This window comes from Peromyscus eremicus, chromosome 4, assembly GCF_949786415.1.
Source record: "Peromyscus eremicus chromosome 4, PerEre_H2_v1, whole genome shotgun sequence".
Classification (NCBI taxonomy): domain Eukaryota; kingdom Metazoa; phylum Chordata; class Mammalia; order Rodentia; family Cricetidae; genus Peromyscus; species Peromyscus eremicus.
Window position 1 is genome coordinate 64125658 of NC_081419.1, and position 72089 is coordinate 64197746.

At 36.8% G+C, this 72089-nt stretch overlaps 7 protein-coding genes across 7 annotated transcripts in view; 2 read left to right on the forward strand and 5 right to left on the reverse strand.

Annotated features, from left to right (window-relative positions):
* Positions 1 to 543: 543 nt before the first annotated feature.
* LOC131909326 (olfactory receptor 5W2-like) lies at positions 544 to 1491 on the forward strand. The gene has a single exon (XM_059260843.1). It carries the CDS (start codon positions 559 to 561, stop codon positions 1489 to 1491), a length of 933 nt encoding a protein of 310 aa, XP_059116826.1. The 5' UTR covers positions 544 to 558.
* Positions 1492 to 10201: 8710 nt separating this feature from the next.
* LOC131908277 (olfactory receptor 5AP2-like) lies at positions 10202 to 11155 on the reverse strand. Its single transcript, XM_059259328.1, has one exon. It carries the CDS (start codon positions 11132 to 11134, stop codon positions 10202 to 10204), a length of 933 nt encoding a protein of 310 aa, XP_059115311.1. The 5' UTR covers positions 11135 to 11155.
* A 15910-nt stretch (positions 11156 to 27065) lies between these two features.
* LOC131908278 (olfactory receptor 5D16-like) lies at positions 27066 to 28010 on the reverse strand. Its single transcript, XM_059259329.1, has one exon. It carries the CDS (start codon positions 28008 to 28010, stop codon positions 27066 to 27068), a length of 945 nt encoding a protein of 314 aa, XP_059115312.1.
* Positions 28011 to 36537: 8527 nt separating this feature from the next.
* On the reverse strand, positions 36538 to 37500 carry LOC131907780 (olfactory receptor 5L2-like). Its single transcript, XM_059258874.1, has one exon. It carries the CDS (start codon positions 37498 to 37500, stop codon positions 36538 to 36540), a length of 963 nt encoding a protein of 320 aa, XP_059114857.1.
* A 9641-nt stretch (positions 37501 to 47141) lies between these two features.
* LOC131908279 (olfactory receptor 5L1-like) lies at positions 47142 to 48077 on the reverse strand. The gene has a single exon (XM_059259330.1). The coding sequence runs from the start codon at positions 48075 to 48077 to the stop codon at positions 47142 to 47144; it is 936 nt and encodes a 311-aa protein (XP_059115313.1).
* Positions 48078 to 62044: 13967 nt separating this feature from the next.
* On the reverse strand, positions 62045 to 63001 carry LOC131908280 (olfactory receptor 5D18-like). The gene has a single exon (XM_059259332.1). It carries the CDS (start codon positions 62999 to 63001, stop codon positions 62045 to 62047), a length of 957 nt encoding a protein of 318 aa, XP_059115315.1.
* Positions 63002 to 71944: 8943 nt separating this feature from the next.
* LOC131907781 (olfactory receptor 5D18-like) overlaps positions 71945 to 72089 on the forward strand; it is a 966-nt gene continuing 821 nt past the window's right edge. The window contains exon 1 of the mRNA XM_059258875.1: positions 71945 to 72089. This exon is cut by the window's right edge and continues 821 nt beyond it. Coding sequence (XP_059114858.1) covers positions 71945 to 72089 — 145 coding nt within the window.

Genomic DNA, 72089 nt, shown 5'->3' on the forward strand with positions numbered 1-72089 from the left:
GTGTTAATACTGTTAAACTCAAATATATTTCTTACAGCAATAAATGTGTTCTTTTTATCAAACAAATGGATTTTGCTGCCTTATATATTCTGATGTATCCTCCTTTGTTATATTTTATATCACTTTCAATACGGGGTCAATATGTAATTCATTCAAATATACTGCCTAAGAGTGGGTAAGAATCATCAAGATAAATCACTTATCATAAACAGTGTATGAATAATCAACTTACACTAGACTTGTATAATAACTTTTCTTTAAACATAATATTTGCCTGTGCTGTTTACTGAGGATAAAAAGAAACAATTTAAAGAAAAAATATCAAACTGTATAGTGGTGGTACACACCTTTAATCTTAGCATGCAGGAAGCAGAGGCAGGGGGATCTTTCTGAGTTTGAGGCCAGCCTGGTCTACAGAGTGAATTCTAGAAAAAAAAAAAATATATATATATATATATATATATATATATATATATATGCTAACAAAATTTTTGTACTTAAAACAATCCCTAACTTTTCCTTTTGATTATTTGTAAACAGTTTACAAAACAAAGAAGAATGGAAATTGGGAATTGCTCAACCACTGAGTTTCTTCTTTTGGGAATTACCAATAACCCTGTAATCAAGGTGATTTTATTTACTACTTTTCTAATTGTTTATCTAATTATTCTCATTGAAAATCTTGGAATGATCACATTGATCAGAATGGACCCCCAGCTTCAAACACCAATGTACTTCTTCCTCAGCCACCTCTCTTTCTCTGACCTCTGCTATTCAACTGCAGTTGGACCAAAGATGCTGGTAGACCTTGTGGCCAAGAGCAATTCAATTCCATTTGTTGACTGTTCTCTGCAGTTCTTCATCTTCTGCATTTTTACAGATGCTGAGTGTGTGCTGCTGGCAGTGATGGCTTTTGATCGGTACAAGGCCATCAGCAACCCCTTGCTATATGCAGTAGACATGTCCAGAATGGTGTGCTATCAGCTCCTGGCTGTGGTTTATCTGGTTGGAATGGTAGACGCTTTGACACATACAACCTTGACATTTCGCTTGTGTTTCTGTGGGTCCAATGAGATCAACCATTTCTTCTGTGATGTCCCTCCTCTCCTATTACTATCTTGCTCAGATACAGAGGTCAATGAGCTTGTCATATTCACCTTATTTGGGTTTATTGAACTGAGCACCATCTCAGGAGTCCTTGTCTCCTACTGTTACATCATCTCATCAGTCTTGAAGATCCGTTCTGCTGAGGGGAGATTCAAAGCTTTCTCCACATGCACTTCCCATCTAACTGCTGTTGCAATTTTCCAGGGAACAATGCTCTTCATGTATTTCAGACCAAGTTCTGCTTATTCCCTGGATCAAGACAAGATCACCTCATTGTTTTATACTCTTGTGATCCCCATGCTCAACCCACTAATTTACAGCATCAGGAACAAAGATGTAAAATCAAGTGCAAAAAAATACCTGAGAGGTAGAGTTTCAGTTTAATTAAATAGATAATTCTCTTATATGCATACATATTTAAAATAAACATGTAAGTTGATATTCTTTTTCTTCAAATCAGGTGTAATGTGAGATAAGCCTCAAATAACTTTTTATTATAATATTTATTTTAGTAACTGCTGTGTACAAATCACTTGTAGTTTTAAAAAAATTCTGTATTTTACTACATCAAATATATGTGTGAGTTTTCTTTATAATTTTTAATACTATGTTCTTGAAAGGCAGGGAAAGTAAAGAAAAACGGTATATATCTATACACATATACTCAAGAAGAAAAGACTGAAATATGCACCATAAACTTCACTGAGAAGGAAACGGTAGAGAATTCTGGGTAGGATGATGGACTTTAGATGCAGAAGCTGAAACCAGAGATGCTGAGCTGGTCAGATAAGTGAAGGTGTACAAGAGAGGGTCAGAGATGTGGAGAATAAGCAGCAAAGTGCCTGTAAGTTTCACTCCTTGGGACATACTAACGCTGAATATTTATACTGTACTTCTGACAATTTTATGTCTTCTACTAAAAACATTTACTTAAATATTTTATGTACTCTTTACTCATTTTTTGATTACTTTATGCTTAGTTTTTGTTTGCTAAATATAAAAGGTGATATAAGCTTGACTTTGTAGTGCTAATTTGTCTGATTATACTCAATTATACTATACTGTATAACTCAAAATAAGTAGACATGATTTCTAGCATTGTACCATACAGGAATGATAAATATTTTAGGTAATGAATGCAACAATTGTGATGACTTAATTGTTATATAATGTTCATGTGACTCCTGACATTACACTGTACCACATGAATTTGTATATTACAGAGTCAACTAAAAATAAAACAAGAAAACAAGCTGTTCATGTAGATCTCATTTCATTTCTCTGTCATTGGGCGATCCCTGTGTCTTTCTTGGGGTCCTGTTTTCCAGGTAGCCTGCCTGGTGATGTGAGTAGCAGTCCAGTCATCCTTGTTCCACATCTAGTATCCTGTTATGAGTGAGTACATACCATGTTTGTCTTTCTGAGTCTGGGATACCTCACTCAGGATGATTTTTTCTAGATCCATCCATTTGTCTGCAAACCTCATGATGTCATTGTTTTTCTCTGCTGAGTAGTATTCCATTGTGTATATGTACCACATTTTGTTTATCCATTCTTCAGTTGAAGGGCATCTAGGTTGTTTCCATGTTCTGGCTATTACAAACAATGCTGATATGAACATAGCTGAACAAGTGCTCTTGTGGTGTGGTTGGGCATTCCTTGGGTATATGCCCAAGAGTGGTATAGCTGGTTCTTGGGGGAGATGGATTCCCAATTTTCTAAGAAATCGCCATATTGATTTCCAAAGTGGTTGTACAAGCTTGCATTCCCACCAGCAGTGGAGGAGAGTTCCCCTAGCTCCACATCCTCTCCAGCATAAGGTGTCTTCAGTGTTTTTGATCTTAGCCATTCTGACAGGCGTAAGGTGGTATCTCAGAGTTGTTTTGATTTGCATTTCCCTTAAAAAATGAAAAGCAAGGAGCACAGGTACTGTCCAGTCTGGGCGAAAAGCTCTCTACTCTGCCACTTCACAGCTTGTCAATTTCTTTGACCTCTCCATCCATGTTTAAAAACCCATTACTATAATAATTATGTCTAAATGACATTGCTCTAATTACATTGTTCTGTGTATTTTTAATCTTTCCCCGTCAGTGTAGACTGCCAGTCTCCCTGGTGCAAAAACAGATAAGATGTTAATATTTTGAATATCACTTCATTACCTACATTATAGATGAGACATGAGTTAAAAAAGAAAATAAGAAAATTGCATGATTTCATTGTAACTACAGTGTATCAAAAATTGACTGTTTTCATAGTGGAGAAGTGGGGAGAACAGGAGAATGGGAGGGAGGGAAACAGCGGTTGGTATGTGAAATGAAAAAAAATTAAATAAAAAAATTAAATAATAACTTTAATGATAACACATACTTTGTATATGTACTTCATGGTTTAAGGACATACGTGGAATGATTATGGATTGTAAGACAGTGAATGTAAAGAGAACATATCTTAACTCTATAAAAGGTATTCATCTAGTGCCACTTTGGATAAGCCATAGGAATATACATGATTTTAATGCTTTTGCTTGACCTAGTAATCACATCTAATAAGTGTGAACTGAGAAAAAAGATTTTATTAATAATACATATGGATATTAAATTGAATAGATGTCTAAAAATAGGAAATAAAATTGAAAAGATTTTCATGTCTCTGAATTTTAATAGCTAAAAGTTAAAAATTCAAGTGATAATATAACTTAGAAGGTTTATGACCTACACATAAATTTGATAGAGATACTAATGAAATTTTCATTTATTTTTGATTATGTAAAAATTTCAATGGGAATAGATATCAGAAGGCTTTGGTCTACATGGATTGTTTTCTTCAATATCCAGCCTACTCTTTCATTCTATGATTCTCTCCTTTTCATACATGTCCAGGAGAACAAGTAATTGAAAGTAGAATTATATAAATGTGATATCATCAGTGACTGTGTAATAGATCAACACTATGTGTATGTTTCTACTCTCAATGTTTTTCCTTCAGCTTTGTCATTAAAAACATGAACACTATGTATTTGAAGGTTAAGTTTAGATACTTATTTACAACAAATAATCACGGAGGCATATAACAGTGGTAGGTTGTATATCCAACAGTGTTAACTGTGTAAGTGGAAGTCCTGTTTTCACATCAGAGGCAAGTGCTTTTGACCTCTGGAGAGTCTTTCCTCTGAAATTATTCTTTGAAGTAGGTATTCAATGTGTCCTAAGTGACTATGGTATTCAGCCCACCATTCTTCCTTATTGGATATTTTTCCCTTCTGTTAAGTAGTGATCCATAGCAAATTACATATGTGGAACTTTCCAGCTGCCATATTTATTCTCAGTATGTTATGGCTCCTACTGTCATGTAATCCCATACTAATCCTGGGAAGGTTTGAAAAAAACTGTAGTTATAATAATGTCAAGAGCTTCCTCTTTGAGCAAAGACTATGATACTTTAATACTGATTTGGCCTACAATGAAACTGATAATGACCTCCTTGTGAGTCTGCTTCTGAAAAAGCCTCACCAGCTGTCCCACCTATAACACTTAACCTTTGCCACATATCACAGAAGTTAAATAACACATCTTTCAGGTCAACAAAGTTAACATCTAAGAGCAGTTCTGTGATTCTTCCAAAAAGAACTAAAGTGAAAAGAAATGACAAAGTTGATTTCAAGTGTTTATTGGAATTGATAGATCTGTTATATAGGGCTCTCTATATTGTCACTTAGTAATGAAAGCTGGTATTCATTGGAAAACTATTTGGCAGAATGTGTTAAGATGAGAACATCCTTGTCTTAAAACCCCTCAAAAAATCACATTCCCTCCTTTACACCACATAGAACTAAGTTTATATGTACACCAAAATGTATAGAAAATTGATAAGATTACCATTACTTGGGGTTAAATAAATAACCTTTGATACAATTGTTATTATGATGCTGCTCAATAAGGAAAATGAATGTATCATCAGCAAACATAATAACTTAGATGGCAGGAATCTCACAGAACAAAAGGCTAGAAACCAGTCATAGTAACTACAGATTGAATGATCTACTCCATATCATTTTTTTAAAGTACACAGAATAACCTAACATAATGTAAACCATTGAAATGATTGCTATGTTTTCCTTTCAATTGAGTTTTGGTTGCAGAAGTAGTTTTACTTACACTTGTTAATTGATATATACATGTAAAACATAGAAATTTTTGTTAATGTATAAAATTTGAAAATAATCGTATACATTTATATTTTTTAAAATTCAAACACTGCTTGTTAGAATGTAGGATCTCATCTTGGAGTTTAATCTCCTTGAGTTTTGACAAAAATCAATATTGAAGTTATGCTTGTAAAGTTAGAGAAACAATGACTCATAGATATCCTTGGTTGACAGGATGACTAAGTGGGAAAAGGTGGCTGCTCCCAAGCCCTATGACCTGAAATGGGTCACTGGCACTATATGGTAGAAGAAGAGAATCAACAAGATGTCTTCTTACATAAACAGCACACCATAGCATGTACATCTACAAACAGAGACCAATATATTTCAAAGTTCTATCCAGTGTGGAGACTTGGGGGAGGGGCCCCTGATGCTCCACATCTAATGGGGGAGATGATGGGAGCTGATGGCTGCTGTGAGTTTGTGAAGAAACCACTCTTCTTTGGAATGGTAGCCATTGATAGGTGACCCATCTCTCACTGAATGGCCCTTACACATAAATGTATGTTCAGCAAATTTTGATTAAGTGGGTTATTATTAAAAAATGACATAAAACTACAAGGGAGATGGGACACATGTTACTGGGAATTAGGCAGCTGGAGAGAGGAATGGTGGATAGATGTGACCAAGATGTATACCCGTGTATGAGATTAACAAACAAACAATAAAACAGTTCAAATATCCCACCCAGTGAAACTCTCATACTCTATTTATATTATTGAAACATACTTGTCTTCTCATGGATCACAGTTGTTCCCAGGCTTCAGACAGAGTTTTTCCTGTGTTCATGTCCAGACATATTAATGACTCTGATTTTCCTTGGTACCAGCAATATCTTTTGAACTCACTTGACAGTAATCATTGACTCAGTACCAGACAAATAATTTTCTGAAGTAAGGATTTTAAAAGTACATATAGTCTATGACTAATATGCTTAGAAGTATAACTGCCTTTAGGAAATCCAATTTTATAAATATATTTTTGATTTGTATCTACCTTACTTCTTTGTTTTTGATGTCTTAAAATTTTATCTTAATTGTTTTAACCATAGGATTAAAAAGATACATTCTCCATTAAAATTCAAGTATCTCTCAGAAGTTACTTGAACTAATCATTTCTTAACCATGTATTTTTTTTCCCGTGCTCTGGGCTTAATACAGGCATGGAAGTAGCATGGCATTGCATGGCGAGATGGCTCCCTAGGAAGTTAACTTTAGATGCTGTCAGAGTAGGCTACAGCCTGTGGAAGGATATATCCCTAGAGAAAGGGAAGCATTGAAGAGGAGTTTAATAAAATCAAAAGTGTCCCAGGATGACTCCAAACAATCTAGACATGCATCAGAAAATTAACAAAGCTCTAGGGCGACATACTTTATTTGATTAACATGGTTAAAAAATATAGGTAGTTATATCACATTGAATCTTGCCTTATTATTTCCTAGAGGAATCCATTGAGTATTTTAGTGTCACAATCATCATACCAAAATATAGTAGATAGCATTAAAATTGTCACAGAAATCAGTTGCAAAAATACACACAATCAGAGAATGTTGTATTGTAAGTATGCTAGCCCTTTATAGAGCTAATGGAAAGCTCCACAACAGCAAAAACATAATAGCCAGAGTCCCTGTAGGGTTTCAGAAGAAAAATGAAACTGCCTAGAGTATTATGGTACCTGAATTCTTACATGCCTTGAACATCCTTTCTTTGGCACACATCCTTCATATACAGGATTTACAGCAAATGACACATTAAGACTGACCAGGTGGAGGTAATATACATGATAACTAAGTAGTTTTTCAAAACATAAATCAAAATAGACTTCTAAAAATAGCTTTTCATGCCTATTTTGTACCTATATAGTGTGGGAATTATTCATTTTGGCCCCATTTCCAAACCTTTTTTTTGGTGAATGCATTTTAAGAAGATCATTTTTTTTTCATGCTTTCTTTTGTAAATATGTGGATATGCATCAGATTTTTATTTTATTCCCTTAAAATGTATGCATCTTTTCTGAAAATTTTACTCTTGCTAATTAGATATAACAATGGGAACCACTAGGAAAGATAGAGATAAAAATTTTCATCTGTTGGGAATTAAAGCCATGACTTTGGTCATGTTAAACTGGTACCATAATACTGAGCTATACACCTGAACTAAAAACAATCAACTTTTCTAGAAAAATAAAGTTTTACTTGTTTGTCAAACACTCTACCCATATGAAATTCCAGATACTGAACCATATATTTATAAAGGTTTATCCCTGAAAGATTAGTGTGTAAGATTCTAAGACCAGGTACACGGTTGGTGATAATCATCATGACTCATTACAAGTTCTGGGACCTTAGGCAAACAGAACTTCTTCCGTGAAGGCATCAATAGTCTTTACATATTGTCAGGACTCCACTTTTTTATTGTTAGTTTCATTTGTATTTCAATAAAATGTACATAAAGGAAAAGACTTGTTCTTTGAGACAGATATGGGTTCAAATCTCTATCTGATTATTTACATAGTAGTTTTGTGGTCAAGTCACATGGATATTAACTCTAAATAGGGAATTGATGTGAATATTGTATAATATAATACAGGATATTATTCAAGAGACTGTCTACTACCATACTAAGCCATATATGAGGGACTAAGCCCTTAAAGAAAAGATTACATTATTTATATCATCATGTCATGAAATGCAGACTTGAGTTTCTAATCCTGTCCTCTTTAGAGTCCATTCCTCTAGTTGACCATAGTCAGCATATGCCTTCTAGCCTTAGGAGCTGTGTGCAAAATCTATACAACATCCACCTACAGAGTAGTTTTCTTTTTGCCACCTTCAGTCCTGGGTAGAGCTGTGCATAGGATGCCATGCAAGCCATCTCATATGCCTCCTTAGACCACTGCACTATTATCTAAGTCCTAGACTTTATATTCCAAAGCACACTTGAGTAATGAAGCCTAAAGTAAAATATTTTACACTGTCCTATAATGTCCTTGCCTACAGGGAAAGTTGGAATGCCACACTTACACTTACTTACAAAGAATCATGATCTATTAGGCACTTCAAAGTGTATTTCCTCTTGGCTATTCAAGCTGAAATCTTTACTTCATTTAATATTAAGGTGCAAATCTTTCTTTACTTTTTAAAGCTTGTGTTGGTCAGATCTCTATTGCATTACATACTTATGGGGAAATTATCATTCATAAAATATTGCCTACTTTAGTGACTAGAACCCTGGCCTAGAATCAAAATTTAGCATACATTTTTAGTATCATAAGCCTTTCCATTTAATTCATCCCCTCTGTTTGACCTCATGTTTGTCTTATTTGATTTCTGTTATTCCTGCAACATTTGCATTTGTCTTACAGAACAGGCAGACAAGCCATCATCTACCACTCATAGGTTTCATTTCCTATCTCTGACCTCATTACCACAAATCCCCTTGACAATTTTAAGATGATAATTAGAGATCAAGGGATTTAAATACCACTCAATCATTGAGAAAATATTTTGCAACCACTGAAAAAATACATTTCAACCAAAAATGAAGTTATATAACATATATAATTTTTCATACAACCTGTATGTTATTATTTAAGGAGCCAACTCATTCTATAATATCTTGTAAAATACACTTATGTAGAAGTACCTGTAGCTGGAGTTATCTCCAGTCTCGCCTGGGCCGGCAGCCACTCAGACTCAAATAAACACACAGACACTTATATTATTTAAACTGTTTGGCCTAATGGCTCAGGCTCATGACTTACCGGTATCTTTACATCTTACTTCTCATGGTGGTGGCAGTTGGCAGCGTCTCCTCACTCAGACTTCCATTTCCCAGAATTCTCCTCTCTTTTTGTCCTGCCTATACTTCCTGCCTGGTTACTGGCCAATCAGCCTTTTATTTATCAATCAATCATCCACAGCAAGTACCCATTCTTAGGAGTTAAGTAAAAATATTACAAGAGAAAAAAAATCATGTTTTTTGAATATTAGAATTACACAAAGTAAACTGAAAGCAATGAATAGTAAATTGATATTTATTTCATTAAAAAAACACTTAGCTTGTACATGAAGGAAAACACAGTAATCAACATTGTGGAAATAATTAGTGTATAGGAATTAATAGCTATGGAAGTGGGACAGAACTTAACACAACCACAAAGAAAGGTAGAAAAGATAAACTATATGAGTCATCAGAAAAGAAATAAAATTACATCCATCATTAAATTGAGATTAAAATAGAAATTGTCTTTTGGAATTAAAAGTTTATTCATAAAAAAGTACAGCTTAATATTTGAGGGATTAAAAATTAGTTCTATTTGAACAAGTGAGCTACAAGAAAGGTATATATTACTTATGAATCAAAATGAAAGAAGAAAACATTTAAATCAAATTTATTTTATACTTAGGTTCAAAGAACTAATTAAAGACTGTTGAGAATTATGGAGAGAAGTTAACATAAAAGTCAATGAAATTAAGTGAAAAGTCAAGCTTACATAAAACAAATACTAAGCAGCCAGGCGGTGGTGGCACACGCCTTTAATCCCAGCACTCGGGAGGCAGAGCCAGGCGAATTTCTGTGAGTTTGAGGCCAGCCTGGGCTACCAAGTGAGTTCCAGGAGAGGCGCAAAGCTACACAGAGAAACCCTGTCTTGAAAAACAAAAAACAAAAAACAAACAAAAAAAATACTAAGCATAGTAACTTAAAAAAGTGATAGAGAAAGTAACAAGGGAGACCCTAGTTTCAACATTAGGCTCTGGGCTTTTTTTTTTTTTTCAGATTGGTACCTCATTATTCATACAGTTGTGAGTTAAAAATATTCAACTGACTATTCCAAATGTTAGAAGAAAAACTGAAATTACTAAAGCTGTGAGGTCTATTTTCAGTTATCTAAGAAAATAATTTTTTACTCATAATTTTTCTAATGGCAATTTTGACATCTTTGTTTCTGAGACTATATATCAGGGGGTTAAGCATGGGTATAATCAATGTATAGAACACAGAGGTCATTTTGTCAATATCCATTGAATGGCCTGTACTAGGACGCAAATAAATGAAAATCAGGGTACCATGATAAATAGTGACCACTGTCAAGTGAGAAGCACAAGTAGAGAAGCCTTTCCTTCTTCCCTCTGCAGAACCTGTTTTGAGGATGGCTGCTATAATACATACATAGGAGAGGAGAACAGCAAGAAGACAGATAGCTTCCACCAAACTTGCAAAGACTACCAAAATGATGTCATGTGTATAGGTATCAGAGCAGGAAAGAGAGAAGAGTGGAGAGATATCACAAAAGAAATGATTAATTTCTTTGGAGCAGAATGATAACTGGAAAGTATTAGTGGTGTGAATTATTGAACTCATAGTTCCACCCATGAATGCTCCAATTGCTAGCTGACCACACACTCTCTTGGACATAATTACAGTATAAAGCAGGGGGTTACAGATTGCAATATACCTGTCATAAGCCATGGCAGCCAAGAGGAAAGATTCTGTGTCAACTAGAGAGCAGAAAAAATATAACTGTGTAGCACAGCCATTGTAAGAAATGGTCTTCTTGTCAGAAATCAGATCTACAAGTAACTTGGGAGCAATGACAGAAGAGTAGCATGCATCTATGAAAGACAGCATACAGAGGAAAAAGTACATGGGGATGTGTAAGTTAGAACTGACTGTGATCAATAAGATCATCCCAATATTCCCCATAAGAGTAACAGAGTAGATGGAGAAAAACACAGCAAACAGAAGACTCTGGAGCTCTGGATGGTCACTGAATCCCAGAAGAAAGAATTCAGTCTTCAAAGTGCTGTTCTCCAGTCTCATTATTTGTACGAACTTTGGTTTCTGTAGCCAAGATAGAATAGAAACCGAGAAAAGAAATAAATTTCAAAATCAGTAGCAAAGTGATTTGTAATCTACATCATACTCATAGAGCAAGAAAAATAACATGTTTAATTAATAAATTTTCAACCTTGATGCCACATGTTGAGTTTATAGTATGTCTTCTTGAAGTTTTCATACCTTATATTTACTGTCAAACTGGTTGTAGACTCTGAACATGGATGACACTTTACCTTTAATTTCCTTAGCACTCTATCACTGGTCAAAGGGTTACTCTAATAAGTATGTAGTTTTACAACTATGAATAAATTGGTCTGTTTTCCTGTATGTTTCCCCCATTAATTGCTATAGTAGATAAAAGTGTATCAGTTCCAGAAGAATCTTTGCCAACAAAGGAGTAAAGGAATTTTTTTACTTTGAGATATGGTTCCCAGGTGAGGAACAAAGGATGTCCTCAGCTTTGTTCAGCTGCCATGAATAGCAAAAAACAAAGACTAGGAATCACACTTCAGCAGGTCCCAGCTCTATTGTTCATCAGCAAACAATGTCCAGCAAGACAAACATCCACCATGTTTGAGGTTCATCATCTAGAATCAGAATGACAGCACATTTCTTAATATATACAAATAAAAGAGTACTTCCTTCCCCAGCCTCATCATATTCTCAGTGGCAAGAATAATTCTGAATGATTTGACAAATTGTTTAAATATAGAATCAAAATGATAAAAATAATTGATCACATTTATAAATTTGTTGCATTCAGTTATGATCATAAAATATATCCAGGAGTGCTTTCATGTTCTTAGTACATATTTCAAAAACTGAAATATTTGTATTTACCTACTACTCTAATTCATTGACCTTTATATGGCTGTTAATCTATATAGACCATCATAATACACATGAAACCCATTAATGTGGATAGACAAAGTATTGCTCCCTCCCTTACTAAATAAAAGAAAAGTATGCATTTGGATTTAAATAACTAGATGGTTCTATTTCTGTGATTTGGAATATGTCATTTGTACACTGTAGTTTTATTTTCAGATGTGTATCTTTCACATTATAGTAGCATTTATCTACAGAACTATATGGACATGTAAAGTACTTTCAAAATCACATTTCATGTCCCAAATATTTAGTAAGTATTCATTATCAACAAACTAAAAGTCAAAATAAGTTTGATCTCTTAAGATATCAATATTAACTTATTTTAACCCATGATTCATATGAATATGTAAAAATGTCTTGTATAGGATAAAAGTTCAAACTAAATAATTTTACTTTAAAAATTAATAGTTGAAGTCAGTTGGAAGAATAAAATACCACTGGACTAGTAGCCAAATATTGTATATCTATAGTCTGGAAATATAAGTAGGTTTCTCACAGGAAATCCCAAATCTCATGGAATTGCAGTCCTTTCTCTCATAACTACACATACGAGACCTGACTAAAGCTATCACAATGGCAATGGCTGAAAAAGCAAGGGAAAAGCAAAATACATAGAGCATTGAATAAGTGTCCTTAACCCAAGAACCTGCTTCTATGCAGCAGCTTCCTTTATGCTTATCATTTAAAGAGCAGCCCACAAAAAAGGGTCAGAGTGATCTGCAAAATTAAATGCCATACTGGTCTGAATAGTAATGCAAAATTCTTTTCTTTGCCAATGGGATATTTTACCAGAGACCATCATATCTAATGACTGAATTACAGGTGACAAAAATTCAGTTTTATAGGAAAGGATAATTCTGATAGTCTTTCAAAGTTGGTGCATGTTTCAAGATTGAAAACATAATGAAGAACAAAAAATTAAACAAAATTGAATATAGGGAAGTAAATGACTCAACACAGTCAAAGTTCAAATGAATCATAAAAGAAGGCAAACAAACTTGTTCTATAAAATGGTTAGACAAGAAGAGGGCATTTCTGAAGGAGACCAAAAAAATCTGCATCTATTTATCCATACTTCCACATACTAAATTCTTACACTTCCTTCACAGATTTTCTTTGAATGCAATGATCTCTTCTGAAGGATTGTTACATGCTTCTTTATAGGTAACGATATCATGAAGATAGCATAAGAGGAAATCAATGTCTTTTACAAATTACATGCACTTCAATTGCTATCTGAATCTGTTTCTCCGTGTTCCTTTGTTACTTTTGTTTTGAGGCTGAGTCTCCCTATGTAGGTTTTCTTGGCTGAAGCTCACCTCTAGACCAGGCTGGCTTCACGGCTAACTCACAGAAATCCACCTTTGTCAGCCTCCCAAGTACTAGGATTAAAGGTATGTTCCATTATGTGTGGCTCTGTTTAATTTATTAACTAATACTTTACATCGATAAATATGTTCCTCTTTAGATGTCACCTCAGAGTCTAATAATACGGAGTGATGTCTTAAGACTATCACACTTAAGTGTACTGGGATGTATTGCTGGCTTTTTGGTTGGAATCACCAAAAGTATAAAAGCTTGCAAGGACGTGATTTTGTTCAAAGTCAATCATCAATCAGCTTTGTAGATAGTGACTGTGGGAACTGAACCACTACAATCCTACCCAGTGTCAATATCTGAGGTTTGTGATTAGAACCTTACCAGACAGCTGCCTTTTCTTTCATTCACCTCCTCCTTCACTGTTGTGATCCACAGTTCAATTTCATCCAGAAAACATGTGTAACACTCAAACAAAAAATATAAATTGATTGTAGCATTTGTCAAAGTCCATTGTGGACACACCTTCAGTGTTCTTTGAAGAAACTATGCCTCCCTTAGGAAGGCTGTGCTTCCTCGGAAAAGCAGGACATTTTAAGTTTTGCTTTTAGGCCTTTAATCCTATGGGAGCTTCAAGGAGCCAAACACTAGTATCCAAATTCCCATGAGAAAATAAGTGAGCAATTAAACAGTTTCACCAAGGAATTGATTAAGCACAAAATGGAGTGATGAAACAAATGATTGTCTTGACAATACACTCACTTTGGCTTCCCAAATTTTTGATTATACAGAAAATTTATTAGTATTTGTTAGCCTTGTGATTTAAATAACCCCAACAGTTTTTCAAATGACACTCAGAATATTATATGCGAAAAAGTAGTGGAATAAATTGGAATAGCATATCTATTTATAGATAAAATAAATACATTAAATGTAACTGTAATAAATAAAATGAATGTGAAGTTTCAAACTTTCCCTGGAGTTGCTACTGTTGTATTAAGACTTCAGAATTTCAGAGTCTTAACATTAATCAATGGAGTTCTGATAAGCTATTAATCTAGCTCTAGTAAACACTGACTACTCTTATAGTCACAAGCTCAAGATTTTTAAATTTTCTTTGGGAGTCTTCTAAGTGTAGACATAAAAGTGCTTCTCAGTGTGCTAAAAACATGTCTAATTTATATACACCCAGTCTTCTGGATAGAGGAAGGAGTGTTAATACTTTGAACCCAGAATTAGTTTTGCTTTCCAAAGCTTTTACTATGACTCAAAGGCATTTACAATGTGGATTTCAGTACAGATTATAAACAGTGGTAATGTTAACATATATAAAACATATCTCTCTTTGTAAACTTTAAAAAGTTCTTCTAAGTCTCAGGGAATTGACTTGGATCCATCTTCCACAGGTCAAATTGACTCCAGATAAGTACTGTCAATCAACAGCTTGTTTTCCCACCTGCCTTTTTTTGAGGGGGGATCTCCACCACCTCTCCCTGGTCTTGGGACTCCTCTCCCACAATTACCAGGACCTAAAAAAAATTTCCCCTAAACTTCTTAATATTACCTTCTGTCCCTAATATATATCTGTTTAAGTAGATTTCCAACCAATTAAAAACTGCATACCGCTCCAGCTGCTGCCTGCACATCCCTAGGCCCAGATGGTCCTGCAGAGCATAGACAATGAGTGAAACAGCATGTTCTTCTTGGACTTGGCCAACATTCTACCTTTTTGAGTCCTCAAAGATGACCCATTGTCAACATGAAGTAGTTATAGATAATTATGTCTGTTAGGTATTTTGCGGCACTCTGACCCTGCGAGGAAATGTCACGAAACACGACAGAATCCACTAACAAGAGTTTTATTAAGATAAGAGAGACAGACAGGTGTGCTCAGGCCTATTGAAAGGACACATGCATAAAGAAGGAAGCTGGGAATATGGCACCCAGTTTATAAAGGCTGGGTCACGCATGCATATACAGGCTCATGTAGCTACTCCACACATGCGTGTAGATCACATGGTTGCATTGTGTGCTTTATGCAACCATGCAAAGCCACGGGGTCCTGGTCATGTGAGAAGTTTTGACCCGGAAATGGCTATTTTGACCCGGAACTGGCTATTTTGGCCCCAGAACTGGCTAAGCAGAAGTGTCTAGGTCCGCCAGGCTTGCACAACCATGCCCTACCATGGGGACATGTTGTTAATCTATCAATGTCACCCTTAGCATTCATTATTATCAACAAAAAGGTTGGGATGTTAAGTTTCACACTCAAGACAAACAGCTGAGGTGCCTACTTGCATGCCCTTCCCCAGGAGGCACTTGTTTATGTAATCCAGATATTTTGGTTGCCCTTCTCTTTTTGGACCTTTTGCTTCCTAGTTGCTGCACCTTGTTCCCCTCTCCCCTTTCTCTTTTCTCTTTTCCCCTCCCCTTCTTACACATGGCCCAGTTCAGTCTGGTTATTACCAATTTGGACTCTTCCAGATATCCCTGCATTTGATTATGCTCTCCTACACATTTACAATAAACTTTCTCTTCTACCATGCTAGGAACAGTGATGTCCTTTCCTTCCTTTTTTATTTTTTTCTTTCATTCATTGAACATAGCTCAATTCTTTATAATTAGATTTTGAAAGTCAACCTGTTGATGGAAAGCAAACTACAAATGTAATATATTTGTATCTATACTGAATTTAAATTCTAGCTACCCAAGTTTACAGTATTTTCTAAAGTCTTCCTTTAGTAAAGTAACCAAAAGAGCTACTTTGTGGGTAAAAGGGAAAGTTTATTCCACATTGCCACATCTCACTCTCAGGGAAGCAAAGAGAAGTGACAGGAAAGACTTCCAGGGTTAAACAGAGCCAGAGAAAAGGGGCTTATGAGCTGGAGTGGGGTGCTGAGAGATCCCAGAGGCTAGCTTTGACTTTGACAAGTTAATAACCATCATAATTGTATGTTAATGGAAGAGCAATTGGTCCCTCTTGCCAGAGATAAGGAGAATGACTCCTATTTTTTTAGCCAGTAAGAACTTTCTAAAAGCCCTTGAGGGAATGGTGGCTTTTGTCTCAATGACTGACCTTGGGAAAAGGAATTTCTTGAGGAACTAGACATTCTAACCTTTTGTTGATGATAAATGGATGATATAGTCTCTTTTTTAGTTACTTCCTGGTGAAAATGGGGTGTCTTCTTCAGGGCCCAGGAAGGCTGGAATATTGATCAAGAGGCAGGGAAGGTAGGTGTTCAGTTGGAACATTCAGCTTACTCCAGCACAGTCTGAGAAGCCCTATTCCTGTCTCTCCAAACCCCACCTGCTCAGAAAGTCTCCAAAGAGAGGGAAGGCACCAAAAACCCCAGTTCTACATTCTTGGCAGCTACTGCTGCTTCCTCCCCTGAAGTTGCCTCCCTCCAAATCCCCACCAAAGCACTCAGTTTTTACCATACAAGGTCACAAACAAACCCAGCTTGTGGTGGAAACATCATCACCCCTTGCCACAACTTATATAATCTCCCTGCTCTAGTTTGGGCATGTGGATTCTTTGGCCTGGATCTCTGGGACTGGAGAATGTTATGACATAGTACACAGGGACCCAGAGTGTATCCAACGAGTGCAGGGAAACATGCTGGCACACTGGGTAGATGCAGTGGCAGGCTGGCAGGTGACCCACTCCAGGTGGGCGTGGCAGTAGGTAGACATTTACAACCCAGATGCTACATCTGGGTAGAAATGTTTTATTATAATAGAGAGATGGAGAGAAGATAGGAAAGTGGGGGAGAAGAGAGAGAGAGAGAAAGAAAGAGAGAGAGGTTGAGGGATATACACCTCATGGGAGTGGAGAGACAGAGAGAGAGAGAGAGAGAGAGAGAGAGAGAGAGAGAGAGAGAGAGAGAGAGAGAGAAAGAGAGAGAGACAGAATTTTTCCCTAAGAAGAGGCTTCTGGCTTCTGTGTCAAGACGCAGGGTAGCCCCAAGGGGTGGATTTCAAGAGGGTATGTCAGAATATTAACATTCCTCCATTTTGATTATTATTTTTTTTTAAAAAAGGTGAGTTATGGAAGCAAGTGGGAAACAAGGGTGCTGAGTTCTTGAGGCTACTTCAAACTTACAAGGGGCAAAGTGGGGAGGGGGGAACCGGGTGTCATGCAAAGCAAAAGATCTCAGGAATATTCCTTGAGGGATCTGAGGAAGTGACAGAGCTGGGTAGAAAGAGGAAGTGATGTAGCTGGGCAGAGAGAGAAAGTAAAATGGCGGGCACAGAAAGATATATAATGCATGAGTTTACAGGAAGTTGCTCTCTCTTGGGCTAAGGATTTCCTAGTGGTAAGAACTTGTGGCTGGCTTGTTCTATTCCTCTTATCTTTCAGCATTTACCCCAATATCTAGCTCTGGGTGTTTTATTAAAAAGACCTTTTAAGATTTATGTTACAGCCTGAGAACAAAGGAAAGGCAACAAAAAGCCCAGTTCTGCATTTTTTGCAGCTACTGCAACATCATCCCCTGAAGTTGTCAGTTGTTCAAGCGCCTACCTAAGTGCTCAGCTTTTGATTCTACTTTGGCACAAAACCCAGCCTGTGTCAGACATTTTCAGTCCTTGCTGAGGGGTGTCTTTCTGTATGCTGTGAGTGTATGTTGTTCTCATTGGTTAATAAATAAGCTGCTTTGGCCTATGGCAAGGCAGCTTAGAGAAAGGTGGGAAATCCAAGGAGAGAGACAGGGAAATAAGAAAGACAGCGGCAGAGAGACAGGAGCCTGTTGCCAAAGGAGCAACAACATGTCAGCAGACAGATAATGCCATGACCATGTGGCACCACATAAATGTACAGAAATGGGTTGATTTAAGATAAAAGAGCTAGCTGGCAAGTAGGTAAATCCATAGACCATACAGTTTGTAAACAATATAAGCCTCCGTGTGTTTACTTGGGTCTGAGTAGCTGCAGGACCATGGGTGAGAGAGATTTGTCTGGACCACTGGGGGCTGGGTGGGACCCAAGCAACTTCTGGCTACAAGTCACCCCTCTTGCACAGCCTATACATTCTCCCTGCCTTCTTTTGGTGGTGTACCTCCTCAGTCCAAAATTTCTGTGACCCATCTGAACATGGCATTGTTCAAATATAACTGTTGTTATACTTTTTCAGTTTGGCTTGATCTGGCTTACTGTGTCAGTAGAGAAACTTATTATTGTGGTGGGGGCAGAAAATCTGTTAGATTAAATTTGGAGGAAACTGTTGTACAACATATAGTATTGATGTTTGACTTAATCTTTGTAGATTAACTATAATCAGTTTAAAAAAAATCATATATCCTTCTTCATTAAAATGCCCTGAACAACTTTCAAAAACTCAGGAAGCAAAAGATAAATTAATTTTTTGAACTTTGAACATTTTGTGTTTTTATTAAGAAAATTTTTATTCATTCCACATACCAACCTCAGATCTCTACTCATCCCTCATCCCACTCTCCCCAAGTCTTCCCCCCAGCCTACTCTCCCAATCCCTCCTCTGAAAAGGTATGGCCTCCCATGGGGATTCAGCAATACTCACACATTCATCTGAGGCAGGTCCAAGGGCATCCTCCTGCATCAAGGCTGTGCAAGTCATCTCACCATAGGCTCCAAAAAGCCAGTTCATGCACCAGGGATAGATCTTATTCCCACTGTCAGGTGCCCCTCCAACAGACCAAGTGTCTTGCCCATGCAGAGAGCCCAGTCCAGTCCCATGCAGGCTCCACAGCTGTTGGTCCAAAGTTCATGAGTTCCCATTAGCTTGGTTTGGTTGTATCTGTAAGTTTCCCCATCATAGTCTTGATGCCCCTTGCTCATAGAATCCCACTTCCCTCTCTTTGACTGGACTTCTGGATCTCATGCTTGGCCATGGCTCTCTGCATCTATTTCCATCAGTTACTGGATGAAGGCTCTATGATGACAGTTAGAGCACTTACCAATCTGATCACTGGGGTAAGCCAGCCCAGGCACCACCTCCACCACTACTAGTATTCTAAGCTGGAGTCATCCTGGGAATTTCCCTCACACCAGGTTTTTCCCTATCTCCATGATGTCTCCCTCTATCAAGATATCTCCTCATTGCTCTCCCACTCCTCCCCTGTTCCAGCTCTACCATCCCGTTCCCCATGCTCCCATCCCCCATCCCCTACCCTCCATTCCCCCCATCACCCCCAGTTAACTCAGGATATCTCATCTATTTCCCCTTTCCAGAGTGATCCATGCATCCCTCTTAGGGTCCTCCTTGTTACCTAGCTTCTCTGGAGCTGTGGGTTGTAGTCTGGTTATCCTTTGCTTTACATCTAAGTATCTACTTATGAGTGAGTACATATCAGGTTTGTCTTTGTGAGTATGGATTACCTCACTCAGGATGATATTTTCTAGGTCCATCCATTTGCCTGCAAATTTCATGATGTCATTGTTTTTTACTGCTGAGTACTGCTCCATTATGTTTATGTGTCACATTTTCTTAATCTTTTCTTTGGTTGAGGGGCATCTAGGTTGTTTCCAGGTTCTAGCTATTACAAATAATGCTACTATGAACATAGTTGAGCATGTGTACTTATGGTATGTAGCTGAAGTTTTCCTGGTCCTGACTGGCCCACAGTCAGGACAAATTTCTCTCACCCACAAGTCCTGCAGCCGCTCAGACTCAACTGAGTAAACACACAGAGATTTATATTGCTTACAAATTATATGGCCAAAGCATGTTTCTTGTTATCTAGTTCTTATTTCTTAAATCAACCCATTTCTATTAGTCTATAAGTTGCCACATGGCTCATGGCTTACCAGTACCTTACATCTCACTTGTCATGGCGGCGGCTTGTAGCGTCTCTCTACCTCAGCCTTCCACTTCCCAGAATTCTCCTCTCTCCTTGTCCCACCTATACTTCCTGCCTGTCTACTGGCTAATCAATGTTTTTTACTAACCAATCAGAGCAACATTTAACATACAGAACATCCCACAGCAGTGGTATGATTGAACATATCTTGGGTATATGTCCAAGAGTAGTATAGCTGGGTCTTGAGGTAGAGTGATTCCCAATTTTCTGAGAAACTGCCATTCTGATTTCCAAAGTGGCTGTATAAGTTTGCACTCTCACCAACAGTGGAGTGTTCCTCTTGCTCTATATCCTCTCTAACATAAGAGGTCACCAATGTTTTTGATCTCAGCCATTCTGACAGGTGTAAGATGGTATCTCAGAGTCATTTGCATTTGCATTTCCCTGATGACTAAGGATATTGAGTAATTTCTTAAATGTCTTTTGGCCATTTGAGATTCCTCTGTTGAGAATTCTTTTTGATTCTGTAGCTCATTTTTTAATTGGATTGTTTGGTATTTTGATGTCTAGTTTCTTGAGTTCTTTATATATTTGGAGATCAGCCCTCTGTCAGATGTGGGGTTGGTGAAGATCTTTTCCCATTCTGTAGGCTGTCATTTTGCCTTATTTACTGTGTCCTTTGCCTTATAGAAGCTTTTAAGTTTCAGGAGGTCCCATTTATTAATTCTTGTTCTCAGTGTCTGTGCTACTGGTGTTATATTTAAGAAGTAGTCTTCTGTGCCAATGCATTCAAGGCTACTTCCTACTTTGTCTTCTATCACATTCAGTGTAACTGGATTTATGTTGAGGTCTTTGATCCACTTGGACTTGAGTTTTGTGCATGGTGACAGATATGGGTCTATTTATAATCTTCTACATGTTGACATCCAGTTATACCAGCACCATTTGTTGAAGATATTTTCTTTTTTCCATTGTATGATCTTGAATTCTTTGTCAAAAATTAGGTGTTCATAGGTGTGCAGATTAACGTCAGGGTCTTCAATTTGATTCCATTGGTCCACATGTCAGTTTTTATGTCAATATCAATATAGTAGAGTTTGAGGTCAGGGATGGTGATACCTCCAGAGGTATTATATAAGATTGTTTTGGCTATCCTGAGTTTTTTGTTTTTCCATATGAAGTTGAGTATTGTTCTTTCAAGGTCTGTGGAGAATTGTGTTGGGATTTTGATGGGCCTCAGTTTGATCACTATAAATGTGTATGTGTGTCATATTTCAAAAGACAATTATTAACTTCCTTCATTACTGAGATAAAGATAAGCTTTTTGAGAATCTGCATGACTCCATTTTGAAAGCAGGAGCCATTGTGCTGTATTTTTAAAAATAAGTTTCTATTTACTATGAGAGTTGAGTTGCTCTTTGTTTCCTGGAACCTGAAGTTCACCACTCATGTTTTTGAGAATACCAAGACCCTCTCTGACCCTTTCTGATCCCTCCCTAGTCACATTGTTACCTCACGATCTTTTAAAAATTGTTTTGTATTTCCTTTTTGTCCCATTGTCTCCTTTCTGTAAAAATCAAGCTTGCTTCAAATTTGCCTCAAATTGTGGTATCAGTTTTATTCTAGTCATTAGGATTAACCCTTTAACACTGGGACTTCTAATTTCTTTAACTTGAGTATTTGTTTCCTCTCTTTTGTCTGCACTTCCTCAATTGCTTCAATTACTCTCTAGCTTTGGTTTTATTGGTCACTTGATAAATAACACAACATGAGGTTTAAGATTAGTTAGTACATATTCATGACAAATAATTCATATTTGAGAGTAATTTTATTGAATTGACAGAGACATTCAGCATTATAACTAATTTTCTATTTCATTTTGTGAGGGTTGTTAATCATTCAATAAAAGCTCCTTATAATTTTGATGCAAGGGTCCTTTCTTGGGGCTCTTCATCTCATTGATAGAAGAATTCAAAAATTAACCCAAACAGAAGCTCATGAACAATTCTACTTGACGTGTAAAAAAATAAAATAAAATAAAATAAAAAAGCCGGGGTGGTGGTGGCTTTAATCCCAGAACTTGGGAGGCAGAGACATGCTGATCTCTGAGTTTAAATAATGTAAGAGTCTGTGTGTTTATTTTATAAGTGGGCTCCGGGACTGGTGGGACTTGACGGTGGGAGCTGGAGAAAAATTCTCCAGCTATACTGCCTCAAACAAACAAACAGAGGAACCCTGTCTCAAATAAATAATAAATAAATAAGTGAATGAGTGAATGAAAAAATAAAATAAAATAAATAAATAAATAGATAGATAGATAGATAGATAGATAGATAGATAAATAAAACAAGCCAGCCAACAAGCAAGCAAGCCAGGACAGACAAGCTGTAAATTTCAGTAAAGAATGTAGGAGAGAAGGAAAATGTCACCTCTTTCAATCCCGCATCAAGGTCAGACACTTGGTAGGAACGCTGCCACAGGTAAGAGGAGGCTCTAGAGAAATGCTAGGGAAGCCAAAGAATTAGAAAAGACATACATAGGTTTTGATCAGTATCAGAATGAAAAAGAGAGGAAAAAATAAGGACGAAAAAGTTGCTCTTTAATGAGTCAGGTCCCAAAGGTGGCAGACCCAGACAAACCTCCTTAAGTCTCAAACCCTGGGACAAAGGTTGAGGTGCCTATTTAACATATGGAAGTGGACCTGGCCCCCAGGTCCCCCCAGTATCTCTCAGTCTCTACCTCTTACAGGGTATGATTGGAATACTCAACCACTGAGCCTGAACTCTTCAGCCCTGGGCTGGGCTGCCTTCCTCCCTGGAGGCTCTTCCCTATATAATCCAGCCAGTTTGGTTACGCACCCCTTTTGTACCTTTGCCCTCTTGGCTGCCGTATACCTGGTTCCCCTCTCTTCATACTCTCTTCTCCTCCTATCTCTGTTCACATGGCTCAGGGTCATGACCACTGTAGACTCTCCCTTTCATCTACAATAAACTTTCTCCTCAACCAAACCTAGGAGCAGTATTGTCTTTTCCTTTCTTTTTAAACCTCATGGTGGATCCTCATGGCTGTGGTTGGAGGTGGGAGAATCTGAGAAGGAAAAGTACAGTATCCCATTAAAATAATAATTATTCTTCCTATTGCTTTAAAACGGTTTATGGTGAGCCCACCTTCTTAGGAGGTAGACCCTTGGTTGGGTGATTAACCATGCCCAGCTGGAATGTTATGCGTCCACCTAGGCCAAACATTCTATTTTCTTGGTCAGAAAGATTTTTCAATTAATGGACCTTCACAGGTATGCTAATTATTTTTATTCAAACTTTGCTTTGCTTATCATATTTCTAAGAGCTGTACTCCTTTTGACATATAATTGCTTTCTTAACTTTAGTTTGGTTTCATTTCCTACTTTACTAAAACAAAATTTTATACATATATATATATATTAACAACTTTGAGGAATTTAATTTTTACCTCAGGTAAATTGGATTTCATATTTCTATATTGTTATACATAAAATCTTAGATATATTTTCCATATGTTGCTGAATGGCTGGTTGATTCCTTCTATATTACTGTCTTCATCTACTAGGCCAATAGCTCAGGCTTACTACTAACTAGCTCTTACATTTTAAGTTAACCCATATTTCTTATTTACACTTTGTCACATGGTGATATGTTTATTAGCATGGCACGTTCATCTCCTGCTTCCTCTGAGTTCTCCTCCAACTCCTGACTCTGCCCTTCTCCTTCCCATCATCTTACTTTGGTCTCCTTGCCTATACTTCCTGCCTGGCTGCTTACCAATCAGCATTTTATTAAACCAATTCAAGTGACAATCTTTACAGAATAGAAGAGGATTATTCCACACCAACTAATAAAATGGCACCTTAATAGATATGATTAGGGAATACATTTCAAGATGTATTTTATGAGTTTTTAATACTTAACAAAATATTTAATGGAAACAATTCATAGGACTAGAGTATGTTTGATTTCTGAGGCAACATGAGGAGACTAAAGACAGAAAAGAGACCAGAGCCTGATCTCAACAGACTGGACTATTTATTTAAGTTGTGAAGGCTGGACATTATTTCACAGGAAAAGGGTTGCCTGTGAGGAAGAAAAGCTGGTTGTGGCTCCTTATGGGGGTGGGGTAAGGGAATTGCTTTTATCCACAAGAGGCTATGGCATTTCCGCAGTTTCTCTTTCCTTGGGTTTAGGATGTAGCCATAGGTTGCCAGGGCAGTTCTGCATTCTTTCCTTGAATTGTCTGCTTTAAAGGAGACAGCTGTCTCTGCAAACATTCCTTCTGGGCTGACCAACTGACTGAGCAAGGTCATTTTTCAGAATCCTGTCTTCTTACCAATATATTCTATAAAGGCAATCATGGCTAGATTAGTTATTGTTATAAATAAGAATAAGTAAACATCGATTTCCATACAATGTAAGTTTCACAGGAGATATTCAGAAGTTTAACAAAAAAATACACATAGAATGTAAGTATAATTTAAGTGTGAGTCATAGGCAGGAGAAATGTCATGAAATCTCACATCAATTCATTTCAGTTTAATCATGTTGGGCATGAAATATTTGTGACATAAACTGAAAATTTTGTCTATTTTCAATTTACTTAAGATTTGTTTATTTTTATATTATGTGAATGAGTGTTTGGCTGCATATATGTACTTATACAACATGCATGTTTAGTGCCAGAGATCTTGAGAAGAGAAGATTGGATACCTTAGGGATGGAGATACAGATGGTTGTGAGTCACCATGTGGGTCCTGAGAACCAAATCAGATTATCTGCAAGACCATTAAGTGCTCTTAACCATTGAGCTATCTCTCCAGTTCGATATTGGTTCAATTTAAATGTATAAAAATATGAAATCAAAAATATGAAACAAACATGTTTACACTTGAAACTGTTTTTAGTATTTTTTTCAAATGTAAATATTTTAAGCATCATAGGAATGAAAATTGAATCCACAAAAATAAATCAAGTTCTATATGTTAGTTATTTGCCCTGTCACAGGTTCCTTGAAATTGAAGGTCACAGAATGAAAATATCATTATTTTCATTAAGTGTTTACTAAACATGTTTGTTTATATAGGCCAATTTCTAAATTGTTATCTTGATTGTAGAAGATCAAAAATTAAATTATTATTTTAAAAATATTATTTATCAGAGTAAAAGGTTACTTGGCACCATTCTTTTTTAAAGAAAACATATAGTCACTATTCACATTGGAAAAAACAACAATTCATTAGTTGAAAGTGGTAATTCATTATTATTTTATTGATTTTAAGAAAAATAACATAAAAACCTTTTACTATATTTCTACTCTTGCAGTAGGTAATCAATCAATTGAAAAAGTGAAAAAGCCAGGCATGAAGGCATACACTTTTAATCCCAGAGGCAGGCAGATCTCTGAGCTGCAGGACAACCTGGTGTACAGAACACTGTCAGAGAGAGAGAGAGAGAGAGAGAGAGAGAGAGAGAGAGAGAGAGAGAAGAAGAAGAAGAAGAAGAAGAAGAAGAAGAAGAAGAAGAAGAAGAAGAAGAAGAAGTCTCTCAATACCTCTGTGATCCAGACATAGGGAATGTAGACTATGAGACCATTATATTCTATGCAATGCAACAGAAATGTAGGGCAATCTAATAAAAGATAAATATAGCCGGGCGGTGGTGGCGCACGCCTTTAAAACCCAGCACTCAGGAGGCAGAGCCAGGCGGATCTCTGTGAGTTCGAGGCCAGCCTGGGCTACCAAGTGAGTTCCAGGAGAGGCTCCAAAGCTACACACAGAAACCCTGTCTCGAAAAACCAAAAAAAAAAAAAAAAAAAAAAAAAGATAAATATAAAATTCCAAATCTAACATTTTCTCTTTGAGATTTTTAATGAAAAATGTCACAATAATTACAGGAATATCAACCTTTTCTACCGTAAACAATATACTTGGTCTTCTTTTCTCTGTTTAGGCTAAAATTGGAAGTGAGAATTTAAGTTGGGTGGAGTGGCACACACCTTTAATCACAGTACTTGGGAGGAGACAGAGTCAGGTGGATCTCTTGAGTTTGAGGCCAGCCTAGTCTATAGAGTGAGTCCAGGAGACTGGGCTGGCCTACAAAGAGAAACCCTAACTTGAAAAAAATAAAAACAAAAAAATTAAATAAACTGAGAAAAAGAAGTGAGAATTTAGTATACTTTTTATGTGCAACCAAGCCAATTAGATCTAAATGCTTATAGCAGCTACACTGAACCACTGAATGGCAGCTATCAAAAAAGTCATGATGTGGAGAATGTTCAAGTGTCCCCATTAAACTCTACCTCTGGATATTTTCTCTGATAAGCAGGATTAAAAATCATATACATACATACACATACAATAGATAGATAGATGATAGATAGATAGATAGATGATAGAATGATAGATACATAGATAGATACATAGATAGATAAGATAGATAGATAGACATTTAACACCTCTGGATTTGGAGGTCCTGTAAAGATGAAACCATCATTTCCTATCTACCATTTATTTTTACTAAATCCACAGTCTGGAAATGGAAATCATTTAGCACTCCAGCTAAATTTGTCATAAAGAATAAATGTTTGACAGTGTAAGATGGTGCCAAATGCATATAATATATCTCATATGTCTCGTACATTTTCATTTGTTACACAAAATCATTCTATAAAATAAACTACACTAAACATTAAAGACAAACACTAAAGTCAAGGTCAACCAAATTGGTAGGGTAAATTTAGGAGAAGCATATTATCAGCTGTTCAGCTGTTCACTGAAAATGTTATGTCTGTTAAAAAAAAAATCTAAAGAAATTTTAAAATGAATGGTTAATACACAGTTCACTCATTTGAAAACCAAACAGATTTTTCAGTAACACAATTAACTGTATGTTAAAGCTTAGAGTCACTGAGAAAGATATCTTACATTCATTATTTTGCTGACTGTGTCTTTGACATCCTTATTTCTCAGACTGTAGATCAGGGGGTTTAGCATGGGGATCACCACTGTGTAAAACACAGAGGCCACTTTGACAGTGTGCCTGGAGTTCTTGGAGTTGGGCACACAGTAGAGGAAGAGGATGGTACCGTGGAAGATGGTGATGGCTGTCATGTGGGAAGCACAGGTGGAGAAGACTTTGCGGTGCCCGCTAGCTGAATGCATTTTCAGGGCAGTGACGATAATGAACAAATACGATGTAAGGATGATGAGCAGTGTGCTTATCTCATTGAACGTGGCAACTATGAACAGAAGTAACTGGCTGAGATGAGAGTCAGAGCAAGAGAGGGCTATCAGGGAGGATAGTTCACAGAAGAAGTGGTTGATTGTGTTGAAACCCCGGAAGTATAACTTTAAAGCAGAACAGGTGAGTGTCAAGGAACACAACACACCCCACGCATACGACCCAAGCACCAGTAGGGCGCAGAGCCTCTGAGACATGACAACTGTGTAAAGCAGGGGGTTGCAGACAGCTACAAAGCGGTCATAGGCCATCACAGCAAACAGAATTAGTTCAGTGACGACAAATGTACAGAAGAAAAAGAATTGCATTATGCACCCTAAAAATGAAATGCTTCTGTCTTCTACAACAAGGTTCACCAGCATCTTGGGAGCAATGATGGAAGAATAGCAGAGATCCGCAAAGGAGAGGTGGCTGAGGAAGAAGTACATGGGAGTGTGCAGTTTGGGGTTGATCCTGATGATCATAATCATTCCCAGGTTCCCCACCACACTGAAACTGTAGACTGCCAGAAACAGCAAGAAGAGGGGAACCCGCAGTTCTGGGTAATCTGAGAATCCCAAGAGGGTGAACTTGGCCTCAGAAGTTAGATTTATGTCTGTCAGAAACATGATTCCTTCTGGTGAGATCCGAAAATCGATCTTGGAAATAAAACAGGAGAACAGGTTCACACATAAAGCATGCCTAATGAACTGCCTGCATGCCTAAAGGTGAAACAAAAAATATCCCTTTTTGTGATTTTGAGATGTTGAAATATCAAAGCAGAATAAATAGAGATTCAGAATTAAATTATTAATATATGATGAATGATTGGATGGTTTTAATCATATTCCTAAATAGGATTTAAAATCATTATTGCACAATACAATGATTAAGAAACTTAGATAAAAATGTGATCAAACATGCAGCATCTCCTAAAGGTTAGCCAAATGAAATAATTTATTTTAATGGTCCTGAATTTCTTAATGAAATAAGGAAGTATAGAAAGTATCACCAATAACAACTACTTTTTAGTAATATTTTTGGATGCTGTGGTATCTAAACATCGCCAATGTCACTTGCAATCACAGTAAAATTAATATTATTTGTACGGACTAGATGTCATGCCTAGCAAACTCAGTGATTATTTTTGCTTTTATTGTAAAGTAAGTTACCTTTTGTGCTGCCTCTTATTGTTGTAAAGTGAAGCTTACCAAAACTTTTCAATAGGAAAAAAAAATGCAAGAGTCTGTTAAGGTTTTTCACTGTCAGTCAAATGGTCATTTGCCTTTCAGAAAGATTTCAGCATATGAAATGATAAAATCCAGTTCTCACACTCAATTTTCTTAATCGTTTTGATTATCTTTTAGATTATCTCTGCTTGTTATATTTAACAAGTCAAAAACTATGGAAATTCGTCTACTGAGTATGATGATGGCTGCAAAACAATTCTGAGTATCTACACTGAGCTAAATACACAGATTGGAAGGAAGGAAATTCTCTCATCTCCGAATAAAGCTCACAAACTGTGACAATGGCGTGTCTTTCTAATGCATTTCTTTCTTCTCCCTATAAATCACCTAGAATATTCATTCAATCCCTCCATTCCTGTGAAGAAAATGTAAGAGTCTATTGAAGTCTTTCTTCATTTTGTTTTCTTGGAATGTGTACTTTATTTGTTTTAGTGCAACAATTTAAATGTCTATCTGAACTACAATTTATTTTAAATTTTCACATATGTAAGTAGAAACACATTCCTGAAAACACTTATGGCGTATCTTCTCCAAATACATGCATATAACTTAACAAGGTCTTTTCAATAAAACTTTTAAGAGTAGACTTCTGGTCCTTAAATATCCAGATGCAAATGCCTTTAGTGGCTCAAAATTTCTCCTAAGTCATATTTCTTATAATGTAGTGATAAAAAGCCATCTTGTGTTCTACATAGCTCACATGAAAAATACCGCTATTTTCTAAGACCTGCAGACAAACCTGTTGGTCGTAGGTGCAGTCCCTTCCTGCCTCTGTAGAGAGAGCTTATTTGAGGGAGACATTAACTCTATTATTATTCCTACTACCGATTCCCCTGGCATTATAGTCAACAAATAATTAGCTGTGGTATTCTCTTGTGACATCAGAATAAGCAATTAAAGTTAAATATTGTTTTATGAAGTAATTGCTGTTTCATGGAACACTGAAGCATCTTTGGAAGTGTTTCCTGTGAGTATTAGCATTGGTAATGTCATCTGCAATTCTATTTTCAGTTCCATAGTTCTCAATAACTATAGGCAATTAATGATTGCTGAGGGAGGGACAATTAGTCTCTTCCAGGAATGAGCCCTGTCTTAGTTAAGTTTTTATTGCTATAAAGAGATTAAAAAGACACCATGACCACAACAATTCTTATAAAGAAAACATTTAACTGAGGTAGCTTGCTTACAGTTTCAGAGGTTCAGTCCATTAACATCATAATGGGAAGCATGGTGGTGTGTGGGCAGATATGGTGCTAGAGCTGAGAGTACTACATCTTGCAGGCAATAGGAAGTCCATTGACTGTCACACTGAGGGAAGCTTGAGCAAAAGAGACCTCAAAGCTTGTGCCCACAGTGATACACTTTCTCCAACAAGTATACACCTCTAATAGGGCTACTCCCTTTGAGAGGCCATTTTCTTTTAAACTACCACATTCTACTTCCTGGCCCCAAAAAGCTTATATCCATATCATAATGCAAAAATGCATTTAGTTCAACCTCAAAATCCCCACAGTCTATAACAGTCTCAAACTTATTTCAAAGTCCAAAGTCTCTTCTGAGACGCATGGCAATCTCTTAACTTGATCCCCTTTAAAAGCTACATAAAAAGTCAGACCACACACTTGCAACATATAATGGCACAGGATATACATTACCATTTCAAAATGCATAGAAAGGAGCACAGTGAGATCAAAATCAATCTGGGCAAACTCCAAACACTGCATCAAAATGTTCTTCTGCTCTCCAAACCCTTTTAACTTCATTGACTTCAACATACTTTTTTCTCTTGTGCTGGTTCTACTGCCAGCTAGCAGCTCTCCTTGGAGGATATCCCACAACTCTGGCATCTCTACCATCTTGGTTTCTCCAAGGCAATCCAGGCTTCAGCTTCACAGTTTCACGCAATGGCCACCATTCAGAGACACCCCTGACACATGTCTGGCCTCAGAGGCTTTATTTCATAACTCCTTTCTTCTATCCTTAACTCTAAAGCTAGAACCACTTGGCCAAAGCTACCAAGTTCTGCTGCTTGCCTGGGGCTGGAACATGACCTCCTCATTCAATTACATCTTTACCAGCCTTCTGTCTTTCGATGCCTAAGCTTGGCTCTCCTGAAACTTTCTCTGTAGACTAGGCTGGCCTCAAACTCAGAGATTTGCTGACCTCTGCCTTCCCAGTGCTGGGATTAAAGGTGTGCTCCACCACACCTATCTCTAAGCTTTTCTACAGTTCTTTTTTACAAGTAGGAAACTTAGCTGGGTGGGATGTTAGCCTGATGTCACCACTTCCTTCATTCAATGTCTTAATCTGTTTATCTCCTTGAACAAAGGATTTAGCTCCATTCTTCTTCCTGGTAATCTTTTTCTCCTCATATATTTTTCCTTGCTCAGCTTGGGCCTTTTCATTATATATCATCATTAAAGTCTCCACGAATATCCACATGAAAGGGTCTGTATGAGGCTGTTTTGAGAATTCTTCTGCCATCAGAATTCATCCAAAACTGTTCATTTTAGCCTCAGGCAGACTCCTTGGACAAGGACAAAAGGCAGCCACTTCCTTCACCAAAAATATCACAGAAATGATTTCTAGGAAACATACTAAAATTCTTATCTGAAACCTCTTGAGGCAGTTGCTGACATTTCAAATAATTATCAGCACCATTGTCTTCCATGCTCCTATTAGTATGCCCCATTAAGAGTGTTTAAAGCACTCCACTGCTTTCCTAACCCAAAGTACCAAAGTCCTTATTACTCCAAACAAAAGCATGGCCAGGCCTGTCACAGCAATACCCTACTCCTGGTACCAACTACTGTTTTAGTTAGGTTTTTTTATTGCTGTGAAGAGACACAATGACCACATCAATTCTTACAAGGAAGACATTTAATTGAGGTTACTTGCTTAGAGTTTTAGAAATTCTGTCCATTATCTTCAAAATGGGGAGCATGGTGGTGTAAAGGCAGATATGGTGCTGGAGCTGAGAATGCTATATCTTGCAGGAAACAGGAAGTCAACTGACTGTTACACTGAGTGAAGCCTGAGCAAAAAAGACCTCAAAGCCTGTCTGCACAATGACACACTTCCTCCAACAAGGCCATACCTCCTAATAGTGTTATTCTCTTTGGGAGCCATTTTCTTTCAAACCACCATAAGCCCCACAGTTAATTATCAAATACAAAGTGGTCATCTCTGAAATCTTATACACACAAGCAACAAAACCAAACTCAATCGCATATATATATATATTTATGAAATTTGAGGAATTTGAGGAATATCCATGTATGATAGTCTATATAATAAAATTAGTTCTAAAAATTAATATGTCATTTGATATTTATAGATAGATATAGATATATATGTTAAAGAAAAAGAGGCCACTGATTCAAGTAAGAGTCAGGAGAATGGAAAGTGTTGAATGAAAGAAAGGGAAGAGGTTAGTTGATGTAATTATATTGCAATTAAAATAAAAGATGTGTACTTATATATTATATGTAATTTTAAGTAAATGTAAAAATAATGCTTCTCTATTTTTAAAATATTACTGGTCACACAATGGCCTTTCCTTTGCATAATTGATGATCCAGGTTCACTGAGCCACAATGACTCTTTACATTCCACATAACATCTCTACTAAATTCAAAATTCTTGACTAATTGTTGATGTGTAAACAAAGTTACAAAAAATATGTAAATGTTATAATGAGAAATTATTCCAAATTTGTAAGTCCAAGTAACTTCATGTTGCTTATATAAACATGTTCACATTCTTAAAAGTAGTCCATAATGTTTTCTCCATGAGAATTAGCTCCATTCACTTTCACTGTATATTTTTTTACCATCTTCTATCTATATATGCATCTATGATGTATCTTTCAAGTTTTCCATGTATGCATACTTACAGAACATCTCATCAAACTATGTATCTATTTTTCTTATTCAAAACAAAAATTTTGTTCAGGTGTGACTTTCATTTGAAATATTTTTAACTCTAAAACAAGTTCATTTTATTTGCTATTTGTAATTTCTGTGAATTGGCTATTATTTAATTTTTGTCCTGCAAAAAGTTTGAGGAATTTATCCTTGAATATGGTCTAATGGCTTTCTCTCCAAGTAAAATGTAGATTCCATACAATTGTGAATTTCTCATATCAGTACTATTAAACAGGGTACTTGCCTTTGTTTGCTGCATATGAAATACGTGTTGTTATTCTCAATATCAGTATATTTCTCTTAGGATATTAATATATTAGGAGAAAGAATGCACTCAGCACAAGAATTACCTTAATAATGTTTATAGTGGACAGTATCACCCATCATATTTTTTATGTTCCCAGGTTTTGTTTGCACAGTAAAAAGCACAAAACCTAGGCCTTTGGAGTGGGATGAAATAGTAATGGACAGAAAAATATTATTTCAGCTACAAAAATCCAGGACAAAATATATGATAAGATGGAAGCAAGTGTTGTTTCCTGGCCTGATTTTTGAAATAAGCATTAACATTTTTAAAAATTCACTTATTTATTTTACATCCTAACCGTAGTCCTCCTCCCCCATCTCTTTCCATTCCCTCTTCCCTTTCACTATCAATCCCCTCCCTCTCTGTTTCTGTTAAGAAGGAGGCAGGCCCCCCATGGATATCAACAAAGCATGGCTTATCAACTTTTCTTAAGACTAAGAACCTCCCCTTTTATTTAGGCTGAGCAGAGCAACCCAGTACGAGGAAGAGCTTCTCAATATCTAGCCAAAGCATTAGGGACAAACCCTGTTCCCATTGTTAGGAGTCTCACAAGTAGACCAAGCTATACAGCTGTCAGACATATGTCGAAGGCTTAGGTCAGTTCTATGCAGGCTCCCTGGTTTTTGTGTCAGACTCTGTGAGTTCCTATGAGCCAGATTAGTTGTTCCTATGGTTTTTCTGTGGTATACTCCTCTGGCTCCTACAATCCTCCCTTCTTCTCTTCAGCAGGATTACTCAAGTTTGGCCTAATGTTTGTCAGTGAGTTCTGCATCCATTTCCATCAGTTATTGGATGAAGGTTCTTTGATGACAATTGGTGTAGTCACCAATCTGATTACAGGAGCTGGCCAGTTCAGGCTATGTATTCTTAATTGCTAAGGATCTTAGCTGGAGTCATCTTTGTAGATTTGTGGGAGTTTCCCTGGTTTCAGATTTCTACTTGATGGAATCAAAGACACAGACATAAATCCATACACCTAGAGATACCTGATTTTTTGTTAAAGAAGCCAAAATTATACAATGGAGAAAAGAAATTATCTTCAGCAAATGCTGTTGGCATAATTTTGTGTTGGCACATAGAAGAATATAAATAGATCCATATCTATCACCCTACACAAAACTGAAGTCCAAGTAGATGAAGTACTTCAACATAAAATCAGTTACACTCAACCCGATATAAGAGAAAGTAGGTGATAGCCTTGAACACATTGGCACAGGAGACACCTTCCTGAATAGAATGCCAGTAGCACAGACACTAAGATTGACAACTAATAAATGGGACCATGTGAAACTGAAAAGCTTCTGCAAGGCTAAGGACACTGTCAATAGGACAAAATGGAAGCCTAAAGAATGGGAAAAGATCTTCACCAACCCCACATCTGACAGAGGACTGATCTTCAAAATATATAAACAACTCAAGAAACTAGACATCAAAAAACCAAATAATCCAATTAAAACTAAGATACAAACATAAACAGGGAGTAATCAACAGAAGATTTTCAAATAGCAGAGAAACACTTAAAGAAATGTTCAACATCTTTATCCCTCAGGGAAAAGCAAATCAAAATGACTCTGAGATTCAATCTTACACCTGGCAGAATGGCTAAGATAAAAAACACAAATGACAGTTTATGTTGAAGAGAATGTGGTATAAAGGGAACTCCTTCATTGCTGGTGGGAGTGCAAACTTTCATAGCCACTTTGGAAATCAGTATGGTAGTTTCTCAGAAAATTGGGACTCAGTCTACCTCAAGACCCAGTGATACCATTCTTGGGCATATACCCAAAGGATGTTCATTCATACCACAAGGACATATGCTCAACTTTGTTCATAGCAGCTTTATTTGTAATATCCAGATGCCTCTAAACTGAAGAAAATGTGGCACATTTACATAATGGAGTATTACTCAGCTGATATACACAGTGACACCAGGAAATTTGAAGGCAAATGGATGGAACTTGAAAAAAACTCATTCAGAGTGAGGTAACCCGGACCCAGACAGACAAACACAATGTATACCCACTCATAAGTGGATATTGACAATAAATTAAAGGATAATAATGTCACATTCACAGCCCCAGAAGGCTAGGTAACAAGGAGGGCCCAATGGGGGATTCATCTGTCTCCATGGGAAGTGAAAGCATTGACATTTAAATCCCAAATTTAATCTATCCTGACTAATGTTCATCAATTGTACCAGCCGATAACTATATTTATAGAAAATATTCATGCATATCTATATAATAAAATTTACTTCTAAAATTTAATAAATCATACTTTAATGGTAAAATTTATTTTTGTATCTGAACACAAATGTCCATGAGTATACATTATCTATACATAGCACAGGTAGTGACATTTCAGGAAGCATAGATATGCATGAATGTTTTCTATAAATATAGTTATCGGCTGGTACAATTGATGAACATTAGTCAGGATAGATTAAATTTGGGATTTAAATGTCAATGCTTTCACTTCCCATGGAGACAGATGAATCCCCCATTTCAGGAAGCCAATACCACTCTGTCTTCCATGTGGTAGTCTATGTTCTTTTCCTGAGAGAATGAAGTGGCCACAAAACCTCTCAATGGAGGTTGCTGCCCATCCCTGAAGAACCATGAGGATAACAAAAATAACTAATGTTAACACAGAGAACACCAAGGATTGAAGAAATAAATTGCTTACAAAGTTAAAATCAAGGTCAAAATACCAATTTTTACTTTCTTAAACTTAATCCAACTTTTATTCTGACATTTTATAGATACTAGGATAAACATTTTACTTGAACAGGTAAACATGAGGTGGAAATTGATATGAATCATATAGTATATATGTCTATATAGTAGACATGAAACATGAGTCACTGCATGAAGGTATGTGAGTTAGGTAGTTATAAAGAGTGACAAAGGAACATTTTTTAAGGTCAAGTACATATGTAAAGCACTAATGGAGATTGGAGATGCACTTAGAGGTAAAGTACATGCTTCACTTTCACTCTATTGAAGATATAGTATGAAGTCAGTGATAAGCCATAAATGCAGACATGGATAATCCAATCCAATGATAGTAAAACTCAATACAGAGAAACACAAAGACAAATAATACAAAGGATTAAAAACAAAAAGGAATCCAAAGCTCCATGAGTTATAAAATGTAATTAATATGTCCTATATTCTTATGAATAAATGTTATTCTTGCATTCATTTTTCTAAAACAGATACTAAAGGAAGTTCTAAAAATAATTTAGTAATACAAATACAAAAGACTAAATGAAGTATCAAAAAGCCTAATGTATACATAATATGTACTAGTGTATAAACTCCAGATACTTGTGTATAAACTGCTTGACAAAGTGTTGTTATTCATTGTAAAGTATCAGGAAGTCAGTTTTTAGATGGATCATGTATTCCATAATTATGCTATAATGAAGGTTTACAAAAATGAAAAAAATGGTGCCTGTTCCACATTATATCTCATATCAGTTTAAAATACTACAAAATAAAGAACAACACATAAATACAACCTTTGAAAAATCTCATTCCTACTTTTGCAAATAGAGAACACACAAAGATATATGAATACTAAGATTCATTTATAAGTATCTTAGCTATTTTTTCTATGCTTCATATTCAGCTCATATATTTGTAAATATATGGGTGATCACAATAGATCCTTAAGTCTTGTGAGAAAAAAAATCTAGGAAAGAATTCTTTTTAGATTCTAAAACTTTTCTGAGAGCCTCTTTCACATCCTTATTCCTCAGACTGTAGATCAGGGGGTTCAGCATGGGAATGACCACAGTATAGAACACTGTAGTTACTTTATCAACATTTAGACTATTGCCAGAATTGGGCTGACAATAAATAAAAAGGATTGTTCCATGGAAGACAGTGATGACAGTGAGATGGGAGGCGCAGGTGGAAAAGGCTTTACGTCTCCCCTCAGCAGAGCGCATCTTCAGGATGGTGACAAGAATAAACAAATAGGAGGTGAAGATGATCACAATGGTGAGAATCTCATTGAAATTGACAATGATGAACAGGAATAACTCATTCTTGGTAACATCAGAGCAAGCAAGACTTAAGAGAGGAGGCAGATCACAAAAAAAGTGGTTGATCACATTTGACTTAAACGATGGAATCTCAAGGGCTAACCACAGGTGAATCAGAGAACACACTGATGCATAGAGGTAACAGCCAGACACCAGTACCATGCGGAGTTTTGGGGACATGATGACCATGTACAGTAGTGGATTACAAATGGCCACGAAGCGGTCATAGGCCATTACAGCCAATAGAAAGACCTCAGTGACTGCAAACGCACAAAATAAATAAAATTGTACCATGCATCCCAGGTAAGAAATAACTTTTTCCTGGTTAATGATGTTAGTGAATACCTTTGGCACAATGATGGAAGAGTAGCAGAAATCCACAAAGGACAGGTGGCTGAGGAAAAAGTACATGGGTGTGTGAAGTTGAGAGCTGGCCTGAATCAGCGCAGTCATGCCCAGGTTTGCAATGACTGTCACTCCATAAATGAAAAGAAACACCAGGAAAAGAAGGAAAGCCAGCTCAGGGACATCAGAAAAGCCAATAAGAATGAACTCTGTTACAGAGGTACAGTTTTCCTCACCCATGACTGCTACATGGCAGTTTAGGAAAAGCCATGTGCTACTTCTGGGAAGAGAAAAAGAAAAAACAAGAGATTTATGTTAACTGCAGAAAAAAATTAATGTCAAGAACATATGTTTGGAGTACAAGCAAAACAGAATTACAAAAATTTCAAAATATTGCATAGTTCAGATTCATACAAAAACCACATATCTCAGCATACCCCTTTCATACATGTTATTATAAGCCATGGCCATCTAAAATACAATTAATTATGTATCTGAGGGTGGTGGTGTGATTTTGTCTGAAATAATTCAGTGCTACAATATGACATATCATGGGATTTGATCTAATCACTAAAAACTTTATTAAAGATCTGACTTTGCCATTTGTGGAATATTTTAGCTATGTCATATACATAGTTATACTACTGTCACTCAATCTAATAGTGTGAGATTTGAAGCAAAATTACCTACAATTACACTTTGTGACACTATAAAATTTCATCTGAAATTAATGCCTTGGAAAGATTCTGAAGTGTTAATGATATTAAAAATTAAAAGTAAAATTTAAAAACTATATGATAAATCCAAAATAATTTTACTCTCAATTAAAACTAATTGATTCACTACAATCAAGCTCTGCAATGACTCAGACATATGAGACAAATGCTTTCGAGGAAATAAGAAAAATATATTCAGAATCTTATTATGACAACAGATAAAATCGAAAAGCTAAATTATTCTAAACTAAAGATTTAATTTCAGGGTTTCATAAAATATAATCATGTTAAAATTATTGAAAACCATTTACCAAATCATATTAAAGTATTTGTATGATATTAATACAAAAAAACTGTCAAAAGGAAGAATTGTTATATTAAGGTTCATCATTATATATAAGTTGGAAAATTAGTATGAACTTTTCAAATTATATCTTAGACATGATTAATTTTAAAAGAGTTATAGCATGCATGCAAGGGCATACATGTATATGTTACATACAATAATATGATATATAATATATCACATATATATCATAAATTACAATTACCTAAATTAAGAAAGAAGTAAATGACGACTTCTCCAGATTTCTCAAGCAACTTGTGAGTCAAAGTGGCTGACTTAAAACAGTGAGAACATATGGCAGTAAAACCACAATCCCATCATGGAGGTTATTTTATTCTCTGACTTTCTGAAATAAAACAAATGAGGACTATGCATACTTTTTTCAGTACTACAAAAAAAACAGGAAAATTCAAGCAAACAAACAAAAAAAGCCTGGCATTTTCTTACATCATGGATTAACTTAAAAGAAATAGAAACCAATAACTAAAGTTATGTAGTCTTGATTTCTTCTTCAACTGAAAAAGGACAGAGAGAGAGAGAGAGAGAGAGAGAGAAAATGAGTGAATGAATGAATGAATGAATGAATCTTGGTGTGGTGTTGTACTCCTTTAATCTGAGCACTTGGAAGGCAGAAGCAGGTGGATCTCTGAGTTTGAGGCCAGCCTGGTCTACAAAGCAAGTTCTAGGACAGAGAAACCTTGTCTCAAAGAAAGAAAGAAAGAAAGAAAGAAAGAAAGAAAGAAAGAAAGAAAGAAAGAAAGAAAGAAAGAAAGGAAGGAAGGAAGGAAGAAAGGAAGGAAGGAAGGAAAGAGGGAAGAAAAGAAGGAAGGAAGGAAGAAAGAAAGAGAAGGAAGAAAGAAAGTCAGACAGACATGAAGAAAGTAGGGAATGAAGGAAGAAAGAAAGGAAAGACACCAAGAAACATATTATAGTGAACATTAAAAAGCCTAAAAGGCCTCTACTCGGTACAATAGGCAACTGAGTAAAGCTGAAAGCAGGAAAAGGCTCTTGCCCAGGGAAGAGCTCATCCATTGGCTTTATAGTCCTAAACTATTAGCCCTGAAAACATACATACATATAACTCCATAAGGACTGAACAGGCTATATTGAATATTGAGGAACATGTATATATATATATATATGTGTGTGTGTGTATACATATTTGTATATACACATATATATGTGTATATATACATATTTGTATATATATATATATATATATATATATATATATATATATATATGCAATAACAAATAGTGAAAATAGAGGCCATGGAAGGAGAGCCGAGGGAAGTATATAAAGTATATGGGAGGGTTTGGAGGGATAAATGTAATTAAATTATAATCCCCTAAACAAAAGAAAAATAATTTTTAAAAAGTTCATTAAATACGTTTCTAGGTCACAAAAAAGGAGAAAGACAATAGAAAAGAAAGGGCAATGAAAAAATGCTAGGAAAGTTTTCTTGATAACATTGGCAAGTCTTGGAAATCAGCTTTGCAATGATTTCTGCTGATAAAATGCAGCTACTTTATGATAAATTCAAATTAAATTGAATACAAAATACTTATTTTTGTTTCCAAGCAAACAAAGTATGCATGACCTAAACTCATGACTAGTTTATAGACAATTCAGCACTCTGATTTGTGTTAACAGGTAATAAGAAACTCATCCTATGCCATAAGTTATAAATGTCATGAAGTAAGTTGGCAGAAGCAAGAAAAGAGTAACACACACACACACACACACACACACACACACACACACGAATATACACACAGACACAGACATACATACACACAGAGAGGGAGAGGTCGGGGGAGAGAGAGAGATAAAGAAAGAGAAACAGAGAGAGACAGACAGAAAGAGAAAGATATCTTACATTTCTGTAGTCTGAAATTTTTTAGGCTCAAAATGCTTGATATTAGAAGAATCTATTCTCACTTATCATCAGCTGTCTTTCCATAAAACACCAAGCAACTTTTTCCTGGAAATTTTAAAGTTGAAGACTTCTCATATGTAATCTTCATTAGAATACAGAAAAGTTAAATACATTTTAACATGACTTTACTCAATAGAATGTGTCCATTTCCAAATTCAGGTAACTAGAGCCATGTGCTTTGGAGCAAACCTGAGACATTTTTCTCCCCAGCACTGGAGATTTAAACATTTCTCATAAACAAAGGTTTATTCTATAAATTAAGCTCCTGGGGAAAGGATCTCTTATGTAAAACAAAGACTAATTTCTGTGCCATAACAGAGTTAATAAAGTGAAACTAAAGATATGTCCTGGAAGACTCAAAAATTATTCTCTGTGGAACATCACTGGAAATCTGTTTATAAACCACCCAGATTTAGGGAGCTATTGCACAGAAATAGGAATAAAGTTAAAACAATATACTATACATGAGAAAATACATCATTTGGACTGAATTTTGCCATTATAGAGATTAAATAACATTCCTTTAAGCAGAGATATTTTCAAATAAAGAGTTAAAATAATAATGAGACATTCCTGTGTCTAAGTCTACTAAACCTGCAATTAAGCCCCTTACTTGTTTCCTAGACTTAAAAAATTTCTGGAGATCTCATAAACAAAACTAAACTTTTCATAGTGAAAAAAAATCTCTAATTTTCTGAACAACCTAAGTGACCTAGAGATTTATCTTAAAAACAGTAAACCTATTCAGTGAATATTATGACTAACAATATAATCAAATCTAAGTTTCCGTAGGGAGGATTTTAGATGCAATTCCAGAAGCCACAAAAATCCTATAAAGATAAAAAACTGAAGCACTGTCTTGAGAAGCACCCATAGTTAAGTGTGGTCTATCCATTGCCTGAGTACCTCTCTCTATCAAGATTTTCTGAAAATCTGTGCTGAAACTTTTTTTTTTTTTTTTTTTTTGAGACAGGGTTTCTCTGTGTAGCTTTGCGCCTCTCCTGGAACTCACTTGGTAGCCCAGGCTGGCCTCGAACTCACAGAGATCCGCCTGGCTCTGCCTCCCAAATGCTGGGATTAAAGGCGTGGGCCACCACCGCCCGGCTTTTTTTTTTTTTTTTTTTTTTTTTTTTTTTTTTTTTTTTTAAAGATTTATTTATTTATTATGTATACAGTATTCTGCCTGCGTACCAGAAGAGGGCACCAGATCTCATTACAGATGGTTGTGAGCCACCACCATGTGGCTGCTGGGAATTGAACTCAGCACCCCTGGAAGAGCAACCAGTGCTCTTAACCTCTGAGCCATCTCTCCAGTCCTGAAACTTTTATGTAATAAATTCCAACTCTGCTTCATACTGACACATTAGACAATTTTTTTTTCCCCGCAGGGTCAAGCAAGACTCCCAGCTTGAACTGTCAGAAAACCTCTGAAATGATGTCTTAGGCAAGTACAGCTACTTTGGCTTCTGCCCCACTCCTGTAGCTAAGAATCAAATAAGCTCAGTGTTATTACTATAAAAAGAAATTTGTATTGCATGCTGAATAGGAGAATTGCTCTGACTTGATAATTGAATAATGCATTCATGCAATCAAAACATCAGAATTTCCCCCTCATATGTATAATTATTATCTGTATATCAAAAAAGATCCAGCTCCCACATAATAGCATAAACTATCCCATGGGATCAACGCTGGACAATGTAAATACATGCAACTTTAAATGGACTCAGTAGTTAATACATATATGTGTGTACACACACACCTGCAAACACACAAATAATTATTAAAAGAAGAGAGCATGGAATTAGAAGTGACCATAAAGAAGATTGTGGATAGAGAGGTGTAGATGTGATAAAGTTGCAGTTCTCATAAGTGAGGTTTTTCAAAATACAAACGTGTTTTTATAATGCCAACACACTAATTTGGGAAATTACATGTAAAACCAAGCATATTTGCTGATAGATGGTTTATTGAGTACAAGCAACAGCAAATTGTTTTCAGCAACCTGTGTTTGATCCAAGATTCCCACAAAGTTCAAGTGCAAATAAACACTCAGAGTTTTCTTTTAACATTTGCTTATGCACAACCACACACACACACACACACACACACACACACACACATACACTTTCATACAAATGTACAAACACACACACACAGAGAGAGAGAGAGAGAGAGAGAGAGAGAGAGAGAGAGAGAGAGAGAGAGAGAGAGAGAGAGACTCATATATGTGTGAACACGTACACAAATAAATAATGGAAAACAATTAAAAAAAACAAAACACACTGTATATCAGACTTCATGGATGATTCTGGATGTTGACATTCTTTTATCAAGAGTGTAAAATATTATTCAGATTGTATGGGGATTTCTCACAAAGCCTTCTTTTATTGTGTTGCTAGGAAACATTTTATGTATTTATTTATTTATTTAAATATTTATCTATTTAATGTGTATGTGTGTGCCTGAGTGCAGATTTGATTTTTTGTTTGTTTGTTTTTTGTTTTTGTTTTTGTTTTTCTTTATTATGCAATACAATTCAGGTCTACATATCAGCAACAGATTCCCTTGTTCTCCCCCCTCCCGCTCCCCTCACCTTCCCCCCAGCCCACCCCCATTCCCACCTCCTCCAGGGCAAAGCTTCCCCTGAGGACTGAGATCAACCTGGTAGACTCAGTCCAGGCAGGCCCAGTCCCCTCCTCCCAGGCCGAGCCAAGTGACCCTGCATAGGCCCCAGGTTTCAAACAGCCAACTCATGCAATGAGCACAGGACCCAGTCCCACTGCCTGGATGCCTCCCAAACAGATCAAGCCAATCAACTGTCTCACCCATTCAGAGGGCCTGATCCAGTTGGTGACCCCTCAGCCATTGGTTCATAGTTCATGTGTTTCCATTTGCTTGGCTATTTGTCCCTGTGCTTTATCCAACCTTGGTCTCAACAATTCTCACTCATATAAACCCTCCTCTTTCTCGCTAATTGAACTCCCAGAGATCCACCCGGGGCCTAGTCATGGATCTCTGCATCCAGATCCCTCAGTAGTTGGATGAGGTTTCTAGCACGACAATTAGGGTGTTTGGCCATCCCATCATCAGAGTAGGTCAGTTCGGGCTGTCCCTGGACCATTGCCAGCAGTCTGTTGTGGGGGTATCTTTGTGGATTTCTGTGGGCCTCTCTAGCACTTTGCTACTTCCTATTCTCATGTGGTCTTCATTTACCACGGTCTCCTATTCCTTGTTCTCCCTCTCTGTTGTTGATCCAGCTGGGATCTCCTGCTCCCCCAAGCTCTCTTTCCCTCGACCCTTGCCCTTCATATACTTCTTTGTTAAAAATAACTTTGCTTCAAAAAAAACAAAAACAAAAAACAAAAAACAAAAAAAAAATTAAAAAAAAAAAAAAAAGCTGGGCGGTGGTGGCGCACGCCTTTAATCCCAGCACTTGGAAGGCAGAGGGGCAGGTGGATCTCTGTGAGTTCGAGGCCAGCCTGGGCTACCAAGTGAAAAAAAAAATAACTTTGCTTCATGAGTGGGGGTAATGAAGCAAAGTTATTTTTAACAAAGAAGTATTGCTAAAACTCATCTTTAAGAGACTTTGGGAAGTCAGCCAAACTGCTATACGATGAATTCTGTCCTGGTATAAATGCTACTAGTTAGAACAAGAAATGGGTTGAGTGTCATCATTCTTGTTCTCAGGAATGTTTTAAATGTTAAACTCAATAAATAATGCATGGATGCTACTATTTGTCTTGGAAATGTTCACTTGATGATCATGTCATAAATATCAATTTAAAATTATAAGAAAGCCAAAAACAAAATCGTTTAAATTTCTGTGCAAAAAACATACAAATTTGTTAAGAAAATTGAATGGAACAATAATTATTGGTGTCTCTGTATGTCTCTAAGTTTTCAGATATTCAGAAATATGTATATAATACTTTTGTTTTTTTTTTTGTTTTTTTTGTTTTTCGAGACAGGGTTTCTCTGTGTAGCTTTGCGCCTTTCCTGGAACTCACTTGGTAGTCCAGGCTGGCCTCGAACTCACAGAGATCCGCCTGGCTCTGCCTCCCGAGTGCTGGGATTAAAGGCGTGCGCCACCACCACCCGGCCTATAATACATTTTAATAGCATGTATCATACAGAAATTTAAAAAGCATTGCCATATTATATATTTTTCATCTTTTCATAGGGTGAATAATTTTTAAGTCATAGTGAAAATTATTATAGAAAATCATTATCATCCTGTGAAAACAGGATCACAGTGCTTGCATAGTACCTTACTACAATTAAAGAAAAATATCAATGAAATTGTAAGTTTGCATTTAATTCTTTTAAAAATTTATCTCATTTCCTAAATTTTGGGTTGATACAGGAGTAACTATCATCTCATATTAGTCAGGATAAGGTGATTTTATTGCCTGGAATGGTATTATAGAAAAAAAAATGTTTCTTTATAGTTTTCCTGGCCAATTTACATGCTATGAGTGCACCATTTTAAGACAACACACAAAATATAAATATAAACATAAATGTCCAATCTGAAACCTTACAGTTGAGTTTTTTATGCCTCCCTTCCATTTCCTCTCAGGTTCTAAGTCATATTTTACTTTTTGTGAGTTCATCAGGATCATTTGCCTCATGGAGTCTCATTTTGGTTAATACAACTCAGGAAAATATGAGCCTAATTAATTTATGGAAATGTGAAGAATGTAGAAACTTTATTATATAATTTTCCTATATAGACTTATGTCCTCTGTATCATTAAGTGACTTAAGTGTCTCATCACACATGATTTATCTCTGTAACCTATCAAAGGGTAAACTTAGAGCAATGTTAGAGAAATAACTTTTACTGTGCTTGCTCAGTCACAATGAAAAGAACAATGCATTCTTGTTGGGGTACAAACAGGTAAATGTCTCTCCTGAATTCTACATTGAAGCCACTAAGGTGCTGACTGGGTTTCATTTGGTTTGCTGAGAAAGTCTTCAATTCATTGAACTGGAACAGTGGTTGCATAGGCCTACAAAGAACATTCCCATTAGCTTTCCACCATACCAGGGAAAATTAAATTATGACACTTTTTAAAGTTAATATTTATTGTAGCACTATTCACAATAAGTAAAATATGGAGCCAGATTAGGTCTTCAACAACAGAAGAATGGATAAGGATGATGTGTTTTATACAGTGGAATTCATGCAAAAGTTAGGCCATTTGTAAGAAAATTCATGTAATCATATGAAGAGAATTAAGTTAGTCTTAGAAAGATAAACAGTGTATGCTTTCTGTCACATGTGGTTCCCAGAGTTTATATAGATAATTGTACAAAACTTCAAGAGTAAATGAATAAAAATTAAAGACAAAAAATATCAGAGTCAAGACATCAACCTGGCTTCCTGAACTCCAGCCCATTGCTTTTATAACATCATAGATTCAAGAAGAGAGGCTTCTATTAACAACTGAATGCACTTTACAAATTGGAATAAATACTAAGGTGTAATACAAAAGTGTTAATAGTGTAGATAGAATGGAAAATGAACATGGCTGAGAAACAGAAATTTTGGAAATGACAGACATTGCATCATGATTGAAGATGTGTGAGTTGAACTATGGGCTTTGGATGGATCATGGAGGAGGGAAAGATACTGTATTCAGTTTCAAACCCACTGATGAGGAATCGTGTTCCAGTGGATAGTCTCAAACCCAAGATCACACAGATGGCCCTAACTGAACTTCATGAGTCACAAAAAAGAGGAAAAGAATCATGAACATGAGAAAGAAGAGACATTCAATGAGAGGAGTATAAGGGCCGAGGGACTCACAGAGATTGGGTTGACAGTAATAAGAAAGCAATATATACATATACGAAATCCTCAAAGTACAACTTTAATTAAATAAAATCTGTAAGTGCATATATAAGTATAGAATGAGAACAGAGGTGACGAAGTATTTCATCAGTAGCAGTGTTAGCAATGAGCACAGAGTTAGATCCAAAGTAAGGGAAGAGACATTTCACTAACTCTATCTGTAATGAGAGTTTTCTGTGGATACAATGAAAAATAAGATGGAAACTTTTATTTTCTAGGAATTCAAAATTTCTTATGCACGCTTTATGCTCTGTAATAGGGCGGTTGATGTGGCTCAGCATTTATGATGGCTTTTTGATCTTTCAGATGTACTGAGTATCGTTCTGAGGACACACATCAGGTGTTTCAGAAGACCCCAAGACTCTTGTCCTCTGTGGACACAGCACTCATATGCACAGAGTACACACAGACTCAAACATCAATATACTTAAAAAATATAATTTGCATTATTCTATATTATTAAAATTTTTTAAAGGAATGCATATCATCCAATAGTCCAAAAGCAACAAGTGGTGTAGCAGCATTGCAAAAGGGAAAATAAAATAAGCAATGAGCCTGCAATAGCAAACTAAATAAAATCTTGAGCAAATAGCCATGGTTTTCCATGGTCTTCTCATTCTGTGCATTCAGGTTTGTTAGTTTAATGATTTTCATATGCTACAGACATTCTATTTTGAAATGAATCACAATGTCTATTATGGATACAGAAATAAAATTATAAACTTTCTTAAATCTTTCTTTTTAGATTGAGGAAGATCTTGCCCAAAATGAAATATGTTTCACTTGTTAGGGCATAACTCATAACCAACTGATTTAAATCAAGCAAGGAAATCAACTATAAATTTTGGAAACTTTAAAGTGCTATGCTTGTAAATTTGAGTCACAAAACTGAAAAAAAAAAATGAGTCACTATGAATGGCCCTGCTCCTTCCTTCTCTTTCTAGCTCAACTTTGTGGCATCTATTAATACATCTGCCAGTGTCTACCCAAGAATTCTACACACTGACAATATAATGTTCATTAGGCATATATCTTAGAGTTCACAAATTTCCTGAGAGCACCTTTTACATCCTTGTTTCTGAGGCTGTAGATCAAGGGGTTCAGCATGGGAATCACTACAGTGTAGAACACTGTGGCCACTTTATCAGCATCCCCAGTGTTGTCTGAAGTGGAAGAACAATAAATGGAAAGAATTGTTCCATGGAAGACAGTGATGGCTGTGAGATGGGAGGCACAGGTAGAAAAGGCTTTGTGTCTCCCCTCTGCAGAGCGCATTCTCAGGATGGTGATGAGGATAAACAAGTAGGAGGTGAAGATGATCACAATACTCAAGCTCTCATTGAAGGTGGCTACAACAAACAGCACCACCTTATTAACGGTGACATCACTGCAAGCAAGACTTAAGAGAGGAGGTATATCACAGAAGAAGTGGTTGATCACATTTGCCTTAAATGATGGGATCTCAAGGGCTAAGCACAAGTGAATCAGAGAACACACTGATGCACAGAGGTAGCAGCCAGATACCAGTACCATGCGGAGCTTTGGGGACATGATGACCATGTACAGTAGTGGGTTACAAATGGCCACGAAGCGGTCATAGGCCATCACAGCCAGCAGAAAGACTTCAGTGACCACACAGGTGCAAAACAAATAGAATTGGACCATACAAGCCAGGAATGATATGGCTTTGTCCTTGTTGAAAATATTAGCCAGCATTTTAGGCACAATGATGGAGGAGTAGCAGAAATCCACAAAGGACAGGTGACTGAGGAAAAAGTACATGGGTGTGTGAAGTTGAGAGCTGACCTGAATCAGGGCAGTCATGCCCAGGTTGGCCAAGACAGTGACTCCATAAATGAGAAGAAACACCAAAGAGAGGAGAACACTCAACTCAGGGACATCTGAAAACCCCAAGAGAATGAAGTGTGTCACAGTGGTGCAGTTTCCCTCAACCATGTGTCCCATTGAAAATTTGATGGAGAAAATATCTACATTATTCTTTCTTGCATGATTTAAAGTGTAGTTTCAACTCTTTCCTAAAAATAGATTCTGGATTCAGGGTTGTAGTAAGTATCTGTAAGGATATAAGCAAATGTTCATCTGAATTTAGCATTAACTAAGGCTTTGCTAATACAAGTGCTTAAAATCCACAGTTTAATTCAGAAATCACAGTAAAATTAAAATACATTCATTGTACATAATGGTTTTATCATAATTGTAAACATGATCTAAAATTAAAAAGAAGCATTAATTATTAATTATTTTGTTAACTCCTTGATCTCTAAAATTTATATTCTATTTACCCATAATCCTCAACAATCTTCTAAATATTAAGACCCTAGGAAATGACTTCTAAGTTTGGAGATAACCTCCATTATCTCCAGAGAAACTTAAATGGTTGATGTGATAAGTTATTTGCTCCCCCAAGGTGTTTTAAAATGGAAAAATTGGATTACTTTCTATATTACCATTTACCTCTGTGAAATAATCACATTGATTTAGCTAATTTTAGGATTTAATTCCAGCCATGGTTCAGAGAATAAATACTCTTGAGTGCTACCTTCCACTATACATGCATGGCTCTTCAGTTAAATATATATTATATACAAATATATACATTATATATACATAATGTATATGTATATATATTTAAAACTACTTTAAAATATATACTTTGAATTTCTTGGGAAATTCAAAGATATAGACAGAATTTCTAAAGAAAGATGTAGACAGAACATCACTAAGACTATTGCCTACTATTAATTGTGAATTATTTATTATGTCAATGTGTATAAATCAGGTGGGCGGTGGTGGTTCATACCTTTATTTTCAGCACTCAGAAGGCAGAGACAGGCAGTTCTCTGAGAGTCTGAAGCTAGCCTGGCCTACAAAATGAATTCTCAGATAGCCAGCTTGGTTACACAGAGAAATCCTGTCTTACAAAATCAAAAAGCAAAACAAAACAAAAAACTTTATAAATCAAATGGAAAACTGAGTTGATTGGAAATATCATTAATAGATATAAAAATACATCACTTGACTTGATAATTGTGTATATTTGATCTCACAAAATCCAAGAGGAAGTCACTGGAAGTTAAAAACATGATGGATATAGGGTGAATATTGTACACACAAACTGCATGCTTTGCTTTCCCATTCAACATAATTATATCTTAATAAAGAACTTATAACATAACCAGATTCTAAAGCAAGTTCCCAAGCTATAATTGCGAAGAAGTTGGGATGTTTTAGGAATTTGAATTAAAAAATGTAAAGAGCCTCTTAGTTGCCCACTTGCCCTAACTTTAGATAGAAACATTCTTGCGGCAGCATTCAGACATTTATGGAGGAATGAATATAGAGAACACCACAATCTTTTCTCAATTTATCACCTGATTTAAAAGACTTGAGCATATATTTATTATTATACCTAATTTTTAACACTTGCCATTATTCTGCTTTGAAGGTGTTCATTCTTCAAATGTACAAGAAAAGTGAATATTTTTCTTTCTCTGAGTTCAAAGGAAAACATAATTTTAAAAACACTTTACCATTACCATGAATAATGATGAAAAAAAAAAAACCTTACTGATTGCCTCTCAAGCACTGCTCCTTTGCTAGTAAGGAGTGTGATGCAAGAGGGTATGTGAAAGATTCCAAGGACAGTTTCTGCTGTCACAAGAGGAAGGAAGTCTGGTGACACCTAATAGAAACGGCTGCTGATCTCCCCATTGTGCTTTACATTTTACACTAAATACACTACACAAATAAAGTAGAATCTAGACTAAAGGGTCGCTGGGTGTACAGCTGGGAAAGCTGTGTAAGAGGGACATGTCAGACTTCTTATCTCAAAACTGAAATAAATCCTTTCTCTTCAGCCATAGCTCATATGTCTATGTTCCTACATGAACAGTACTGAGGGTTATTTACTCCTCTCAGTGTTGGGGTGACTGTGAGCCCAATCTCCCCAAGGCCTCTGCCAGCTAGAATAGATGAAGTTAGCATGAGGGAGAAAGTAGCAAAGGATATAGAAGCAAGCATCCACTTCTGTTTGTTCACACTGTTTCCCTTTCAGACCCAGTAGCTCTTCTATGTCTTTCTGTGGATTAAACTGATAGTATTTCCTGCTGGGATTATACCTTACCAAGAAAGGAGTACATTCCCCTACTTGCATTCTCATAGCATGGTATCTGCTAATGCACACTCCAGAATCAAGGCATAAAACACAAAATAATAAAGGTTTACACTTTTGTAGTCTCCATTTACAAAATCTTCTTTATATATGAGTAGAATAATATTGTCCCATAGAGAAACATCCAAATTTTGAACTCTAGGAAACCATTGTTTTAGTGTATTCCACCACAAAATAATGTATTTATGCAGATCCAACCAACGAACCTGTGAAACAAACATTACATGCCTACCTCTGCTCCTGGTGATGTCATTACAGAAAATGCTACAGCCTTTATGTGTAAGTATACATCCCCAAAGCCTATAATCCTAAGCTTCTGAAAACAAGCACCAATCTCTGTGGGATATAATTGTAACAGCAAGAAAATTAATCCCTCTTGAGATTCAATTATTAGTACAATGAGGTATAAAATGTGGAAATTAGTGTGAATCAGTGTATCATAAGCTAACAATTTAATTCAAGTTTCTTGATGAACAATGTATGCTATTTCTGAGCATTACCTTTGTGTAATATATGAATAGGTGGCATATGACATGTTTGTCTTGTTTCAACAGCCCACTACAGACACAATAAAGGGTGAGAAGTCACCACAGTTTCCCCAAAGAACAGAGAGAAGTGAATGAATGTTGCTGAGCCCTACCTACACCCCATCTAAAATACTTAGAGTATTTATTGTCATAATTTCTATAATATTGTCAGCATTTCTTTACCTTCACAGACGAGGTGACTGAAACTTAGGCAGATAAATCCCACCCTCATCTAAAAACATGTGATCTCTGTTAGAAGAAACTGGATTTGTCTTCTCGGTTTGTAAAACCATCTGGCAATGGAAAGAACACAGCTGCTGAAGTGATACTGGGATGGCAGACTCCATGTGCTTTGATAGAGACCAGGACAGTGGCTCTCCTCTCTTCCCACACCTGGTCTTTTCCAAAGAATACAACGTGGACTTCAAAAATGTGTGTTCAAGCAGTCTGTGTGCTTATAGATGCATCAGAGTGTCCAAAAATTGTATGAGTGCAATTGGAATCAAACAGTTTCCAACTATCAATGGCTTATATGTAATTACCTATAATCAATGAGAATTTCTTAAGTTTGAAGTAATTTTCATAGTGTCCTTTTATACTCTGTATCATGATATATTTTTTCCCTCATTTTTAAACACACAGGGTTTCCTTTGTATATTTACATCTATGTTAACTACTCCAATGGGAAAATCAAGAGTAAATGCTCAAAGCTTATAGCATGAGAATTACTTGAGGTTTTCTCATGAACCTTGACATTTTTCTTTTCGTCAAGACAATTCAAATCTATAACTTTCTTCTTTCTCTCTTGTATTTTATGTTCATTTTATATAAGATAATCGTATTTTATGCATACTTTAGTTTGTGGAGTAATATGTTGAAATCAGATGTAACATAGTTGATGGACATATAGTACCCTCCCATTCGTTTTTAGTGACATTAGAAATAATATCACACTATATGTGTCTCTTGAATGACAAATTCCTACAAGAGCAAAATGGAAAAAGCAACTATGGATGGTTGCTTTGGAAATAGACTGTAAGCATCCTAGCAGATGCCTCACATAAGAGGTTTTTGGTGTCTCCCTTACCTTAGACTTAAAGATATGAAAAATATTATAGGAAGTGGCTTATTCTTTTAAAAATACTTTGCAACCATTACTCATAAACATCATAATTTAACCTTTTAATTATATTTTTGTTATGGTTTTCTTTTTGATAGTGTTTATTTTTTAGAGCAGATGTGGATTTAATTAATAATGAGGACTAATTCTCTACTAATTTCATTCTTTTAACCTTCTTTTGTGTAGTATGGTCTACATACACTGGTTCCCTCCTTCTCTGCAATGCCCCTTCTTTTACGTTTATATTGTATGTATTCTATTATCCTCGTTTGATTCTAGCCCTGCATCCCTGCCTACTTAAGTAAGATTGCTTTATCTTATCTTATTGCCTCTTTATAGAGTCATGAAATAGAAGCAAATATATATGCACAAATATAAATACAGAAATCCAGGACTTGCATATGAGAGAAAAAATCCAATGTTTTCATTTATGAATCTGATTTATTTCATTAACATGATCTTCAGTTCTATCCATCTTCCTACAAAGAATAGAATTCCATTCTTTATGAAGAATTAAATTTAATTCTCTGTATGTGCCACATACCATGTATGTAGTCCTCAGTTGATTGATATCTATGCTGACTTTTGCTTTTGATGAGAGCAGTGCATCAATAAACATTCATGTGCAAGTATCTCTATTGTAGGATCAAGTTCTTTGGATATTTGCCTAGGTATTGTGGGAGGCTGAGAGAAGTGGATACAGGGAAACTGTTGTCAGGATGTATTGTATGAGAGAAGAATCTATTTTCAATTTTTAAAAAAGTAAATTAAATCTATGGAGGTTAAGAATACTACTGGGAGGGGTTTTCTTTTCCTTTTTTTGTTATCTTTTTATTCTGATTGGATTACTTTTTGTTTCTTTTTTTCATCCTTCTGTTTTTTTTTTTTTTCTTATTTTTTTTAAAGATTTACTTATTTTTTTTTTTATCTTTGAGAAACATTTATATGAAATGCTTATCCAACATCTTTTTTTTTTTTAATTTTTATTTTGCAATACAATTCAGTTCTACATATCAGCCACAGATTCCCTTGTTCTCCCCCCTCCCGCCTCCCTCACCTTCCCCCCCAGCCCGCCCCCATTCCAATCTCCTCCAGGGCAAAGCCTTCCCCACAGACTGAGATCAACCTGGTGGACTCAGTCCAGGTAGGTCCAGTCCCCTCCTCCCAGGCTGAGCCAAGGGACCCTGCATAGGCCCCAGGTTTCAACCAGCCAACTCATGCAATGAGCACAGGACCCGGTGCCACTGCCTGGATGCCTCCCAAACAGATCAGGCCAATCAACTGTCTCACCCACTCAGAGGGCCTGATCCAGTTGGTGACCCCTCAGCCATTGGTTCATATTTCATGTGTTTCCGTTCGTTCGGCTATTTGTCTCTGTGCTTAATCCGACCATGGTCTCAACAATTCTCGCTCATATAAACCCTCCTCATTCTCGCTAATTTGACTCCCAGAGATCCACCTGGGGCCTAGTCATGGATCTCTGCATCCAGATCCCTCAGTAGTTGGATGAGGTTTCTAGCACGACAATTAGGGTGTTTGGCCATCCCATCACCAGAGTAGGTCAGTTCGGACTGTCTCTCGACCATTGCCAGCAGTCTGTTGTGGGGGTATCTTTGTGGATTTCTGTGGGCCTCTCTAGCACTTTGTTTCTTCCTATTCTCATGTGGTCTTCATTTACCATGGTCTCCTATTCCTTGTTCTCCCTCTCTGTTGTTGATCCAGCTGGGATCTCCCACTCACCCAAGCTCTCTTTCCCTCGACCCTCGCCCTTCACTACCCCCACTCATGTCCAGGCTGTTCATGTAGATCTCATTCCATTTCTCTGTCATTGGGCGATCCCTGTGTCTTTCTTGGGGTCCTGTTTTCCAGGTAGCCTGCCTGGTGATGTGAGTAGCAGTCCAGTCATCCTTGTTCCACATCTAGTATCCTGTTATGAGTGAGTACATACCATGTTTGTCTTTCTGAGTCTGAGATACCTCACTCAGGATGATTTTTTCTAGATCCATCCATTTGTCTGCAAACCTCATGATGTCATTGTTTTTCTCTGCTGAGTAGTATTCCATTGTGTATATGTACCACATTTTGTTTATCCATTCTTCAGTTGAAGGGCATCTAGGTTGTTTCCATGTTCTGGCTATTACAAACAATGCTGATATGAACATAGCTGAACAAGTGCTCTTGTGGTGTGGTTGAGCATTCCTTGGGTATATGCCCAAGAGTGGTATAGCTGGATCTTGGGGGAGATGGATTCCCAATTTTCTAAGAAATCGCCATATTGATTTCCAAAGTGGTTGTACAAGCTTGCATTCCCACCAGCAGTGGAGGAGAGTTCCCCTAGCTCCACATCCTCTCCAGCATAAGGTGTCTTCAGTGTTTTTGATCTTAGCCATTCTGACAGGCGTAAGGTGGTATCTCAGAGTTGTTTTGATTTGCATTTCCCTGATGATTAGGGATGTTGAGCAATTCCTTAAATGTCTTTCAGCCATTTGAGTTTCCTCTGGTGAGAATTCTCTGTTTAGTTCTATAGCCCATTTCTTAATTGGACTGTTGGGCATTTTGGTGTCTAATTTCTTGAGTTCCTTATATATTCTGGATATCAGTCCTCTGTCAGATGTGGGATTGGTGAATATCTTTTCCCATTCTGTAGGCTGTCGCTTTGCTTTGTTGACCGTATCCTTTGCCCTACAAAAGCTTCTCAGTTTCAAGAGGTCCCATTGATTGATTGTTTCTCTCAGTGTCTGTGCTACTGGTGTTCTATTTAGAAAGTGGTCTCCTATGCCAATGCGTTCAAGACTACTTCCAACTTTCTCTTCTAGCAGGTTCAGAGTAGCTGGATTTATGTTGAGGTCCTTGATCCACTTGGACTTAAGTTTTGTGCACGGTGATAGATATGGATCTATTTGCAGCCTTCTACATGTTGATATCCAGTTTTGCCAGCACCATTTGTTGAAGATGCTTTCTTTTTTCCATTGTGCACTTTTGGCTTCTTTGTCAAAAATTATTTGTTCATAGGTATGCGGATTAATGTCAGGGTCTTCAATTCGATTCCATTGGTCCACATGTCGGTTTTTATGCCAGTACCAAGCTGTTTTTATTACTGTAGCTCTATAGTACAGCTTGAAGTCAGGGATCGTGATGCCTCCAGAGGTTGTTTTATTGTACAGGATTCTTTTGGCTATCCTGGGTTTTTTGTTTTTCCATATGAAGTTGAGTATTATTCTTTCCAGGTCTGAGAAGAATTGTGTTGGTATTTTGATGGGGATTGCATTGAATCTGTAGATTGCTTTTGGTAAGATTGCCATTTTTACTATGTTAGTTCTGCCTATCCATGAGCATGGGAGATCTTTCCATTTTCTGACATCTTCTTCAATTTCTTTTTTCAGGGACTTAAAGTTCTTGTCATATAAGTCCTTCACTTGCTTGGTTAGTGTTACCCCAAGGTATTTTATGTCATTTGTGGCTATAGTAAAGGGTGATGTATCTCTGATTTCCTTCTCCACTTTTTTGTCCATTGTATATAGGAGGGCTACTGATTTTTTTGAGTTGATCTTGTATCCTGCTATGTTGCTGAAGGTGTTTATAAGTTGTATCAGTTCCTTGGTGGAATCTTTGGGGTTGCTCAAGTATACTATCATGTCATCTGCGAATAGGGAAAGCTTGACTTCTTCCTTTCCGATTTGTATCCCCTTAATCTCCTTATGTTGTCTTATTGCTCTGGCTAGAACTTCAAGTACTATATTGAATAAGTATGGGGAGAGCGGACAGCCTTGCCTCGTTCCTGATTTTAGTGAAATTGCTTTGAGTTTCTCTCCATTTAATTTGATGTTGGCTGTTGGCTTGCTGTAAATTGCCTTTATTATGTTTAGGTATGTTCCCTGTATTCCTGATCGCTCCAAGACCTTTATCATGAAGGGGTGTTGGATTTTGTCAAATGCCTTTTCAGCATCTAGTGAGATGATCATGTGGTTTTTTTCTTTGAGTTTGTTTATATGGTGTATCACATTGACAGACTTTCGTATGTTGAACCATCCTTGCATCCCTGGAATGAATCCTACTTGATCATGGTGGATAATTGTTTTGATGTGTTCTTGGAGTCTGTTTGCCAGTATTTTATTGAGTATTTTTGCATCAATGTTCATGAGGGAGATCGGTCTGTAGTTCTCTTTCTTTGTTGTATCCTTGTTTGGTTTGGGAATCAGGGTAATTGTAGCCTCATAGAAGGAGTTTGGTAATGTTCCTTCTGTTTCTATTGTATGGAACAATTTAGAGAGTATTGGTATTAACTCTTCTTTGAAGATCTGGTAGAATTCTGCACTGAAACCATCTGGTCCTGGGCTTTTTTTGGTTGGGAGACTTTTAATGACTGTTTCTATTTCGTTAGGGGTTATTGGACTATTTAAATAGTTTATCTGGTCTTGATTTAATTTAGGTATGTGGTAACTATCCAGAAAATTATCCATTTCTTTTAGGTTTTCCAGTTTTGTGGAATAGAGGTTTTTGAAGTATGACCTGATGATTCTCTGGATTTCCTCAATGTCTGTTGTTATGTCCCCCTTTTCATTTCTGATTTTGTTGATTTGGATGCTCTCTCTCTGTCTTTTGGTTAGTTTGGATAAGGGCTTGTCTATCTTGTTGATTTTCTCAAAGAACCAACTCTTTGTTTCATTAATTTTTTGTATTGTTCTCTTTGTTTCTATTTTATTGATTTCAGCTCTCACTTTGATAATTTCCTGGCATCTATTTTTCCTGGGAGACTTTGCTTCTTCCTGTTCTAGAACTTTCAGGTGTGCTTTTAAGTCACTAGTGTGAGATTTCTCCAGCTTATTTATGTGGGCGTTTAGTGCTATGAATTTCCCTCTTAGTACTGCTTTCATAGTGTCCCATAGGTTTGGATATGTGGTGTCTTCATTTTCGTTGATCTCTAGGAAGTCTTTAATTTCTTTCTTTATTTCTTCCTTAACCCATTGGTGATTCAGTTGGGTATTGTTCAGTTTCCATGAGATTGTAGGTTTTCTGTAGTTTTTGTTGTTGTTGAAATGCAACTTTAGACCATGGTGGTCTGATAGAACACAGGAGGTTATTCCAATTGTTTTGTATCTGTTTAGATTTGTTTTGTGACCAAGTATGTGGTCGATTTTAGAGAAGGTTCCATGAGGTGCTGAGGAGAAGGTATATTCTTTTTTGTTAGGATGGAATGTTCTGTAGATGTCGATTAAGTCCATTTGAGTCATGACATCAGTTAAGTCCTTTATTTCTCTGTTAAGTTTCGATTTGGGGGATCTGTCCAGTGGTGAAAGTGGGGTGTTGAGGTCTCCCACTATTAATGTGTGGGGTTTTATATGTGATTTAAGCTTTAATAATGTTTCTTTTACATATGTGGGTGCCCTTGTGTTTGGGGCATAAATGTTCAGAATTGAGACTTCATCTTGGTGGATCTTTCCTGTGATGAGTATGTAATGCCCTTCTTGATCTCTTTTGATTGATTTTAGTTTGAAGTCTATTTTGCTGGATATCAGGATGGCTACACCCGCTTGTTTCTTAAGACCGTTTGATTGGAAAGTCTTTTCCCAGCCTTTTATTTTTAGGTAGTGTCTATCTTTGAATTTGAGATGTGTTTCTTGTATGCAGCAGAAAGATGGGTCCTGCTTTCGTATCCATTCTGTAAGCCTATGTCTTTTTATAGGTGAATTAAGTCCATTGATATTGAGGGATATTAATGTCCAGTGATTGTTCATTCCTGTTATTTTTTGGTGGTGATGTGTGTGTACTTTTCTTCATTGGGGTTTACTGCTGTGGCTTTATCTATTGCCTGTGTTTTCGAGGGTGTATCTTACTTCCTTAGGTTGGAATTTTCCTTCTAGTGCTTTCTGTAGAGCTGGATTTGTGGATAAATATTGTTTAAATCTGGCTTTGTCATGGAATGTCTTGTTCACTCCATCTATGATGATTGAAAGTTTTGCTGGGTATATTAGTCTAGGCTGACATCCATGGTCTCTTAGTGTCTGCATTACATCTGTCCAGGACCTTCTGGCTTTCAAAGTCTCCATTGAGAAATCGGGTGTTATTCTGATAGGTTTGCCTTTATATGTCACTTGGCCTTTTTCCTTTGCTGCTCTTAATATTCTTTCTTTATTCTGTACGTTTAATTGTTTAATTATTATGTGGCGAGGGGACTTTTTTTGGGGGTCTAGTCTGTTTGGTGTTCTATAGGCTTCCTGTATCTTCATAGGCATTTCCTTCTTTAAGTTGGGAAAGTTTTCTTCTATGATCTTGTTGAATATATTTTCTGTGCCCTTGAGTTGGTATTCTTCTCCTTCTTCTACCCCTATTATTCGTAGGTTTGGTCTTTTCATGGTGTCCCAAATTTCTTGGACATTTTGGTTCATGACTTTGTTGACTTTAGTGTTTTCTTTGACTGATGAATCTATTTCTTCTATTGTATCTTCAACGCTAGAGATTCTCTCTTCCATCTCTTGCATTCTGTTGATTATACTTGCATCTGAAGTTCCCAATCGTTTTCTCAGATTTTCTATTTCCAGCATTCCCTCTGTTTGTGTCTTCTTCATTTTTTCTATTTCCCTTTTCAGGTCTTGGACTGTTTCCTTCATTTGTTTCATTGATTTTTCTTGATTTTCTTTCAGTATTTTATTGTTCTCTTCCAGGACTTTTTTGATTTCTTCTAATTTGTTTGCCCTTTCCTCTAGTTGTTTACAGCGTTCTTCACATTTTTTGGTCTTTTCCTCTACACGAGCCTCTAGCTTCTTCATGATGACATTCATAAGGCTATTTTCTTCTGCTTCTTCCAATTTCTGATGTTCTGGTCTAGGTGTTAGAGGAGGGCTAGGGCCTGGTGATGGTGTATTGCTATTCATTTTGTTGTATGTGTTTCTGCCTTGACGTCTGCCCATCTCCTTGTGGTTCGTTCTTGGCCTTATCCACACACTTGGTTCAGACAGAGCTGACAGATTCAGGAAGTCTCTCTCTCTTGTCCAGATGGGAGCTCTCTTGTCCAAATTGGAAGTCCGGGGCAGGATGGGAGCTCTTGTTCAGAAGGGATGTCCGGGGAGGATGGGTGCTCTCCTCTCTCTCTCTCTCTCTCTCTCTCTCTCTCTCTCTCTCTCTCTCTCTCTCCTGTGCTTCAGAAGGGAAGTCCAGGGCAAGACGGGAGCTGGGAGCTGGGAGCCGGCCTCTAAGTCTCAGGAAGAGGCTTGGGGCTCAGGCAGATGGGGGTGGGGGCAGGGCGTGGAGACTGCAGGGTCTGCCAGGGGTCTTGGAGAAGGGGATCCTTCCCGGTGAGGCTGTGCTTCAGAAGGGAAGTTCGGGGCAAGATGGGAGCTGGGGGCCGGCCTCTAAGTCTCAGGAAGAGGCTTGGGGCTCAGGCGGATGGGGGTGGGGGCAGGGCGTGGAGACTGCAGGGTCTGCCAGGGGTCTTGGAGAAGGGTATCCTTCCCGGTGGGGCTAGAAGGGAACCTGCCCTGTGACCAGAACCTGGGGCCAAGTTGGGCAGGTCTTCCCCGGAGTGGCTGGTGCCCAGGGATGGGGTCAGGGGCAAGTTAGGGGACTCACCTGTGCTTCAGAAGGGAAGTCCGGGGCAAGATGGGAGCTGGGGGCCGGCCTCTAAGTCTCAAGAAGAGGCTTAGGGCTCAGGCGGATGGGGGTGGGGGCAGGGTGTGGAGACTGCAGGGTCTGCCAGGGGTCTTAGAGAAGGGTATCCTTCCTGGTGGGGCTAGAAGAGAACCTGCCCTGTGACCAGAACCTGGGGCCCAGTTGGGCAGGTCTTCCCCAGAGTGGCTGGTGCCCAGGGATGGGGTGGGGGGCAAGCTAGGGCACTCACCTGTGCTTCAGAAGGGAAGTCCAGGGCAAGAAGGGAGCTGGGGGCCGGCCTCTAAGTCTCAGAAAGAGGCTTGGGGCTCAGGCGGATGGGGGTGGGGGCAGGGCGTGGAGACTGCAGGGTCTGCCAGGGGTCTTGGAGAAGGGTATCCTTCCCGGTGGGGCTAGAAGGGAACCTGCCCTGTGACCAGAACCTGGGGCCAAGTTGGGCAGATCTTCCCGGGAGTGGCTGGTGCCCAGGGATGGGGTGGGGGGCAAGTTAGGGGACTCACCTGTGCTTCAGAAGGGAAGTCCGGGGCAAGATGGGAGCTGGGGGCCGGCCTCTAAGTCTCAGGAAGAGGCTTGGGGCTCAGGAGGATGGGGGTGGGGGCAGGGCGTGGAGACTGCAGGGTCTACCAGGGGTCTTGGAGAAGGGTATCCTTCCCGGTGGGGCTAGAAGGGAACCTGCCCTGTGACCAGAACCTGGGGCCAAGTTGGGCAGGTCTTCCCCGGAGTGGCTGGTGCCCAGGGATGGGGTCAGGGGCCTCATCCTTCTGTTTTGAGTTTCTGGATTATTTATCTGGTTGGTGAGATAGTTAATACAAGATATTGATCTGCATCTCATGTTTACTGTGAACTCTCTATGTAGAGCAGGCTGTCCTCAAACATGTTCTGATCTCCCAGATACTTCCAAAGCAAATAAGAACACAGAAAAATTATGTATAAGTATGAAAATGATACTGTGAAACTTATCTCTTTGGTGGTTTACTGAATTATTAGCAATTATAAGGCAAGAAAACACCTTGATAGATTTTTTGTATAATAAAATATGACCATCTTTACTCCAAGTATGATAGAAATAAATCTATATTGTTTTTCATTTCATTTGCTGGAAAAGGTGAGTAAATCCATCTTCATCTAAGAGAAGGCACTAAGGGCAGACAAAAGTAATTACATCACTCAACTCATTTATTGAATTTACTGAGGTTATTTAGAGGACGTTGGTTGAGGAATGAACTCAAAGCCACCCATGTCACTGTAACACTCTCTTGTACCTGAAGAAGCATCACTGGAGTCTCTCTAGATATGGGGGTTTCAGATGGGATCAACAGTGTGTAAAATTCAGAGCCCACTTTGTTTGTGAACCTGGAGTTCTTAAGAGTCAGGCACACAAGAGAGAAGTAAATGGTACCATGGAAGATGGGAATCTAGACATTTGCTCTCTGCAAGAATTGTAGCAAGCTTGGTCAGTCAGAGGATCCCTTCTCCAAATCAGTCAATTATTGCTGCTTGTATAATCTTGAGGAGACATCTTCTGATTTCTGTTTCCTGCATCTTATAACAATATCAATATAAAATAAAAAATGGACAGAAACACATAAATCCTGATACGGGATGTCAGATTTTTTTAATACAATAAATTAGTTTTAAATTTTGGTTGGGTCTCTCTTGATATCCATTAAAATATACTGAGAATATGTTATTTAAATAACTATAATTGCTGAGTACATGCACACACATATAATTGCACAATAAGATCATATTAGCTCTCAAAACAATTTTTGATTATTGATATAGTAACAATAATCTTATGTGCCTGATTTTACACCTTTATTTTCTTCTGAGTAAAATCCATTTCTCAATGAAAGTTATATGCAAAAGATATATATTCTTTTTATGAACTAAATTTGTAATTATACATATTTTTGTGAAAACATCTTCCTATCACCCTTTGATCAATTACATTTACTTCTTTAAAAATCTCTATTGAAGATATTATTTTCTGTATCATGCAATAGTCACATTCATCCTTTCCATACTACAGATGATTGCATTGTTGAAGGCAAGTACTATTTCTCATATTCACAATGATTTCCATTTTATGTGAGAATGAAAACATTCTGTTTTTAAGATGCTCCTGTGTCCTAAACATCTGACAAGAATAGAAGATAGAATAACATTTATTAGATTATACAAGTATTTTTAGATGACAAACATATCATCATGTAATCTAAATAATTATATTTTAAACTATTTAACATGACCCATTTTAGAATGAAATGTTAAAATATCATTGACTTTTTTCAGAAGCTATAAGAAGTAGATTTTGTTTTTCCAAACCAAACCCATTAATTTAGCCCTGCATAATATTAACTCAACAAATTCTAAAAGTATGTTTAAGACTATATATGATGACAGTTCATATTTTCATGAAAGACCACAAAACAATGTGAAGTCCAATGAGAAATTATTTGACTCCAAGTATCTGAACATTTTAATTGTGTCTATCATTCTTAACATGTGGTATCATGGTCATTATTTTGGTGACTGTGTCTTGGACATCCTTATTTCTAAGACTGTAGATAAAGGGATTCAGCATGGGGATCACCACTGTATAAAACACAGAGCCCACTTTGACTGTGAGCCTGGTGTTATTAGAGTTGGGCACACAAAAAAGAAATAAAATGGTGCCATGGAAGATGGTGATGGCTGTCAGGTGGGATGCACAGGTGGAGAAAGCCTTACGACGACCACTGGCTGAATGCATCTTGAGGACAGTAACAACAATGAATAGGTAAGACAACAGGATGAGCAGGAGTGTGCTGACAGCATTAAAAGTGGCAAAAATGAAGAGCAGTAATTGACTGATGTGAGTATCAGAGGAAGAAAGGGCTAGCAATGAAGAGAATTCACAGAAGAAATGATCAATTCTATTGACACCATAAAAAGATAATTGCACAATAGAACCTGTCAGTGTCAAGGAACATGTGAGACCCCATGCATAGGATCCCACCACCAGTGTGACACAGAGTTTCTGGGACATAACTACAGTGTAAAGCAGAGGGTTGCAGATGGCCACAAACCGGTCATAGGCCATAACCACTAATAAAAAGGCTTCAGTTACCACAAAGATACAAAATAAAAAGTATTGTACTATGCACTCTATAAATGAAATGGTTCTGTTTCTTGCAACAAGGTCCACCAGCATCTTGGGAGCAATGATGGAAGAATAGCAGAAATCCACAAAGGACAGGTGACTGAGGAAGAAGTACATGGGGGTGTGCAGTTTGGGGTTGATTCTGATGATGAGGATCATGCCGATATTGCCTACCACAGTGATGCTGTAGATGGTGAGAAACACCAAGAAGAGAGGAACTTTCAGTTCTGGGTAATCTGAGAAGCCCAAGAGGGTGAACATGGCCCAACTATTGTTTCTTTCTGATAGCAACATCATTAGTTTGTAAGAGTCTGATCAGTCCTGAAAATGATAAAAATTAATAGAAACAGGTTACCTGTGAAACACTTACTCACCTATAAACCATAGTGAGTGAGGCAAAGTGTACCTTTCATCATCTGTGTACTTGCCGTCTTAGATAGACTACTGGGACTTTTAAAGAAGGACCAGGGTACAAACTAATGGAAATACCGTATTTAAAGTTTCTTCTTAAAGACACATTGAGTTAAAATGCAAACTCTTGACTTTTTATATTTCTGATTATATAATGAGATTGTGTTATACTTATTTTGAATTAGTTAATTTTTCTTCATAGAATACTATAAGTTCCTAAGTGATAGGACTGATGTTAATATAATGATATATTATCTTAAACTGATACTCAGTATTACAGAAAATTTTGAACTATGTTTTCATTATACTTTTACACAGTCCTAATAATTCGTGTTGTGCTTCTTTGTTTTTATCTTGTTTTACTTTTTTCCTTACCCTGTGACCTGGTACATTTTAAAACCAGACACAAGACAATTATTTTTTCTGTTAATAAGCCTGGTAATTCAGACGATTCTATTTATTAATCATTCCACATTGACAGAATAATAAAAACATAGCAAAAGAAGTTGTGTTTTACTTCTTTATAGTATTTGTTAGGATTCAAGGCAGAGAAATGTGACTTTCTCACTAGCATACAGATAGAGCTCCACCTCAATACTCATATCTACACCTCTGATCCTCACACACCTAGCCACGTATACACTTCCTGAACATCAGACTGATTATGTTCTAGGCACAGATGATGACATATTTCCTCTAAGTAATCATCTTGTTGAATATTGGTAAGTACTCTTGGGGTAAAACTGGAAAATGGAGCATTTATGGTGGAAAATAGGTATTTTTAACACCTTCACCAAGAAAACTGATGCAAGGGAATTTTCTCATCAAAGAGTAAGCTCTCATGAAGACTGACAGAAACTTCACATTTCTAAGCCAGTCTGTCTGTTTGGTTGTCTTTTTTCATTTTCTGATTCTCCATTCAAGACCCTTAATATAGTCATTCTGTCCCTCAATTATCTGAGAATGAAATAAAAAACAAACAAACTAACTAACTAACTAATATTACATTCTATAGGGATTTTCTGTAAACACAAATTTGTAATTAATATCAAAAATACTGCATTATATTATTTCCTTGGAGGTCAAGTACCAAATACTTCCTTACCTAGAATATGTATCTCTGTGCCTTCTGGTAATAATCTCTTTGTTATACAGATCATGGTATAATTTCAGATAATCTGTTGGTAATGATGTCAAAATACTTAAAAAAAGTAATTCACTCATGTGTCCTCTGTGCTCTTATATTCATGAAATTGAGATACGACATGCAACCTCTTAAGACATTCTATTATTAAGCAAGGGACTCTAGCTGTCATGTGCACTTATTCATAATGTTTCATTTTGCAAAGTATTGCAATTCCTGTAAGCATGAATTGCACAGAGTACAGTGGATCCAGGAGAACAGTCCTGTTATTACCTTGCACATAAATCTTCCTTATTATCTTTCCCATGTTAATTGCTTGTTTCTTTGCTCCCAGAGCTCATAATTCTCAAGAAAATTCGTATTTTCTACATTTTTCTCTAGTATAGACTGTTCCACTTCAATTTGTTTCTTTAATTAAATAAATGAATGGCTTTTCTTGTGACATTTTCCATCACACTTTATTTGTGTGGCTCTTCCTCCTTTCTTCTTTTTATTACTCTGTCTGTCTTGATTGTACTATTCTAGCCCCCCGTGTCCCTGTCCACTCCCAGGCTGCAAGTGTTTTACTCCCCTTCCCACTCAACTTTTTTACAACCTGCTTTTTCTGCCTTGTGATTCATTAAAAATAATTATATATCTTTTCATCTCACTGATTCCACCCAGTTACAGAACCTAGACGACTAACATTTCTCATATTTTCCATTCTTTTCTATCCCTGTACCCCATCTGTCCTTCTTTACCTGTGCTGAGGAGTTTAAATGAGCCCTTTAAAACATCTGCAGAAAGACTATCTCCACTTATTCATTATTGACACAAGCTCCAAAACCCAGGGAAGCAGCATGGGCTGGGTTCTTCTCCCCAAAATTGTCGTGCTGTCTAAAATGAATGAAGAAAGAAAGGAAGGAAGAAAGAAATTAAACAATATTTTCTTTCAGTCTTCAACCTGTAAAAAATTGTAGAATGTCTTTTGTCTGAGAGATTTACATTATTATATTAGAAGTTACAGCCTTAGGGACACAAGCCTTTGGGACGACCTAGTCCCATTCTCTTGAGATCTTGAAGTAGGCAGTGGAAATTAATCAAGTAATATGATGTAACTTTAGCAAATCACAGATTGTCATGTTTGATATCACAATTTATTTAACTTTTAAGGAAAACATATACTAAATCTTTAGTGTTTTGCTTGCTTTTGTTTAGTTTTTTGGTTTTTAAAATTTCTCTTATTCTACTAATATTGGAGTATATATTTTTCTTTACTATTGATGGATTTATATTTATGTTTATAGTCATTTTGCCTTCATATATATCTGTGTATCACATGTCTACAGTACCCAAAGAGCCAGAAAATGGTGTCATATCCTCCAGTCAATGGATAACAGATGCTTGTTAGCTACTATGTGAGTGCTCTTAATTGCAAAACTACCTCTCCATCTCCAGGTGTGTTTTATGTTTCAATTCTAATTCCTGAAGCTGTAGTTAACTATTGTTCATGTGATATCTTTTTGCCTCTGATATTGGCCTTCTTGTGACAAATGCCCATCTTAGTACTATTGCAGTATCCCAAAATCAGTGCTTGTATGCCTTTCTTTTCAGATGCTTCAAGGATACCTTGTTTCCTTGATTTATTAGTTGGCTCCTTGATTGTTCAAGACTAAGTTATTTAGTTAACCCATGTTTGCGTATTTTCACCTACCCAAAGCAATCTTCAGATTTAATTCAACCCCCCCCCAAAAAAAAAATTCTAACACAATTCTTTACAATTCTTGAAAGGTCAATTCTCAGCTTCATATGGAAACACAAAAATCCCAGGAGACCTCATCATTCCTGATCTCAAGTTGTACTACAAAGTTATACTAATAAAAGCAGCATGGTATTGGCATAAAAATAGACATATTGTTCAATGGAATCAAACTGAAGTCCCAGACATAAATCCACACACCTATGGACACTTTATTTTTGTGAAAGAAGCCAGAAATATACACTGGAGACAAAGACAGCATCTTCAACAAATGGTGTTTGTCAAACTGGATGACTTCATATAGAAGAATTCAAATAGAGCCATACTTATCACTCTGCACAAAACTCAACTCCAAATAGGTCAAACACCTAAACATAGAACTAGATACATGGAACCTGATTGTAGCTGGAGTTTTCACACCAGTCCCTTGTCCCACTTATAAAATGAGCATACAGATGCTTATATTATTTAAACTGCTTGGCCATTAGCTCAGGTCTATCATTGTCTAGCTCTTACTCTTATATTTAGCCCATTTCTATTAATCTATACTTTGCCACGTGGCTCGTGGCTTACTGGTACCTTATATCTTCTTTGTCCTGGCGGCGGCGGCAGGCAGTATCCCCCTTCCCTTCCTGTTCCCTCAATTCTCCTCTCTGTTAGTCCCGCCAATACTTCCTGTCTGGCTACTGGCCAATCAATGTTGTATTTATTAACACATTTGCCATACAGAACATCCCACAGCACCTGATAGAAGAGAACGTGGGTAAAAGCCTTGAACTCATTGGCACAGGAGAAGACATTCTGACACTGTTAATGCAGGTACAGATCAATAACTAATAAATGAGGCTTCATGAAACTGAAAAGCTTCTATAAGGCTAAGGACACCATCATTAGGACAAAGTAGCAACCTACAGAGTGGGAAAAGATTTTATCAAGTCTACAGGTAATAGAAGACTAATATCCAAAATATACAATAAACTCAAAAAATTGGACAGCACAAAACCGAATAGTCAATTAAAAAGTAGGGTAGAAATCTAAACAGAAATCTCAATAGAAGAAACTCAAATGGCTGAGAAACACTTAAAGAAATGTTCAACATTCTTAGTCATCAGGGAAATGCAAATCAAACTGCTTTGAGATTCCAACTTATGACTGTCAGAATAGCTAAGATCAATAAAACAAGTGACAGCTCAGGTTGATGAGGATAAGGAGCAAGGGGAACATCCCTTCATTTCTGGTAAGAGTGAAAACTTGTATAGCCACTATGTAAATCAGTATGGTAGTTCCTCATAAAAATGGTAATCAATCTACTTCAAGATCCAGCTATATCACTCTTTAACATATACACAAAAAATACCAAGTTCGTTGCTGCTCTATTCATAATAGCCAGAAATTGGAAATGATGTAGGTGTCCATCAACAGAAGAACAGATAAATAAAAAGTAGTACATTTAGAATATGGAGTATTGCCCAACTGTTTAAAAAGTGACATCATGAAATTTTCTCGCAAATGGATGGAACTAGAATAAAGAAATCACCCTGAGTGAGGTAACCCAGACCCAGTGAGATAAATATGTTGTATATTCACTTCTGGGTGTTAGCTATTAAATAAGAGATAGCCAAGCTGCGATCCATACACCCAGAGAAGACAGGCATAAAGGAAGGGACTAAGGTAGATACATGGCTCTCCCTGGGAGAAGATAATTAGGAGTGGATGGAGCAGAGTGGGTAGGGTAAGGAGACAATAGAACAGCAGGCTCAGGTGGGGAGGGGGAGGGGAGATGGGATTGAGGAAGGGAACTACAGGAGAGATACCTAGAACTGAATGGCATTTGGGAGGAGGTATGGAAACCAAGTGTAGTCCAAAGCAACAATAAACTGACTCCTAAAGATATTCTGCTGTACTCATAGGTTGGTGCCTTATTCAGCCATCATCAGAGAGGATTCCTCCTGTAACAAATGGTAACACATACAGAGGCCCAGACATTACACACAGAAAGAGACCTTGGAACACACTATTCTAAAAGAGATATCTCCATTAGATCCTTCCCCTCAGTCTCAGGGAACCCCATGGAAGAGGAGGCAGAAAGAGCAGGGGAGACGGAAGGAATGAAGGACACCAGGAAAACGCAGCCCTCTAAACCAATTGAGGAAAGCTGATATGAACTCATAGAGACTGAAGCAGCAATCACAGGATCTGCACATGTCTTCACTAGGTCCCCTGTATATATAAAACAGCTTTTAGCTTAGTGCTTTTACAAGACTCCTGAATATTTGAGTGAGTGGGTCTCTGATTCTTGTGTGCTTGCTTGAGGCCCTTTTCCTTCTGTTGGCCTGGCTTATCCAATGTCGACATGATTTTTTTTATCTTATTACATTTCATTTTGTTATGTTTTGTTGATATTTCTTAGAAGCCTGTTGTTTCTAATTAGAGATAGGAAAGCAGTGAATCCAGATGGGAGAGATTAGGGAAGTACTGGGAGGAGTAGAGGGATGGGAGCTGTATTCAGATTATATTGTATGGGTAAAGAAACTATGCTTAATAAAAGGGACAAAAAGAAAAAAAATGAAAAAGTGTAGAAGGGGAAGTAGTTGAAGTGATATACGTGTTTGAAATATATTGTATGAAATCCTCAACTAATCATATATTATCTAATAATAATTTTTTACTATTGTGTCTGTTATAAATCTATTTTTGATATCTCTGTCTTTACCTATTTTATTCTTTGTATTTTTCTTATTCTTTGGAAAGGCTTGTGAAATATATTCTTTATAAAGCATACTTTTCACTGAAAATGTGTAGTTTTGTCCTTGTCTTGGTTATTTGCAATCTGATGTTTCGTTCTATGCATTTTGGGTTTGCTTTGTTTTTCATATTCTAGTTCCCTGAATCATATCGTTAAACAATTCACAATGTTAGTATATCATGTAAAAATGCATCTGACAATCTTCCTTTTTACTGTTGTTTTTTGTGTCTTATATGTTGGTAAGCTTTAATTTTATGTCCATGGATTTCCTGGGAGTATTTAATTAATGTTATAGTTGAATGCAGATCATTCATGACATTTTGTTCATTTCTATATATTTATAAAATTTCTGAAAAATATTTTACTAATTTCTTTTTTATATTATTGTGGCCCTAGGAGATCTATGTTATGATTTGATTAGTATCTTGGGATTTAGATTTTATTTATGGTTGCCATATTTTCTGTCCCAAGCAATGTTCAAAGAACCCATGAACATAAGGAACATTCTCCTGTAGTCAGGTGACATCTGTGAACACCTGTAAACACAGGTTAGTTTGGAGTATTCTTCACTTCAGAAAGTATTCATATACTGTTGATATAAAACAAAATAATATAGACACAATTGAAAATATGGATAAATTTCTATAATGAAGGAATGAAGAAAGACCATATAGTTAAAAAAAATTCTGTCTCTGTCTTACTCTATTTCTCTGTGTGTGCATGTGCACATGTGTGTAAAGGATACAGGATAACTTCAGAAATGTTCCTCAGATACCATCTACCTTTGAAAGATTAGAAAAGCTTTGGTGGCTAGCAAGGAAGCCACAAAGATCTACATATGTCCATCTCCCCAGTGCAGTGGCTACAAGCTCATGTTATCATGTACAACTGTTTTAACTTCAGTTATCGAATAAATCTCAAGTTCCTGGTTTCATTAGTAAAGTACTCTACAGACTGCTCTGTCTCCCTGTGCTCCATAAGGTGTCTATATAGCTATATACATATATAGAGACTGGAATTAGTATTTGAAAAAAAATCTGAATTCAGTTATGTATTATATTAGTCCATGATTTGTCAAAACGTGAAGCCCATGATGGATTTTTGAAAACATGCACACAATTGATTGTTATTTATTTGTAAAATGTCTGTTGTTTTCAAATATATGGTTAGAATGGAAGACCTTTTGATGAAATCATCTGGGTACTGAAGGAAAAGGCTATATGTAACTAGAGCTTGCGCAGGTTAAGGGGAGAAAGTTTAAAGAAAGGATGTTTGATGAACACAGGCTACATTTGGAATTGGATAGAAGATTTAACGGTAAATAACTATCAGACTAGGGTAATTATGGGAAGCATCAGTAAATAACTATAATTAGTAGCTCCTGCAAAGCATCTTGTATCTTCTCGGTATTAAAAAGATAATGTGTGCATTTTATACAAACCAGTTATTTTGCTCATCATTGTATGCTGAATATGAGTACTGTGTGTCATATAATGCTGCATGAAACATGTAACTTATGACTCATTAAAATATTGATGATCTTAAAACTAGTACATCAAACAAAAGTAATTAATTTTAATTGCTTATGTTGTGGCCTCAAAAGATCGGCAACATTCAGTCTCCAGAGTTTGTGTCTCCAAGGCTGGAGCAATAAATACAAGATTGTGTATGTCATCCCACTCACAGAGGTTCTACCTTGATCTGCAAAAGGTTTGCTTTCAGGCTGCAAAAGAAAGGTAGATATTAGTTTCCATCAGGAAAATAACTCAATATGAAGATAAGTCATTTAGATGTATGGCCTTATTGACCATGATGAAATATACCCTTATTTTAATACAACATATCTCTGCATGTGAGAGATTCCCTTATATCTTAGCTTAATGTTTTATCTTGACAGCATATTCCAGTATATCTTAGTTTTAATTACATTATTCTCATTACATCCGATAGTTTAAAGTCTCTACTTTGTTCCATAAGGAAAGCATGATTACTTTAAAACAATTATGTTAATATCTTGACAAGAAAGAATGATGGAGATATGGTGCTTGAGAAATGAATGAACAGCTTTGAATCTAAATACCAGGACACTAGATATAGGTATATAGATTTGTCTGTATTTTCAAATCACTGGACTTGTTCCTGCATAGAAATACACATTCTGTGTTTGTTGGTGTATATGTTTGTGTGTGTGTGTGTGTGTGTGTGTGTGTATGTGTGTGTGTGTTTCAACCTGTCTCCTTGTCTATGTTTCTGTCACTTTCTATCTTTGTCACTATTTCTGTCACTCTCATTCTAATGTAGATGTGCACATGTTTGTAGAGGCCACAGGATAACTTCAGAAATGTTCCTCAGCCACCATTTACCTTGATTTGGAAGATCAAAAAGGCTAAGATGGCTATCAAGCGAACCATACAGAGCTACATAGGTCCATTTCCCCAGTGCAGTGGCTACAAGCTCATATTATCACATACAACTCTTTTAACTCCAGCTATTGGAATAAACCTCAGGTCACTGGTTTCACTACTCTACAGACTGCTCTGTTTCCCTGTGCTCCATAAAGTAAAATTTCCTTATATTCTTCTGTTTCTATTCTTTAGGCAATATATGAAAAATAAGGAAGTTTTGCTGTATAAATTATTAAGGCTGGTTTCAGAAAGTAGTTTCCCAGGGTAAGATACACAATCTTTTTCAGATCCAATGTGGAATAAAAAAGTATGTCCACAGTAATTTATATATATATAATTTAAATGTATAATTATATGATGTAAATTATGTTTATACATTTGAGATTTTTGTTTTTGAATATGAGGTTTAAGAAAATATTATATTATATAGGTTAATAATTTATGAATATTCAATGAAAATGAGAGGCTACTCTATTAGGTATAAAATTAACTGGAGATGAAGATAATACAATTCCATGTTCTTGCAAGAATACGCACTAAAAATTGCATTCCAGCATACAATTTAACTCAATAATTGTATTTTAAAAGCTCTAAAAATGATTCTGAATTTCTAAAATGTGTGACCTGTAGTTCTCTGGCAGACCAAAATTGATATGTTCAAAGAGGAATTTGCTTTTTAATCCAGAAATTATAACATAGTGAGGCTGTATAGACAATAAAAATACTCCCAGCTCCCTCATTCTCTATTTTATTAAGTTTTAGGATAAACTCCGTATTCTGGAGAAGAAAAACCATGTCGTTGACATATGGAAATAACAGTGGGCCTATGTTCACTCTCTTGGGCTTCTCAGATTACCCGGAACTGAAAGTCCCTCTCTTCTTGGTGTTTCTCACCATCTACATCATCACTGTGGTAGGTAACATTGGCATAATCCTCA

What these genes read in the sequence shown, in the direction of transcription:
- LOC131909326 (XM_059260843.1), top strand. Translation starts at nt 559, where the DNA reads ATGGAAATTGGGAATTGCTCAACCACTGAGTTTCTTCTTTTGGGAATT.
- LOC131907780 (XM_059258874.1), bottom strand. Translation starts at nt 37,500, where the DNA reads ATGGGTGAGGAAAACTGTACCTCTGTAACAGAGTTCATTCTTATTGGC.
- LOC131908280 (XM_059259332.1), bottom strand. Translation starts at nt 63,001, where the DNA reads ATGTTGCTATCAGAAAGAAACAATAGTTGGGCCATGTTCACCCTCTTG.
- LOC131908278 (XM_059259329.1), bottom strand. Translation starts at nt 28,010, where the DNA reads ATGTTTCTGACAGACATAAATCTAACTTCTGAGGCCAAGTTCACCCTC.
- LOC131908277 (XM_059259328.1), bottom strand. Translation starts at nt 11,134, where the DNA reads ATGAGACTGGAGAACAGCACTTTGAAGACTGAATTCTTTCTTCTGGGA.
- LOC131908279 (XM_059259330.1), bottom strand. Translation starts at nt 48,077, where the DNA reads ATGGTTGAGGGAAACTGCACCACTGTGACACACTTCATTCTCTTGGGG.